The sequence below is a fragment of the Pan paniscus genome, chromosome 7 (genome assembly GCF_029289425.2).
Source record: "Pan paniscus chromosome 7, NHGRI_mPanPan1-v2.0_pri, whole genome shotgun sequence".
Taxonomy (NCBI): Eukaryota; Metazoa; Chordata; class Mammalia; order Primates; family Hominidae; genus Pan; species Pan paniscus.
The window spans coordinates 62,127,641-62,199,729 of NC_073256.2; positions in this window are offsets into that span (position 1 = coordinate 62,127,641).

Consider the following 72,089-nt stretch of genomic DNA (forward strand, 5'->3'; position numbering starts at 1 on the left):
TCTGAAATGTCCCTTCACAGATTCTCCAAGAACAGTGTTTCCAACATGCTGAATGTAAAGAAAGATTTAACTCTGTGAACTGAATCCACACATCACAAAGTCATTTCACAGATACCTTCTTTCTAGTTTTTATTGCAGGATAATTTGTTTTTCACTATTGTCCTCAGTGAGCTCCAAAATGTTCCTTTGTGGATTCTACAAAAACAGTGTTTCCCACCTGCTGAATGGGAGGAAAAATTTTACTCTATGAGCTGAATACACACATCACAAAGTGATGTCACAGATAGCTTCTTTCTAGTTTTTATCCCAAGGTGTTTGTTTTTTCACAGTAGACTTTAGTGAGCTTTGAAATGTTTCTTTGCAGATTCTACAAAAATAGTGTTTCCAACCTGCTGGATGTAAAGAAATGTCTAATTCTGTGAGCTGAATGCACACATCAAAAAGTGGTTTCTCAGACACCTTCTTTCTAGTTACTAGTGTGGGATATTCAGTTTTTCATTCTAGGTCTCAGTAAGCTCTAAAATGATTTTTCACAGATTCTGCAAAAACAGTGTTCCAATGAGCTGAATGTAAGGAAAGTTTTCACTTTATTAGTGGAATTCACACATCACAAAGCAATTTCACAGATAGCTTCTTTCTAGTTTTTTCATGAAATAGTCAGTTTTTCACTATAGCCCTCAGTGAGCTCCAAGAAGTCCCTTCACAGATTCTACAAAAACAGTGCTTACAACCTGCTGTATGTAAAGAAAGTTTTGACTTTGTGAGCCTAATCCATACATCATAAAAACGGTTTCACAGATAGCTTCTTTCTAGTTTTATTGCAAGTTATTCTGTTTTTCACTATAATTTTCAGTGAGTTCCATAATGTTCCTTTGCAGATTCTCCAAAGCAGTGTTTCCAAAATGCTGAATGCAAAGAAAATTTTGGCTCTATGAGCTCAATTCAGACATCAAAAAGCAGTTTCACAGAGTGCTTCTGTGAGCTGAATGCACATATCAAAAATCAGGTTCACAAATAGGGTCTTTCTGGTTTTATTTGCAGGATATTGGTTTTTTCACTGTAGGCATCAGTGAGTTTTGAAATGTCCCCTCACAGATTCCACTAAAACAGTGTTTCCAACATGCTGAATGTAAAGAAAGGTTTAGCTCTGTGAGCTGAATGCACACATCACAAAGCAGTTTTACAGATAGCTTCTTTCTAGTTTTATTGTGAGATAATCAGTTTTTCACTATAGGCCTTAGTGAGCTCTGAAACATCCCTTCACCGATTCTACAAAAACAGCTTTTCCAACTTACTGAAGGTAAAGAATTGTTTAAAGCTGTGAGCTGAATGCACACATCGAAAAGCTTTTTTCAGAGACAGCTTCATTCTAGTTTTCATCACAGGATATTTGGTTTTTCACTATAGGCATCCATGAGCACTGAAATATCTTCTTTCATATTCTAAACAAACAGTGTTTCCAACCTGCTGAATGTGAAGACAGATTTCACTCTAGGAGCTGAATCCACACATCACAAAGCAGTTTCACAGATAGCTTCTTTCAAGTTTTTTTTTTTTTGGTGGGGTATTCTATGTGTTACTACAGGTCTCAGTGAGCTCCAAAATGTCCCTTCTCAGATTCTACAAGAACAGTGTTTCCAATGTGCTGAATGTAAAGAAAGTTTTAACTCTGTGAGCTGAATCCACACATCACAAGGTGGTTAGTCTCACAGATTGCTTCTTTCTAGTTTTTACCATGGCATATTCAATTTCTCATTACAGTCCTCAGTGAACTCTGAATGTGCCTTCATAGATTCTACAAAACAGTTCTTCCAATCTGCTGAATGTAATGAAAGGTTTTACTTTATAAGCTAAATACACATATCACAAAGCAACTTCACAGGTAGCTTCTTGTTTTATCGTGGAATATTCAGTTTGTCTCTATAGGCCTCAGTAACCTCCAAAATTCCCAATGGCTTCTCCTTCACAGTGTTTTCAACATCATGAATGTAAAGGAAGGTTTAACTGTGTGAGCTGAGCTGAATCCATGCATCAGAAAGAAGTTTCACAGATAGCTTCTTTCTAGCTTTTATCATGGGATATTTGCTTTATCACTATAGGTCTCCATGGGACTCAAACTGTCCTTTCGCCGATACTTCAAAACTGTGTTTCCAACCTGCTGAATGAAAGAAATTTTTAACTCTGAGGTCTGAATCCACACAGCTCAAAGCAGTTTAACATATAGCTTCTTTCTAGTTTTCATCACTAGACATTTTGTTTTCCACTTTAGGGCTCAGTGAGCTCCAAAATGTCCCTTCGCAGATTCTACAAAAGCAGAATTTCAATCCTGCTGAATGTAAAGAAAGGTTTAAATCTATGACCTGAGTCCACATGCCACAAAAGAGTTTCACAGATAAATTATTTCTAGTTTTTATCTCAGGATATTTTGTTTTTCACTGTATGCCTCCACTGACTCCAAAGTGTCCTTTTGTAGATCCTACAAAAACAGTGTTTCCAACATGCTGAATGTATTAAAAAGTTTAACTGTATGAGGTGATTCCACAAATATCAAATCAGTTTCAAAGATAGCTTCTTTTTTGTTTTTATCATAAGATATTCTGTTTTTCACTATTGGTCTCAGTGAGCTCTGAATTGGCCCTTGGTAGATGCTGCAAAAATCGTGTTTCCAAACTGCTGAATGTAAAGAAAGGTTTCAGTTTATGAGCTGAATCCACACATCACAAAGCAGTTTCACAGATAGCTTCTTTCTAGTTTTTATCATAGGATATTCTATTTTTAATTATATGCCTAAGTGAGATCAGAAATACCCCTTTGCATATTCTACAAAAAGAGTGTTTTAATCCTACTGAGTATAAGAAAGGTTTAACTCTTTGAGCTGAATCCACACATCATGAATCAGTTTCACAGATAACTTCTTTCTCATTATAATCATGGAACATTTTGTTTTTCAGTAGAGGCCTCAGTGAGCTCTGAAATGACACTTCGCAGATACTACAAAAACAATGTTTTTAATGGCTGAATGTAAAGGACCTTTTCATTCTATGAGCTGAATCCACACAACACAAAGCACTTTCACCACAGATTCTTTCTAGTTTTTATCATAGGATATTCGATTTTTTTACTACAGGTCCCTGTGTGCTCTGAATTGCCCCTTTGCAGATTCTACAAAACAGTGTTTCCAACCTGCTGAATGTATAGAAAAGTTTAACTGTGTGAGCTGAATCCACACTTCACAAAACTGTTTCTCAGAAAGCTTCCTTCTAGTTTTAATCACAGGATATTCCGTTTTTCAGTACAGGCCTCAGTGAGCTTCAAAATGTCCCTTCACAGATTCTCCAAAAAAAGTGTGTCTGACATGCTGAATGTAAAGAAAGTTTTCACTTTACAAGCTAAATCCATACATCATAAAGTGGTTTCAAAGATAGCTTCTTTCTAGTTTTTATGTGGCTTATTCATTTTTTTACTACAGTAAAATTCTGTGATATCTGAAATGTATTTTCAAAGATTCTACAAAATGTCTTTTCACAGATTCTACAAAAACAGAGTTTTAATCTTGTCAAATGTAAATAAAGGTTTGACATAATGAGGTGAATCCACATAACACAAAGTGTTTTCACAGATATCTTCTTTCTAGTTTGTTGGTGGGTTATTCACTTTTTAACTTTAGGCCTCCATGGGCTCTGAAATTTCCCTTCACAGATCCTACAAAAACGATATTTCCATCCTCATGAATACAAAGAAAGTTTTAACAGTTTAAGCTGAATCCACACATAATAATCGTTTTCACAGATAGCTTCTTTGTAGCTTTTATTGTTGGATATTAGGTTTTTCACTATAGGTCTCACTCAGCTCAAAAATGTTTCTTTGAATATTCCACAGAAACAGTGCTTCAACCCTGCTGAATAAAAGAAAAGTTTAACCCTTTGAGCTGTATCAACACATCACAAAGAGGTTTCACATATAGATTCTTTCTAGGTATTATTGCAGGATATTCAGTTTTTCACTATATCTGTCAGTGAACTTCAAATTGTATCTTTGCAGATTCTACAAAAACGGTGTTTTCAACCTGCTAAATGTAAAGAAAGGTTTAACTCTGTGAGCTGAATCCACACATCACAAAGCAGTTTCACAAATAGCTTCTTTCTAGTTTTTATTGCAGAATATTTTGTTTTTCACCATAGTCCTCTGTAAGCTCTGAAATGTTCCTTCACAGATTCTAAAAAAGCAGTGTTTCCAAAATGCTGAATGTGAAAAAAGATTTCTTTCTGTGAGTTGAATCCAGATATCACAAAGTGGTTTCACAGATAGCTTCTTCCTAGTTTTATTTGTGTGATATTCATTTTTTCACTACTGGCCTCAGTGAGTTTTGAAATGTCCCTTCACAGATTCTACTAAAACAGTGCTTCCAACATGTTTAATGTACATAAAGGTTTAACTCTGTTAGCTGAATGCACACAACACAAAGCACTTTCAGAGATAGCTTCTTTCCAGTTTTTATCGTGAGATAATCAATTTTTCACTATAGGCCTTGGTGAGCTCTGAAACATCTCTTCACAGATCCTACAAAAACAGTGTTTCCAACCTACTGAATGTGAAGAATGGTTTGCCTCTGTGAGCTGAATGTACACATCACAAAGCAGTGTCAGAGATAGTTTCATTCTATTTTTTATCACAGGATATTTCGTTTTTCACTATAGGCCTCAATGAGCTCTGAGTGTCCCTTAGTAGATTCCACAAAAACAATGTTTCCAAGCTGCTGAATGTAAAGAAAGGTTTCACTTTATGAGCTGAATACACACATCACAAAGCAGTTTCACAGGTAGCTTCTTTCTAGTTTTATCGTGGAATATTCAGTTTCTCTCTATAGGCATCAGTGAGCTGTGAAATGTCTCTTCTCAGATTCTACAAATAAAAAAGAGATTCCAACCTGCTGAATGTAAAGAACGGTTTCACTCTTTCAGCTGAATGCACACATCACAAAGCAGTTTCACAGATAGTTTATTTCTAGTTCTTATCACTTTTTTACTATAAGCCTTCATGGGCTCCAAAATGTTCCTTCACGTATCCTACAAAAACAGTGTTTCCAACCTGCTGAATGTAAAGAAAGGTTTATATCTGTGAGCTGAATCCACACACCACAAAGTGGTTTCACAGATAGCTTCTTTCTACTTTTTTATTGCTGGATATTCATTTTTGTCAATGTAGGCCTCAGTGAGGTCCCAAATGGTCCCTCACAGAATCTACAAAAACTGTGTTTCCAAACTGCTCAATGTGAAGAAACGTTTTAATCTATGAGCTGAATCCACACATCACAAAGCGCTTACACAGGTAGCTTCTTTCTACTTTTTTTCTCGGGATATTAGTTTTTTTACTGTAGGCCTCAATGACCTCTGAAATGTCCCATTGCTTAGCCTAGAAAAACAGTGTTTTCAACACACTTAATGTAAAGGGTGGTTTATCTTTGTGAGCTGCATCCAGGCATCACAAAACAGTTTTGCATATAGCTTTCTTCTAGCTTTTATCATGGGATATTGGCTTTTTCACTATAGGCCTCCTTGGGATCCTAAATGTCCTTTTGCTGATGGTTCAAAAATAGTGTTTCCAACCTGCTGAATGAAAAGCAAGTTTTAACTCTGTAAGCTGAATGCACACATCATGAAGCAGTTTCACAGATAGCATCTTTCTACTTTTTATCAATGGATACCCTTTTTTTTGCTATAGGACACAGTGAGCTCTGAAATGCCCTTTCACAGATTCTACTAAAACAGTGTTTCCAACCAGCTGAATGTGAAGAAATGTTTCACTCTATGAGCTGAATCCACACATCACTAAATGGTTTCACAGATAGCTTCTTTCTAGTTGTTATCAGGGGATTTCGTTTTTCCAGTATAGGCCTCCATGGGCTTAGAAATGTCCCTTGGCAGATCCCACAAAAACAGTGTTTACAAACGGCTGAATGTAAACAAAATTTAACTCTGTGTACTGAATGTAAATATCACAAAGTGGTTTCACAGATAATTTCTTTCTAGTTTTTATCATGGAATATTTCTTTTTTCACTATAGGCCTCAGTGAGCTATGAAATGTCCCTGTGCGGATTCTACAAAAACAGTGTTTCCAATGAGCTGAGTTTAAAGAAAGGTTTAAATCTATGAGCTGGATCCACATATCACAAAGCGATTTAACAGGCAACTTCTGTCTAGTTTTCATCTTGAGATATTCAGTTTTTCACTATAGACTCAGTGAACTCTGAAATGTCCCTTCACATATTCTACAAAAACAGTCTTTGCAACCTGCTGAATGTAAAGTAAATTTTAAGTCTGTGAGCTGAATCCATACATCACACAGCAGTTTCAGAGATAGTTTTTTTCTAGTTTTTATTCTGGGATATTCATTTTTTCACTATAGTGTTCAGTGAGCTCTGAAATGTGCCTTCTCAGATTCTACAAAAACATTGTTTCCAACCTGCTGAATGTAAAGAAAGGTTTCACTCTGTGAGGTGAATCCACACATCACAAAGCAGTGTCACAGATAGCTTCTTTTTTGGCTTTTCACGTGATATTCAGCTTTTCACTATACCCCTTAGTGTGCTCCAAAATGTCCCTTTGCAGATTCTACAAAAACAGTGTTTCAAACCTGCTGAATGTAAAGAAATATTTTCCTCTGTGATCTGAATGAACACATGTCAAAGGACTTTCACACATACCTTCTTTCTATTTTTATCTCAGGATATTTGGTTTTTCACTATAGTCTTCTATGCGTTCCAAAATGATTTTTCACAGATTCTATACAAATAGTTGTTCCATCTTGGTGAATGAGAAAAAAAAATCACTCATAAGCTGAATAAACACATCACAAAGCAGTTTCAGAGATACTTTATTTCTGGTTTTTATTACAGGATATTCAGTTTTTCACAGTAGACTTTAGTGAGTTCCAAAATAATTCTTCACAGATTCTACAAAAATAGTGTTTTCAACCTGCTGAATGTAAATATATCTCTAATTTTGTGAGCTGAATGCATACATCAAAAAGCAATTTCACAGATAGCTTCTTTCTAGTTTTTATTTTGGGATATTCAGATTTTTACTACAAGTCTCAATGAGTTCTGAAATGTCTTTTAACAGATTCTGCAAAAACAGTGTTTCCAACCTACTGAATGTAAAGAATTGTTTAAGTCTGAGAACTGAATGCACACATCACAAAGTGGTTTCAGAGATAGCTTCATTCTAGTTTTTATCATGGGACATTTTGTTTTTCACTATAGGCATCAGTGAGCTCCAAAATGTCCCCTTTCAGATTCTACAAAAATAGTGTCTCCAATCTGCTGAATGTAAATAAAGGTTTAACTCTGCGAGCTGAGCCCACACAGCACAAAGCAGTTTCACAGATAGCTCCTTTTTAGTTTTTATTGCGGGATATTTGTTTTTTTTCACTACAGTCCTCAGTGAGATCTTAAATGTCCCTTCACAGATACTACAAAAACAGTGTTTCCAACCTGCTGAATGTGAGAAAGATTTCACTTTATGAGCTGAATCTACACATCAAAAAAAGTTTCACAAATAGCTTCTTTCAAGTTTTTTTCATGGGATGTTCCATTTTTCACTACAGGCCTCACTGAGCTCTGAAATGTCCCCTTGCAGATTCTACAAAACCAGTGTTTCCAACCTGCTGAATGTAAAGAAAGGTTTCACTGTATGAGCTGAATACACACATCACAAAGCAGTTTCACAGATAGGTTCTTTCTAGTTTTGTCACAGAATATTCCATTTTTCTGTATAGGCGTCAGTGAGCTCTGAAATGTCTCTTTTCAGATTCTACAATAAAAAGTTTCCAATCTGCTGAATGGAAAAAATGATTTCACTCCATGAGCTGAATCCACACATCAGAAAGCAGTTTCATAGATAGTTTCTAGTTTTTATCATGGGACAATGTTTTTCACAATAGGCTTTCCTGGGTTTTGAAATGTCCCTTCGCAGATCCTACAAAAACAGTGATTTCAACCTGCTGAATGTAAAGAAAGGATTATATCTGTGAGCTAAATCCACATATCACAAAGTGGTTTCACATATAGTTAGTTTCTAGTTTTTTAATCACAGGATATTTGGGTTTTTGCCATAGGCCTCAGTGAGCTCAGAAATGTCCCCTCACAGAATCTACAAAAACAGGGTTTCCACCCTGCTCAGTGTGAAGAAAGGTTTCACTTTATGAGCTGAATCCACACATTACAAAGTGCTCACACAGGTAGCTTATTTCTACTTTTTATTGTGGGATATTTAGTTCTTTAATATAGGCCTCAATGACCTCCCAAATGTCCTGTCACTTATGCTACAAAAGCAGTGTTTCCACATGCTGATTCTAAAGGAAGTTTTAACTCTGTGAGCTGAATCAATGCATCAAAATGCCATTTCACAAATAGCTTCTTTCTAGCTTTTATCACAGGATATTCACTTTTTTACTATAGGCCTGCATGGGATATGAAATGTCTTTTCACCAATGCTTCAAAAACAGTGTTTACAACCTGCTGAATGAACACAAAGGTTTAACTCTGTGTGCTGAATCCACACATCACAAAGTGATTTCACAGATAGCATCTTTCTACATTTTATCAAGGGATATTAGGTCTTTTGCTATAGGCTTCAGTGAGCTCTGAAATGCCCTTTCACAGATTCTACAAAAACACTGTTTCCAAACTGCTAAATGTAAAGAAAGTTTACACTGTGTGAGCTAAATCTACACATCATGGTGGTTTCACAAATAGCTTCTTTCTAGTTTATATCATGGGGTATTCAGTTGTTCAATGTAGGCCTCAGTGACGTCTGAAATGTCCTTTCACAGATTCTACAAAAACAGTGTTTACAACCTGCCGAATTTGAAGAAATATCTCCCTCTATCAGCTGAATCCACAAATCACCAAGCAGTTTCACAGATAGCTTCTTTCTAGTTTTTATCACAGGATATCTATTTTTTAATATAGGCATCCATGGGCTTAGAAATGTCCCTTGGCAGATACTATGAAAACAGTGTTTCCAAACTGCTGAATGTAAAGAACATTTAACTCTGTAAGCTGTATCCACACATCACAGAGCGATTGCACAGATAACTTCTTTCTAGCTTTCACTGTGGAATATTTGCTTTTTTCCTATAGGCCTCAGTGAGCTGCGAAATGTCCCTGCACAGATTCTACAAAAAGAGTGTTTCCAATGTGCTGAGTTTAGAGAAAGTTTTCTCAGTGAGCTGAATTCACTCATCACAAAGTGATTTCACAGACAATTTCTTCCTACTTTTTATCTAGAGAAATTCAGTTTTTCACTATAGGACTCAATGAGGTCTGAAATGTCCCTTCACAGAGTCTATAAAAACAGCCTTTCCAACCTGCTGAATGTGAACACAGCTTTAACTTTATGAGCTGAATCCACACATCACAAAGTAATTTCACAGATAGCTTCTTTGTAGTTTTTATCACAGGATATTCAGTTTTTCACTATAGGCCACAGTGAGCTTTAAAATGCCCCTTCTCAGATTCAACAAAAAAAGTGTTTCTAACCTGCTGAACATAAAAAAGTTTCACTTTATGAGCTGAATCCACACATCAAAAAGCAGTTTCACAAATAGCTTCTTCTAGTTTTTATTGCAGAATATTTGGTTTTTCACTATAACCTCAGTGAGCTCCGAAATGTCCCAGTGTGGATTCTAAAAAAAAAAGTACTTCCAACGTGCTGAGTATAAAGAAATATTTACCTCTGTGAGCTGAATCCACCCATCACAAAGCGATTTCACAGGCAAATTCTTTCTAGTTTTTATCTTGAGATATTCAGTTTTCCACTATAGGACTCAGTGAACTCTGAAATGTCCCTTCACCAATTCTACAAAAACAGTGTTTCCAATCTGGTGAATATAAAGAAAGTTTTAATTATGTGAGCTGAATTTACACATCACACAGCAGTTTCAGAGACAGCTTCTTTCAAGTTTTTATCATGTGTTATTCAGTTTTTCACTGTAGTGCTCAGTGACCTCTGAAGTGTCCCTACTCATATTCTACAAAAACAATGTTTCCAACCTGCTGATGTAAAGAAAGTTTAACTCTGTGAGCTGAATCCACACATCACAAGGTGGTTTCACAGATAGCTTCTTTCTAGTTTTTATTGTGAGATGTTTGTTTTTTCACTATAGGCCTCAGTGAGCTCCAAAATTTCCCTTTGCAGGTTCTACAACAAAAGTGTTTCCAACCTGCTCAATTTAAAGGATGGTTTCCCTCTATGATCTGAATCCACACATCATAAACCAGTTTCACACATAGCTTCTTTCTAGTTTTTTTCACGAGATAGTCAGATTTTTACTATCAGCCTCAGTGAGCTCTGAAATGTCCCTTCGCAGATTCTACAAAAACAGTGTTTCTAACCCATTGAATGTAAAGAAAGGTTTAATTCTGTGGGGTGAATCCACACATCACACACCGGTTTCATTGACCTCTTCTTTCCAGTTTTATTGAGGGATATTCAATTTTTTTCCTATAGTTCTAGTGTGCTCCAAAATGTCCCTTCACAGATTCTACAAAAACAGTGTTTCTAACCTGTTGAAGGATCTGTGAAGGCACATTTTGCAACCCATGTTGGCCTATAGTGAAAAACAGAATATTCCATGATAAAAACTTGAAATACGCTGCCTATGAAACTGCTTTGTGATGTGTGGAATCAGCTCATAACATGAATTCTTTCTTTATATTCAGCAAATTTGAAACACTGTTTTTATATGATCTATGAAGAGACATTTCAGAGCTCACTGAGGCCTATAGTGAAAGACAGTATATCCCACAATAAAAACTAGAAAAAAGCTATTGAGAAAACCACTTTGTGATTTGTGGATTCATCACATGAAGTGAAACCTTGCTTTATATTCAACAAGTTGGAAACACTGTTTTCATAAAATCTGTAAAGGGGCATTTCAGAGCTCACTGAGGCTTATGGTAAAAAAAATGAATTTCCCATGAAAAAATTAAAAAGAAACTGCCTTTGAATTGCTCTGTGATGTGTGGCTTCAGCTCACAGAGTTAAACCTTTCTTTAGATTAAGCAGGTTGGAAACACTATTTTTGTAGAATCTGCAAGGGGAGATTTCATAGCTCACTGAGGCTTGTAGTGAGAAAAACGAATATCACGTGATAAGAACTAGAAAAATGCTATCTGTGAAACCACATTGTGATGTGTGGATTCAGCTAATAGAGTGAAACTTTTCTTTACATTCAGCAGTTGGAAACACTCTGTTTGTAGAATCTGCACAAACACATTTTGAAGCTCACTGAAGCCTGAAGTGAAAAACTGAATATCCAACTATAAAAACTAGAAAGGAGATGGGAACCACTTTGTGATGTTTGGATTCAGCTTATAGAGTGAAATCTTTATTTACACTTAGTAGGTAGAAACACTGTTTATGTAGAATTTACAAAAAGACATTTCAGAGCTCACTTAGGCTTATAGTGAAAAACCAAATATCCTGCAATAAAAACTAGAAAGAAGCTATCTTTGAAAATGTTTTGTGATGTTTGGATTCAGCTCATAAAGAGAAACCTTGCTTTGCATTCACCAGGTTGGAAACACTGTATTTGTAGAATCTGCAAAAGGATATTTCAAAGCTAACAGAGGTCTATAGTAAAAAAGTGAATATCCTGTGATAAATACTAGAAAGAAGCTATCTATCTGTGAAACCGCTTTGTGACATTGGATTCAGCTCACAGAGTTCAACCTTTCTTTACATTCAGGAGGTTGGAAACACTGCTTTTGTGGAATTAACAAAGGGACATTTCAAAGCTAATTGAGGCCTATAGTGAAAAAACTAATATCTTGTGATGAAATGAAGATAGAAGCTATCTGTGAAAGTGATTTGTGGTGTATGGGATCAGCTCATAAAGTGAAACCTTTCTTTATATACAGTAGGTTGGAAACACTGTATTTGTAGGATCTGTAAAGGAAAATTTCAGAGCTCAATGAGGCCCTGTGATAAAAACTAGAAAGAAGTTATATGTGAAACCACTTTGTGATGTGTGGATTCAGCTCACAGAGTTAAACCATTTTTACATTCAGCAGGTTGGAAACACTGTTTTTGTAGGATATACAAAGGGACATTTGGGAACTCATTGAGGCCTATAGTGAAAAAACAAATATTACATTATAAAAACTAGAAAAAAGCTATCAGAGAAACTGCTTTGTGATGTGTTGATTCAGCTGACAAAGTGAAAATTTTCTTTGGATTCAGGAGGTTGGAAAGACTGTTTTTGTAGAATTTGCAAAGGGACACTTTGAAGCTCACTGAGGCTAATAGTGAAAAGCTGAATATCTCATAAAAAAAAACTAGAAAGAAACTATCATTGTCTTTGATACCACTTTGTGATGTCTGGATTCAGCTCAAATAGTTAAACCTTTCTTTACATTCAGCAGGTTGGAAACACTGGTTTTGTAGAAACAGTGAGGGGAAATTTCAGAGCTCACTGAGGCCAGAAGTGAAAATCTGAATATCCCACGTTAAATACTAGATAGAAGCTATCTGTGAAACTGCTTTGTGATGTGCAGATTCAGCGCATATAGTGAAAAGTTTCTTTACATTCAGCAAGGTGGAAAAACTGTTTTTGTATCATCTGTGCACACATTATTGAGCTCACTGAGCTCTAAACTGAAAAACAGAATATTCCATGATAAAAACTAGAAAGAAGCTATCTGTGATACTGCTTTGTGATGTGTGGATTCAGCTCATAGAGTAAAACCTTTCTTCACATTCAGCAGGTGGGAAACAATTTTTTTAGGATCTCTGAAGGCACATTTCAAAGCTTACTGAGGACTGAAGTGAAAAACAAATTATCCCACAGTAAATACTAGAAAAATGCTATATGTGAAACAGCTTTGTGATGTTTGGATTCAACCCCCAGAGTTAAAACTTTCTTTACATTCAGCAGGTCGGTAACATTGTTTTTGTAGAATTTGTGAAGAGACATTTCTGAACTCACTGAGGCCTATAGTGAAAAACTGAATATCCTGCAGTTCCTGTGAAGGAATATTTTGGAGTTCAATGAGGATTATAGTAAAATGAAAATGTCCTGTGATTAAAACTAGAAAGAGACTGTCTGTGAGACTGCTTCATGATGTGTGGATTCAGCTCAAATAGTTAAATCTTTCTTTACATTCAGCAGGTTAGAAATACTGTTTCTTTAGAATCTGTGAGGGGTAACTTTGAAGTTCACTAAGTCCTGTAGTGAAAAACCATGTATCTTGAGATAAAAGCTAGAAAGAAGCTATCTGTGTAAGCACTTTGTGATGTGTGGATTCAGCTCATATAGAGAAACGTTTCTTTACATTCAGCAGGTTGGGAAAACTGTTTTTGTAGAAACTGCACAAACACAGTCCTGAGCTCATTGAGGCCTAAAGTGAAAAACAGAACATCCCATGATAAAAACTTTAAAAAAGCTATTTGTCAAATTGGTATGTGATGTTTGCATTCAGCACATAGACTGAGAACATGTGGTATTTGGTTATTTGTCCTTGTGACAGTTTGCTGAGAATGATGATTTCCAGCTTCATCCACGTCCCTACAAAGGACATGAACTCATTTTTTATGGCTGCATAGTATTCCATGGTGTATATGTGCCACATTTTCTTAATCCAGTCTATCATTTTTGGATATTTGGGTTGGTTCCAAGTCTTTGCTATTGTGAATAGTGCCACAATAAACTTACGTGTGCGTGTGTCTTTATAGCAGCATGATTTATAATCCTTTGGGTATATACCCAGTAATATGATGGCTGGGTCAAATGGTATTTGTAGTTCTAGATCCCTGAGGAATCGCCACACTGACTTCCACAAGGGTTGAGCTTGTTTACAGTCCCACCAACTGTGTAAAAGTGTTCCTATTACTCCACATCCTCTCCAGCACCTGTTGTTTCCTGACTTTTTAATGATCGCCCTTCTAACTGGTGTGAGATGGTATCTCATTGTGGTTTTGATTTGCATTTCTCTGATGGCCAGTGATGATGAGCATTTTTTCATGTGTCTTGTCTGCATAAATGTCTTCTTTTGAGAAGTGTCTGTTCATGTCCTTCACCCACTTGTTGATGGGGTTGCTTGTTTTTTTCTTGTAAATTTGTTTGGGTTCATTGTAGATTCTGGATATTAGCCCTGTGTCAGATGAGTAGATTGTGAAAATTTTCTCCCATTTTGTAGGTTGCCTGTTCACTCTGATGGTAGTTTCTTTTGCTGTGCAGAAGCTCTTTAGTTTAATTAGATCCCATTTGTCAATTTTGGCTTTTGTTACCATTGTTTTTGGTGTTTTAGACATGAAGTCCTTGCCCATGCCTATGTCCTGAATGTCCTGAAAACCTAGGTTTTCTTCTAGGGTTTTTATGGTTTTAGGTCTAACATTTAAGTCTTTAATCCATCTTGAGTTAATTTTTCTATAAGGTGTAAGGAAGGGATCCAGTTTCAGCTTTCTAAATATGGCTAGCTAGTTTTCCCAGCACCATTTATTACATAGGGAATCCTTTCCCCATTTCTTGGGAAACACAGGTTTTTTAGACTCTGCAAAGGGACTCCTATAAGCTCTCTGAGTCCTATAGTGAAAAACTCAATATCCCATGATATAAACTATCTGTGAAACCACTTTGTTATGTATGAATTCAGATAACAGTGTGAAACCTTTCTTTACATTTATCAGGATTGAAACACTGTTCTTAGAATCTGTGAAGGAACTTTTCAGAGCACACTGAGTTCTATAATGAAAAATCACATATTCTGTCATAAAAACTAGAAAGAAGCTGTCAAACTGCTTTGTGATGTGTGATTTTAACTCATAAAATAGAACCTTTCTTTACACTCAGTAGGTTGCAAACACTGTTTTTGTTGGTTCTGCCAAGGGACATTTCTGAGATCACTGTGGTATATGTTGTAAAATGGAGTATCCTGTAATAAAGACTAGAAAGAACCTATCAGTGAGACCACTTTGTGTTGTGTGAATTCAGCTCACAGAGTTAAAACTTGTTTACATTCAGCGGGTTGGAAACACTTTTTTACTGGGATTTGTGAAGTGACATTTCTGAGCTCACTGAGGCCTATAGTAAAAAAAATTCTCAAGATAAAAACTAGAAAGAAACTTGTGATTTCTGATGTCTGGATTCAGCTCACAGAGTTAAACCTTTCTTTACTTTCAGCAATTTGCAAACACTCTTTTTGTAGAATCTGCAAAAAAACTTTTCAAACTCAGTGAGGTCTATAGGAAAAAAAACAAATATCCCATGGTAAAAACTAGAAAGGAGCTATGTGTGAAATGGCTTTGTAATGTGTGTGTTCAGCTCATAAATGGAAACATTTCTTTACATTCAGCAGGTTGTAGGCACTGTTTTTGTAGATTCTGTGAAAAAACATTTCAAAACTCACTGAGGCCTATAGCCAAAAACTGAATATCATGCAATAAAAACTAGAAAGAATCTATCTGTGAAACTTCTTTGTGATATGTGGATTCAGCTCATAGAGTGAAAACTTTCCTCACATAGAGCAGTTTGGAAAGACTGTTTCTTTTCTTTTTTCTTTTTTTTTGGACCTGCAATGAAATATTTTAAATCTCTCTAAGGATTATAGTGAAAAACCAAACATTGCATGATAAAAGGTACATGGAAGCTATCTTTGAAACAGCTTTGTGATGTCTGGATTCAGCTCACAGTGTCAAACCTTTCTTTAAATTCAGAAAGTTGGAAATGCTGTGTTTGTATGGTCTGCAAAGAAATATATTGGAGCCCATGGAAAACTATACTGAAAAACCAAATATCTCAAGTTAAAAACTATCTGTGAAACCAATTTGCGATGTGTGGATTCAGTTTATAGAGTGAAACTCTTTACATTCAGCAGGTTGGAAACGCTGTTTTTGTAGAACCTGTGAAGGAACATATCTGAGCTCACTGAGGCTTATAGTGATAAATTGAATATCCCATGATAAAAACTAGAAACTATATGTGAAATTGCTTTGTGACATGAATGCAGCTCACAGAGTCAAACCATTCTTTACATTCAGCAAGTTGGAAACTTTGTTTTCATAAAATCTGCAAAGAGACATTTCAGAGCTTACTTGGGCCTCTAGTGAAAACCTGAATATCCCATCATAAAAACTTGAAAGAATCTATCTGTGAAACTGCTTTGTAGAGTGAGGATTCAGTTCATTAAGTGAAACTTTTTTGACATTCAGAGGGTTGTAGACACTGTTTTTATAGATTCCGTGAAGGGACATTTCAGAGTTTACTGAGGTCTACAGTGACAAACTGAATATCCTGCAATAAAAACTAGAAAGAAGCTATCTGTAAAACCATTTGTGATTTGTAGATCCAGCACATAGTATTAAATCTTTCTTTACAACCATTAAATTGGATATATTGTTTTTGTAGGATCTGCAAAAAGACATTTTGGAACTCACTGATGATTATAGTGAAAAACTGAATATCTTGTGATAAAAACTAGAAAGAATTTATCTGTGAAACTGTTTTGTGATGCATGGGTTTGGCTCATAAAATAAAACCTTTCTTTACATTCAGCAGATAGAAAACACTGTTTTTGCAGGATCTGCAAAGGGACTTTTCAGAGCTCACTGAGGCCTGTAGTGAAAAACCGAATATCCCATGATAAAAACTAGAAAGAAGCTTTCTGTGAGACTGCTTTGGGATGTGTGGATTCAGCTTACATCCTTAAACCTTTTTTTACATTCAGTAGGTTGGAAACTCTGTTTTTATAGTATCTGAGGGGACGTTTCAGAGCTCACTGAGGCCTGTTGTGAAAAGCTGAATATCCCACCATAAAAACTAGAAAGAATCTATATGTGAAACGGCTTTGTAATTTGTGGATTCAGGTTGCAAAGTGAAACTTTTCTTCACATTCAGCAGGTTGTAGACACTGTTTTTGTAGAATCTGTGAAGACATTTCAGAGCTCACTGAGGCCTACAGTGAAAAATCAAATATCCCATGATAAAAACTAGAAAGAAGCTCTCTGTGACTGATTTGTGATATGTGCATTCAGCTCATATAGTGAAATGTTTCTTTACATTCAGTAGGTTGGAAACACTGTTTTTGTAGAATCTGCAAAAAGACATTTTTGAGCTCACTGAGGCATATAGTGAAAAACCAAATGTTCCACCATAAAAAGAAGAAAGAAGCTATCTGTGAAACTGCTTTGTGATGTTTGGATTGAGCTCAGAGAAGGAAACCTTTATTTTCATTCAGCAGGTTGGAAACACTGTTTTTGTAGCATCTGCAAAGAGACATTTCTTAGCCCACTGAGGCCAATAGTGAAAAGCAGAATATTCCTGGATAAAAACTAGAAGAAATCTATTTGTAAAACTGCTTTGCCATGTGTGGATTCAGCTTCCAGAATTAAACCATTCTTTACATTTAGCAGGTTTTACATTTAGCATTCTTTACATTTAACTGTTTTTGAAGAATTTGCAAAAAGACATTTCAGAGCTCACTGAGGTACATTGTCAAAAACCTAATATCCTATGATAAAACACTATAAGGAAGCTATCTGTGAAACTTCTTTGTGATGTGTGGATTCAGTTCACACAGCTCACACAGTTAAACATTTCTTTATGACCAGGCATGGTGGCTCATGTCTGTAATCTCAGAACTTTGGGGTCCAAGGTGGGTGGATCACGAGGTCAGGAGATCAAGACCATCCTAACACAGTGAAACCCCATCTCTACTAAAAATTACAAAAATTTAGGCAGGTGTGGTGGTGGGTGCCTGTAGTCCCAGCTACTCAGGAGGCTGAGGCAGGAGAATGGCGTGAACCCTGGAGGCAGAGCTTGCACTGAGCCAAGAGTGTGCTTCTGAACTCCAGCCTCAGTGACAGAACAAGACTCCATCTCAAAAAAGTAAAAATTTCTTTACATACAACAGGTTGGAAACACTGTTTTTGTAGAATCTGTGAAGGGACATTTTGGAGCTCACTGAGGCCTATAGTGAAAAACCGACCATCCTGAAAAAAAAAAAAAAAACAGAATACCCCACTATAAAAACTACTAAGAATCTTATTGTGAAACTGCCTTGTGATATGTAGATTCAGCTCACAGAGTTAAAACTTTCTTTACTTTCAGCAGGTTGAAAACACTGTTTTTGTAGGATCTGTGAAGGGACATTTAGTAGTTAATGGAGGCCTATTGTGACAAATCGAATATCCCGTGATAAAAACTAGAAAGAAGCTATCTGTGAAAATGCTTTGTGATGTGTGGATTCAGCTCATAGAGTGAAATCTTTCTTCACATTCAGCACGTTGGAAACACTGTTCTTGTGGGACCTGCAGTGAAACATTTCAAATCTCACTAAGAACCATAGTGAAAACCCGTATATTGCATGATAAAAACTATATGGAAGCTATCTGTTAAATCACTTTGTGGATTCAGCTCACAGAGTTAAGCCCTTCTTTAAATTCAGTAGATTTGAATTACTGTTTGTTTTTTTTCTTTTTGAATCTTGCAAAGGGACATTTGGAGACCATGGAAAACTATAGTGAAAAAACAAATAATTTGCAATAAACACTATTTGTGAAACTGCTTTCTGATGTGTGGATTCAGCTCACCATGTGAAAACTTTCTTTACATCCAGCAGGATTGAAACACTGTTTTTAGAAATTGTGAAGGGATATTTAGGAGCTCAATGGGGCCTGTAGTGAAAAAATGAATATTCTGTGATTGAAAACTAGAAAGAAGCTATATTTGAAACTGCTTTGTAATGTGTGAATTCACTTCACAGAGTTAAACATTTATTTACATTAAGCAGGTTGGAAACACTGTTTTTGTGGAATCTGAAAAGGGATATTTCAGAGCCCATAGAGGCCTATGGTGAAAAACTGAACATCCTGTGATAAAAACTAGAAAAGTGCTATCTGCAAAACTGCTCTGTGCTGTGTGGATTCAGCTCATAGAGTGAAATTTTTCTTCACATTCAGCAGGTTGGCAATGCAGTTTTTGGAGAATGTGTACAGGGACATTTTGGAGCTCACTGAAGCCTATAGTACAAAATGGAATAATCCCATGATAAAAGCTAGAAAGAAGCTCTCAGAGAAACTGCTTTTTGATGTGTAGATTCAGCTCACATAGTGAAACATTTCCTTACCTTCAGTAGATTGGAAACACTGTTTTGGTAGAATCTATGAAAGGGCATTTCAGAGCTCACGGAGGCCTATAGTGAAAAACTGAATATCCCATGATAAAAACAATAAAGAAATTCTCAGTGAAACAGGTTTCTGATGTGTGGATTCAGCTCATAAGTGAAATTTTTCTTTACTTTTAGCAGGTTGGAAACACTCTTTTTGTAGAATCTGTGAAGGGACATTTCAAAGCTCACTGAGGACTACAGTGAAAAACTAAATATTCTGCAATAAAAATGAGAAAGAAGCTATCTGTGGAATTGCTTTGTGATATGTGGATTCAGCTTAAAGAATAAAACCTATCTTTACATTCAGCAGGTTTTAAGCACTCTTTTTGTAGAATCTGTGTTGGGACATTTCAGAGCTCACTGAGGCTTATAGTGAAAAACCAAACATCCTGCGATAAAAACTAGAAAGAAGCTATCAGTGAAACTGCTTTGTGATTATATGTGGACTCAGTGCATATAGTGAAAAGTTTATTTACATTCAGCAGGTTGGAAACACTGTTTTTGTAGGATCTGCATAGGCATATTATGGAGCCCATGGAGGCATATAGTGAAAAACTGAAAATCCCACAATAAAAACTAGAAAGCACCTATCTGTCAACCTGCTTTGTGAAGTGTGGATTCAGATCATAGAGTAAAACCTTTCTTTACATTCAGGAGGTTGGAAACACTGTTTTTGTAGAATCTGCAAAGGAACATTTCAGAGCTCACTCAGGACTATAGTGACAAATGGAATATTTCACAATAAAAACTAGAAGGAAGGTATGTGAGAAACCACTTGTGATGTGTGGATTCAGCACACAGAGTTAAACCTTTCTTTACATTCAGCATGTTAGAAAACCTTTTTTGGAAGAATCTATGAAAGGACATTTAGAACCTCTTTGAAACCTGTAGTGAAAAACAGAATATCCTACAATAAAAACTAGAAAGAAGCTATTTGTGAAAAGGCTTTGTGATGTGTGGAATCAGCTCACAGGTTAAACACTTCTTTACATTCAGCAGGTTGGAAACTCTGTTTTTGTGGATTCTGTGAAGGGACATTTTAGAGCTCACAGAGGTCTATAGTGAAAAACAGAATATTGTGTGATTAAAAACTGTAAAGAAGCTATTTGTGAAAGCACTTTGTAATGTGTGGATTCACCTCATAAAGGGAAACCACTCTTTACATTTAGCAGGCTGTAGGCACTGTTTTTGTAGATTCAGCAAAAGGACATTTCAGAGCCCATGCAAGCCTCTCATGAAAAACTGTATAACTTGTGATAAAAACTAAAAAGGAGCTATCTGTGAAACCTCTTTGTGATGTGTGGATTCAGCTCATAGAGTGAAATGTTTCTTTACATTCAGCAGGTTGAATCACTGTTTTTGTAAAATCTGTGAAGGAACATTTTGAAGCTCACTTATGCCTATAGTGAAAAACAGAATATCCTGAGATAAAAACTAGAAAGAATCTATCTGTGAAACCCCTTAGTGATGTGTGAATTCAGCTCTCACAGTTAAACCTTTATTTGCATTCAGCAGGTTTTAAGCACTGTTTTTGTAAAATCTTGAAGGGACATTTCAGAGCCCAGTGAGGTCTCTAGTGAAAAACCAAATATTCCATGATAAAAACTTGAAAGAAAGTTTCTGTGAAACTGCTTTGTGATGTGATGTTTCAGCTCACACAGTTAATTTTGTTAACATTTAGCACGTTTGAAACACTGTTTTTATAGAGTCTGTGAAGGGACAATTTGTAGCTTATAGAAGCCTACAGTGAATAACAGAATATCCCATTAAAAAAAAACTTGAAAGAAACTATATGAGAAACCTCTTTCTGATGTGTTTATTCAGCTCATAAAGTGAAACCTACCTTCACATTCAGCAGGTTGGAAATGCTGTTTTTGCAGAAAAGGTGAAGAGATATTTTGGGGCTCACAGAGGCCTATTCTAAAAAACCAAACATTTCCTGATAAAAACTAGAAAGATGCTATCTGTGAAACTTCTATGTGATGTGTGGATTCAGCACATAGAATGAAATTTTTCTTTCCATTCAGCAGGTAAGAAACACTGTTTTTGTAGAATCTATGAAAGAACATTTCTGATCTCACTGAAGCCTATAGTGAAAAACTGAATATCCCATGATAAAAACTAGAAAGAAGCTATCTGTGAAACCCCTTTGTAATGTGAGCATTCAGCTCACAGAGGCAAACCTTTTTTTTTACATTCAGCAGGTTGGAAAGACTATTTTTGTGGAATCTGCATAGTTACATTTCAGACCTCACTGATTCCTGTAGTGAAAAAACAAATATTCTACCTTAAAAACTAGAAAGAAGCTATCTGTGAAGTCTATTTGTGATATGTGGATTCAACTCATGAAGTGAAACATTTTTCAGCTGGAAACAATGTTTTTGTAAAATCTGCAAAGGGACATTTTGGAGCTCATAGTAGCCTATAGTTAAAAACAAAATATCTTGTGATAAAAACTAAAAAGATGCTCTCTGTGAAACCACCTTGTGATGTGTGGATTCAGCTCACACAGACAATCTTTTCTCTTCATTCAGCAGGTTGGAAGCACTGTTTTTGTAGAATCTGCAATGGGACATATTAAATCCCATGGAGGCCTATCGTGTAAAGCCGAATATCTTGTGATAAAAGTTTGAAAGAAGCTAGCAGTGAAACCTCTTTGTGATGTGTGGATTCACCTCATAGAGTGAAAGCTTTCTTCACCTTCAGCAGGTTGGAAACACTGTTTTTGTAGAATCTACGAAGTGTTCACTGAGGCCTACAGTGAAAAACAGAATGTTTCATGATAAAAACTGTAAAGAAGCTCTTTGTGTAACCACTTTGTGGTGTGTGTTTTCAGATCACAGAGTTAAACCATTTTTTACATACAGCAGGTTGGAAACACTGTTTTGGTAGAATCTGCAAAAATACATTTTGGAACCCACTGAGGCCTATAGTGAAAAAATGAATATCCTGTGATAAAGACTAGAAAGAATCTGTCTGAGAAATTTATTTGTGATGTGTGGATTCATCACACAGAGTTAAACCCTTCTTTTGATTCAGCATGTTGGAAACACTCTTTTTTAGAATCTGCAAGGGGACATTTTGAACCCCATAGAGGCCGGCAGAAGAAATCAACTATCCTGTGATAAAAACTAGAAAGTAGCTATTTGCGAACAACCTTGCAATGTGTGGATTTGTCTCACAGAGGTAAACCTTTCTTTTGATTCAGCAGTTTGGAAGCACTCTTTTTGCAGAATCTACAAGGGGACATTTGTGAGCTAAATGAAGCCTATAGGGGAAAAACTGAATATCCTGTAATAAAAACTAGAAAGAAGCTATCTGTGAAACCACTTTTGTGATGTGCTGATTAATCACACAGAGTTAAACCTTTCTTTTGATTCAACTGTTTGGAAACATTGTTTTTGTAGTATCGGCAAGGCGATATTTGGAAGACCATTGGGGAATATAGAGAAAAACTGAATATCATGAGCTGAAAACTAGACAGAAGCAATATGTGAAATGGCCTTGTGATGTGTGAATTCATTGTGCAGGGTTAAACCTTTCTTTTCATTTAACAGGTTGGAAATACTCTTTTGTAGAATCTGCAAAGGGACATTTTTGAGCCCACTGAGGTCCATAGTGAAAAACAAAATATCCCATGATAAAAGCCAGAAGGAAGCTATCTGTGAAACAGCTTTGTGATATGTGGATTCAGCTCACAGAGTTAAACCTTTCCTTTGATTCAGCATGTTTGAAACAGTCTTTTTGCAGAATCTATGAAGGGACTTTTTAGAGCCCACTGAGGCCTGCTGTGAGAATCTGAATATTCCGTGACAAAAACTAGAAAGAAGCCATGTGTATAACCACTTTGAGATGTGTGGATTCATCTCGCAGAGTTAAATCTTTCCTTTGGTTCAGAAGTTTGCAAAGTCTTTTTGTAGGATCAGCAAATTTACATTACATAGCCCATTGAGGTATATAAGGTGAAGCCAAATATCCTACAAAAAAAAAACTAGAAAGAAACTATCTGTGAAACGACTTGTGATGTGTGAATTCATTTCACGGATTTAAAACTTTCTTTTAATATAGCAGTTGTAAATACTCTTTGTAGAATGTATGATGTAATATTTTGGGTCCCACTAAGGCTTAGAGTGAAAAACCAAATATCATGCTGTAAAATATTGAAAAAAGCCATCTGTGAAACCGCTTTGTGATGTGTGGTTTCAGTTCACAGAATTAAACATTTTTTTTATTTAGCAGGTTGGAAACACTCTTTTGCAGAATCTGCAAAGGGACATTTCAGGGCCACTGAGGTTCAGAGTGAAAAACTGAATATCCTGTGATAAAATCTAGAAAGAAGATATCTGTAAAACTGCTTTCTGATTTGTGGATTCACCTCACAGAGTTAAACATCTCTTTTGATTCAGCAGGTTGGAAACACACTGTAGAAACAGTGAAGGGACATTTCAGGGCCCACTGAGGTCTATAGTGAAAAAACCAAATATCACATATTAAAAACAAGATAGAAGCTGTCTGTGAAACTGCTTTGTGATGTCTGGATTTAGCTCAAAGATGTAAACCTGTCTTTTGATTCAGCAGGTGAAAAACACTCTTATTGCAAAATCTGTGAAGGAACATTTCAGAGTCCACTGATTCCTGTAGTAAAAACAGGACATCCCATGATAAAAACTAGAAGAATCTATAAGTGAAATTCCTTTGTGATGTGTGAATTCAGCTCATGGAGTTAAACCTTTTTTTGTTTCAGCAGGTTGGCAACACTCTTCTTTTAGAATCTGTGAAGGAACATTTCTGAGCCCACTGAGGCCCATATTGAAAAATTGAATATTCTGTGACAACAACTAGAAAGAAGCTATCTGTGAAATTGGTTTGCAGTGTGTGGATTCAGCTCACAGAGGTAAAATTTTTTTATTCAGCAGGTTGGAAACACTGTGTTTGTGAAATCTGTGAGGGGACATTTAGTAGCCCACTGTGGCCTATAGTGAAAAACCAAATATCATGAGAAAAACTAGAAAGAAGCTATCTTCGAAACTGCTATGTGATGTGCAGATCCAATCACAGATTTCAACCTTTCTTTTTGAGCATTTTGAAAATGCTCTTTTTGCAATATCTGCAAAGGCTCCTAAAGGGCCACTGAGTATTATATTTAAAAACCGAATGTTTTGTGATAAAAAGTAGAAGGAAGCTATCTGAAACATGGTTTTGTGATGTGTGGATTTGTCTTCACAGAGTTAAACCTCTATTTCGATTCAGCACATTGGAAACACTTTGTAGAATCTGTGAAGGGATATTTTGGGCCACTGAGGCCAAAAGTAAAAAGTGAATATCCTACAATAAAACAAGAAAGATACTGTCTGAGAAACTGCCTTAGAATGTGTGGTTTAGCTCTAAGATTTAAACATTTCTTTTGATTTAACAGATTGGAAACACTCTTTTTGCAGAATCTGTGGGGGGACATTTTGGAAATCACTGTGGCCTATAGTGAAAAAACAAATATCCTGTGATAAAAACTAGAAGAAGCTCTCTGTGAAACTCCTTTGCGATGTGTGGATTTAGCTCACAGAGTTGAGCTTTTCTTTTTATTCAGCTGGTTGGTAACACTCTATTTTAGAATCTGTGAAAGGACATTTCGGAGCTCACTGAGATCTATAGTGAAAAACTGTATATCTTGCAAAAAAAAACTAGAAAGAATCTATGTGTGAAACTTTTCTATGATGTGTGGATTCAACTCACAGAGATGATCCTTTCTTTTGATTCAGCAGGTTGGAAACACTTTTTGCAGAATGTGTGAAGGGACATTTCACTGACACAGAGGCCTGTAGTGAAAAACCAAATATCCCACGAAAAAATTTAGAAAAAAGCTATCGGTAAAACTGCTTTGTGATATGTGGATTCATCACACAGAGTTAAACCTTTCTGTTGATTCAGCAGGTTGGAAACACTGTATTTTTAGAGTCTGCAGGAGATATTTAGGAGCCCATTGAGGAATACAGTGAAAATCTGAATTTCTTGTTGCAAAGAAAGAATCTAGCTGTGAAAACTCTTTGTGATGTTTGTATTAATCTCACGGAGTTGAACCTTTGTTTAGATTCAGCAGTTTGGAAACATTCTTTATTTAGAAACTATGAAGGGCTTTTTGGAGCCCTTTAAGGCCTATGGAGAAAAACTGAATATCCCTCAATAAAAACCAGAAAGAAGCTATCTTTTAAACTGCATTGCAATTTGTGCAATTATCCCACAGATCTAAACCTTTCCTTTGATTTAGCAGGTTAAAAACACTCTTTCCATAGAATCTAACAAGGCCCATTGAGGCTTATAGTGAAAACCTGAATATCCCATGATAAAAACTGAAAGGCATAATCTGGGAAATTGTTTGGTGGTGTGTGGATTCATCTCACAGAGTTAAAACCTTCTTTTGATTTAACAAGTTTCAAACACCCTTTCTGTGGAATCTACAAAGCAACATTTTTGAGCCCATTGAGGCCTATAGTGTAAAAGATAATATACCACAATAAAAAGTAGAAAGTAGCTATCTGTGGAACAGCTTTGCAATGTGTGGATTCATCTCTAAGAGATAAAACTTTCTTTTGATTCAGCAGATTGGAAACACTCTTTGGGTAGGATCTACAAGGGAACATTTCAGAGCTCATTGAGACATATACCAAAAATCTGAATATCCTGTGATAAAACTAGAAAGACACATATGGTAAATTGCTTGGTGATGTGTGGATTCATATCACAGAGTTAAACCTTTATTATGATTCAGTAGCTTGGAAACACTCTTTCTGTTGTATCTGCAAAGAGACCATTCAGAGCCCAGTGAGGCCTATAGTGAATATCCAAATATCCTGATAAAAACTAGAAAAAAGCTATGTGTGAATATGTATTGTGATGTGTAAATTCATCTCACCAAGTTAAACCTTTATTTTGATTCAGCAGGTTTGAAACACTCTTTTTGTAGAATCTACTTTCCTGGTCATTGAGGTCTATAGTGAAAACCTGAATATCCCATAATAAAAACCAGAAATATATGTCTGTGAAACTGCTTTGCAATGTGTGGATTCACCTCATAGATTTAAATGTTTCTTTTAATTCAGCAGGTTGTAAACACTCTTTTTGTAGTATCAACAAAGGGAAATTTCAAAACCCATTCTGGCCTATAGTGAAAAAATGAATCTCTCTCAATAAAAAGAAAAATAAAGCTATCTGTGAATCTACTTTGGATGTCTGCATTCATCTCACAGAGTTAAACGTTTCTTTTGATTCAGCAGGTTGGAAACACTCTTTTTGTAGACTCAACAAAGATTCATGTCATAAGCCATTGAGGCCTATAATGAAAAACCAGATATCCCATGATAAAAACTAGAAAAAAGCTATCTTTGAAACTGATTTGTGATATGTGGATTCAACTAACAGAGTTCTCTTTTGATTCAGCGAAGTGGAAACACTCATTTTGTAGAATCTGTGGGGGACAATTTGGAGCCCATTGTGGTCTATAGGGAGAAAACAGAATACCCACAATAGAAAAATAGAAATAAGCTATCTGTGAAACCACTTTATGATGTGTGGATTCATCACACAGAGTAAAATCTGTTTTTTGATTCAGCAAGTTGGAAAAAAATGTTTTTCTAGAATCTGCTAAGGGACCATTTGGAGACAAATTAGGCCTGTAGTGTAAAATGAAATATCCTATGATAAAAACTAGAAAGAAGCTATCTGAGAAACTGCTTTGTGATGTGTGGATTTCTCTTACAGAGTAAACATTGTATTAGCTTCAGCAGGTTGGAAACACTCTTTCTGTAGAATCTAAAAGGGACATTTCAGAGCCTGTTGAGGAATATACTGAAAAACTGAATAAATCACAATAAAAACCAGAAAGAAGCTATCTGTGAAACCATTTAGTGATGTGCAAATTCATCTCACAGAGTTAAAACTTTCTTTGGAGGCACTGTTTTTGTAGAATCTTCAAATAATATTTCAAAGCCAATAGATACCTATGTTGAAAAACTGAATATCTGGTGATAAAAAAACAGAAAAAAATGTCTGGGAAACTGCTTTGTGATGTGTGCTTCATCTCACAGAATTAAACCTTTCTTTTGATTCAGCAACATGGAAGTACTCTTTTTTAGAATCTTTGAAGAAACGTTTCATAGCCCATTGAAGCCTATAATGAAAAATTGAATATCTGATGATAAAAGCTAGAAAGGTGCAATTTGGGCAACGACTTTGCAATGTGTGGATTCATCTCACAGAGTTAAGCCTTTCTTTTGATTCAGCAGGTTGGAAACAATCTTTCTGTGGAATCTATGAAGGGACGTTTCAGAGCCCAGTGAGGCCTATAGCAGATTTCCAAATATCCCGTGATAAAAGCTAGAAAGGAGCTATATGTGAAACCATTTTGTGATTTATGGATTCATCTCACAGAGATAAACTTTCTTTTGATACAGCAGCTTGAAATACTCTTTTTGCAGAATGTATGAATGTACCATTCTGAGCCCAAGGCAAATAGTGAAAAATGAATATCCCACAATAAAAATTAAAAATAAACTATCTGTGGTACTGTTTATCTATGTGTGCATTGATCCCACAGTGATAAACCTCACTTTTGATTCAGCAGGTTGGAAAGACTTTTACAGAATCTACAAAGGGACATTTCAGATCCCACTGAGGCCTTTAATGAAAAATCAAATATCCCGCAATAAAAACTAGAAAGATGCAATCTGGGCAACTGCTTTGCAATGTGTGGATTCATCTCAGAGAGTTAAGCCAAAAAAAAAAAATCCCTGTGAAGTGCATTGCAATGTGTGGATTTACCTAACAGAGATAAATCTTTCTTTTGATTCAGCAGGTTCAAAACACTCTTTTTTATAGAATCTATGAAGAAACATTTTGAAGCCCATTGAGGGCTATAGTCAAAAACTGGATATCCCACAATAAAAGCTAGAAAAAACATTCTCTGAAACTCTTTGTGATGTGTGGATCCAGTTCACAGATTTAAATATTTCTTTTGATTCAGCAGGTTAAAAACACTCATTGTTTTAGTATCTAAAAGGGACATCTCAAAGACAATTGAAGCCTATAGTGAAAAACTGAATATCGCCAAAGAAAAACTAAAAAGAAGCTATCTGTGAAAACACTTTGGTTGTCTATATTTATGTCACAGAGTTAAACATGTCTTCTGATTAAGCAGATTGAAAACACTCTTTTTGTAGAGTGTACAAATAAATATTTCAGAGCCCACTGATGCCTGTTGTGAAAAACTGAATACCTCAAGATAAAAACTGGAAAGAAGCTATTTGAGAAACTGCTTTGCAATGTGTGGATTCACCTTGCAGTGATAAAACTTTCTTTTGATTCAGCAGGTTGGAAACACTCTTTTTGGAGTCTCTACAAAGGGGTATTTCAAATCCCATTGAGGACTATATTGAAAAACCAAATATTTCATGATAAAAACAAGCATGAAACTATCTGTGAAACCTCTTTGTGATGTGTGGATTCTCTCACAGAGGTAAACCTTTCTTTTTATTCAGCAGGTAGGAATAACTCTTTTGTAGAATCTACAAAGGAACATTTTACATACCATTAAGGACAATAGGGAAATACCTAATATCTAGTGATAAAAATTAGAAAGAATCTGTCTGTGGAACTGCTTTGTGATCTGTGAGTTTATCTCACAGAGATAAACCTTTCTTTTAATTCAGCAGGTTTTAAACACTTTTTTTGTAGAATAAACATAGGGACATTTCATAGAGTATTGAGGCCTAGAGTGAAAAACCAAATATCCCATGATAAAATCTTGCTATGTGTGGATTTACCTAACAGAGATAAAACTTTCTTTTGATTCAGCAGGTTCAAAACACTCTTTTTTGTAGAATCTATGAAGACAGAAGCTTTGTGTGAAATTACTTTGTGGTCTATGGATTCATATCACAGGGTTATACTTTCCTTTTGATTCAGCAGGTTGGAAACACCCTCTGTTTAATGTATGAAAGGACTTTTTGAAGCCTGTTGAGGCCCATAGTGAAAATTCAAACATCCCATGATAAAAGCTAGAAAGAATCTACTTGAGAAACTGCTTTGTGATATGTGGATTTATCTCACAGTGGCCAACTTTTCTTTTGTTTCAGCAGATTGGAAACACTCGTTTTGGACAATCTGTGAGGGGACATTTCAGAGCCCATTGAGGCTTATAGTGAAAAATTGAATATTCTGAAATAAAAACTAGCAAGTAGCTATTTGAGAAACTGCTTTGCAATCGTGGATTCACCTTACAGTGGTATTTTTTTTATTATTCAGCAGGTTGGAAACACTCTTTTTGTAGAATCTGCAAGGGGACATTTCAGAGTCCATTGAGGCCTATCATGAAAAACAATATTATGTAAAAAAAAAAAACTAGAAGGAAGCTATCTGTGAAATCGTTTTGTAATGTGTGGATTCAGCCCACAGATTTAAACCTGTCTTTTGATTCCACAAGTTGGAAGCACTCTTTTCGTAGAATCTGTGAAGGGACATGTCAAAGCTCTTTGAGGCCTATAGTGAAAATTCAAATATCTCTCAATGTCTCCCAATAAAAAATAGAAAAAAAGCTATCTATGAAAATGTTTTGTGATGTGTGGATTCATCTCACAAAAATTAAGTTTTTTTTTTTAATTCAGCCAGTTGGAAACACTATTTTGTAGGCTCTATGAAGGGACATTTTAAATCCCATAGAGGACTAGATTGAAAACGCAAATATTATTCAATAAAAACAAAGGAAGCTATCTGTGGTACCACTTTGTGATGTGTGGATTCATCTTACAAAATAAACCTTTCTTTTGATTCCACAGGTTGGAAACCCTCTTTTTTTAGAATCTACAAAGAGACACTTCAGAAACCATTGAGGCCTATGCTGAAATACTTATTATCTGATGATAAAAACTGGTAAGAATCCACCTATAAAACCACTTTCCAATGTGTGAATTTATATCACAGAGTTAAACCTTTCTTTTCATTTAGCAAGGTTTAAACACTTTTTTTGTAGATTTGATGGAGGGACATTTGGGAGAGTATTGATGCCTATAGTGAAAAATTAAATAGCCCGTGATAAAAACTAGAAATAAGTTATCTGAGAGGCTGCTTTGTGATGTGTGGATTCACCTCACAGAGGTAAGCCTTTCTTTTAATTCAGCAGGTTGAAAACACTATTTTTGTAGAATCTGCAAAGGGACATTTTGGACCATATTGTGGCATATATTGAAAACCAAATATCACGTGATGAAATCTAGAAAGAAGCTATTTGTGAAAGTGTTTTACAGTGTGTGAATTCATCTTACAGAGATCAACCTTTCCTTTGGTACACCAGGTTGGAAAATCTCTTTTTGTAGAATCTATGAATGGACATTTCAGAGCCCATTGAGTCTTACAGTGAAAAACTAATACTTTGAGATTAAAACCAGAAAGAAGCCATCTATAAAACTGCTTTGTGATGTGTAGCTTCATCTTACAAAAGTAAACCTTTCTTTTGATACAGCAGGTTGGAAACACTCTTTTATAGAATCTAAAAATAGACATTTTGGAGCCCACTGAGGTCTATAAAGAACAACTAAATATCTCATGATAAAGACTAAAAAGAAGCAATCTGTGAAACGGCTTTGTGATGTGTGGATTCATCTTAAAGAGTTCATCCTTTCTCTTAATTCAACAGGTTGGAAATTTTTTTTGTAAAATCAAAGAAGGAACATTTCAGAGCCCATTGAGGCCCATAGTACAAAACTGAATATCCCACAATAAAAACTAGAAGGAAGCTATCTGTGAAACTGCTTTGAAACGTGGGGATTCATCTCACAGAGATAAAGCTTTCTCTTGGTTCAGTAGGTTGGAAACACTCTTTTTGTAGAAACTATGAAGGAAAATTTTAGAGCCCATTGAGGCCTATAGTGAAAAACAGAGTATTCCATGATAAAAACTAGAAAGAAGCTATTTGTGAAACCGATTTGCAGTGTGTGAATTCAGCTCAAACAGTTAAACCTTTCCTTTGGTTCACAATGTTAGAAACACTCTTTTCATAAAACCTACAAGGGACATTTCAAACCCATTGAGTCCCATAGTGAAAAACCAAATATCACACAATAAAAACTAGAAAGAATCTACTAGGAAGAAGCTATCTCTGAAACCACTTTGTGATGTGTGGATTCATCCTAGAAAGTTAAACCTTTCTTTTGATTGAGCAGGTTGGAAACTTTATTTTGTAGAATCTATGAAGGCACAGTTTGAAGCCCATTTAGGCCTACAGTGAAATTCTGACTATCCCAAGATAAAAACGAGAAAGAGGTTGAGAAACCACTTTGCAGGATGTGGATTCATCTCACAGAGTTAAGCCTTTGTTTTGATTTAGCAGGTTGGAAACACTATTTCTGTGGAATCTTCAAAGGGACATTTCAGAGCCCAGTGAGGCTATAGTGAATTTCTGAATATTCCACAATAAAAAGTAAAAACAAAAACAAAAACTCTCTGTGAACTGCATTGTGATGTGTGAATTCATCTCACAGAGATAAATCTTTCTTTTGATTCAGCAGGTTCAAAACTCTCTTTTTTGTAGAATCTGTGAAGAAATATTTTGGAGCCCATTGCGGATTATAGTCAAAAACTGAATATTCCATGATAAAAACTAGAAAGAAGATTCTGTGAAACCTCTTTATGATGTGCAGATTCAGTTCACAGATTTAAACATTTCTTTTGATTCAGCAGGTTGAAAACATTCATTTTTTAGTATCTACAAAGGGACATTTTAATGTCAATTGAGGCCTATAGTAAAAAAAAAAAATGAATATCCCTGAATAAAAACTAAAAAGAAGCTATCTGTGAAAACACTTTGGTTGTCTATATTTATCTCAAAGACTTGAAAGTTTCTTTTGATTCAGCAGGTTGAAAACTCTCTTTTTGTAGAGTCTACAAAGAAACATTTCAAAGCCCACTGAGGCCTGTTTTGAAAAACCAAATATCTCATGATAAAAACTAGAAAGAAGCTATTTTAGAAACCACTTTGTGATGTGTGGATTCATCTTAAAGTGGTAAACCATTATTTTGATTCAGCTAGTTGGAAACACTCTTTTTGGAGTCTCTACAAAGGGGCATTTCAAATCCCATTGAGGACTATATTGAAAAACCAAATATTTCATGATAAAAACAAGGATGAAGCTATCTGTGGAACTTCTTTGTGATGTGTGGATTCATCTCACAGAGGTAAACCTTTCTTTTTACTCAGCAGGTAGGAATAACTCTTTTTGTAGAATCTACAAAGGAACATTTTAGAGACCATTGAGAACAATAGCAAAATACCTAATATCTCATGATGAAAACTAGAAAGAATCTATCTGTAGAACCACTTTGTGATGTGTTAGTGTATCTCACAGAGATAAACCTTTATTTAATTCAGCAGGTTTTAAACGCTTTTTTTGTAGATTCGACAAAGGAACATTTTGTGGAGGATTAAGGCCTAGAGTGAAAAACCTAATACCCTGTAATAAAAACTAGAAAGATGCTTTGTGTGCAATCACTTTGTGATGTGTGGGTTCATATCACAGGGTTAAACATTTATTTTGATTCAGCAGGTTGGAAACACTATTTTGTAGAAACTCCAAAGGAACATTTCAGAGCCCTTTGGGGGCCTAGGCCTGTGGTGAAAAACAGAATATTCTATGATAAAAACTAGAAAGAAGCTATCTGTGAAACTACTTTGCAATTTGTGGATTCATCCTAGATAGTTAAACCTTTTTTTTTTTATTCAGCAGCTTGGAAACTATTTTGTAGAATCTACAAAGGCACATTTCAAAGCCCCTTGAGGCCTATACTGAATATCAAACTGTACCACAATAAAAACTAGAAAGAAGCTATCTGTGAAACCGCTTTGCAATATGTGGATTCATCTTACAGAGTTAAACTTTTAATTTGAATCAGCAGGTTGGAAACCCTCTTTTAAAGGGTCTACATAGGGACATTTCAGAGCCCATTGAGGAATATAGTGTAAAAACGAATATCCCATGATAAAAACTAGAAAGAAGCTATCTGTACAACTGCTTTGGCATGTGTGGATTCATCCCACACTGTTAAACGTTTCATTTGATTCTACAGGTTGGAAACCCTCTTTGTAGAATGTAGGAAAGAACATTTGGGAGCCCATTGAGGCATATTGTGAAAATCAGAATATCCTATGCTAAAAACTAGAAAGAAGCCATCTGTGAAAGCACTTTTCAATGTGTGGATTCATCTTACAGAGATAAACTTTTCCTTTGATTCAGCAGGTTGGAATCACACTTTTTGTGTTATTTATGAAGGGATACTTCAGAACCCATTAAGGCATACAGTGAAAAACAGAATATCCCGAGATAAAAACTGGAAAGAAGGTATCTGTGACACACCTTTGTGATGTGTGGAGTCATTTAACAGAGATAAACTTTCTTTTGATTCAGCAGGTTGGAAACACTTTTCATGTAGAATCTATGAAGGGACAACTTGAAGCCCAATGAGGCCTGTATTTTAAATCCCAATATCCCACAATAAACACTAGAAAGAAGCTCTCTGTGAAAACACTTTGCAATATGTGGATTCATCTCACACAGTAAAAGTTTTCTCTTCATTAAGTAGGTGAAAAACAATCTTTTTGTAGAATTATGAAGGGACTTTTTGGAGTCCATTAAGGCCAACAGTGAAAAACCGAATATTCCATGAGAAAAACTAGAAAGAATCTATCTGTGAAACTGCTTTGTGATGTGTAGATTCATCTCACATAAATAAACCTTTCTTTGTATTCAGAAGGTTGGAAACACTTTTTTTGTAGAATCTAATAAGGGACATTTCAGAGTCCATTAAGGAATAGAGTGAAAAACTGGATATCCTGCAATAAGCATTAGAAAGAAGCTATCTGTGAAACTGCTTTGTGATGTATGGATTCATTTCACAGATTTAAACCATTCTTTTGATTCAGCAGGTTTAAAGCACTCTTTTTGTAGAATCTACAAAAGGACATTTTGAGCCCATTGAAGCATAGTGTGTGAAAGTGAATATCCCACAACAAAAAGTAGAAAGAAGCTATTTGTGGAACTGCTTTGCAAAGTGTGAATTCACCTCACAGAGATAAACCTTACTTTTGATTCAGCAGGTTGGAAACACTGTTTTGTAGAATTTACAAAGGGACATTTCAGAGCTGATTGAGGCCTATAGGGAAAAACCAAATATCCTGTGATAAAAACTAGGAAGAAGTTGTCTATGAAACTGCTTTGTAATGTGTGGATTAAACTCCCAGAGTTAAAACTCTCCTTTGATTCAGCAGGATGGAAAAACTTTTCTGTAGGGAAACACATTCTGTAGGGAAAAATGCTTATGGGTTGCCTGTATAAATTGGCCATAAAAATATAGGACAATAAGTTGTGGAAAGTCACAGGAGGCCTCTGAGCAGGAAAGCCTCCTTATTGCCATCATGTTCCCATGCCCAGAGCTTGATCTGCTTGCTTATCTATAAAAACTGTGCTCAAGGAGACAGACAATCCTTTGAATCATTGGAATGTGGCCAGACTTGCTGGCTCCTAGTTAAGCCTACTCCCAACAGCTGCTCTCAATAAGTTAAAGAATAAATCAGTAGTTAAGTAAATGCTGCTTAAGCACAAAGGAGATTCACTTAAACTGCCACTGCTATAGTTTATGTGTATGATGCTCCCCCTTTCACATTTACACCCCTGAACATCTGCTTATTAGTTCTAAGTGATTGTATTCAATAAATAGTGTGGAGTCCAGAGCTCCAGGCCTTTGCAGCCTCCTACTTTGCACTGGCCCCCTTGCCCCCACCTTTATGCACTCTTAACTTGTCTCTTCTCATTCGTTTGTCACCATCAGACTTTCAGTATCCTACAGGTGGTGTTGAGGCTGGTCCTCAACACATTTCAGTGCCCATTGTTCCCTATAATGAAAAACTGAATATCCTGTGATGAAAACTAGAAAGATGCAATCTGGGTAACTGCTTTGTGATATGTGGATTCATCCCAGAGTTAAGTCTTTCTTTTGATTCAACAGGTTGGAAACACTCTTTCTGTGGAATCTGCAAAGGGACATCTCAGAGTCCAGTGAGGCCTGTAGTGAATTTCCAAATATCATGCAATAAAAACTAGAAAGAAGCTATATGTGAAACTGCTTTGTGATCTGTGGATTCATCCTGAATAGATAAAACTTTCTTTTGATACAGCAGTTCGTAAACACTCTTTTTGTAGAATCTATGAGTGTACATTTCTTAGCCCACTAAAGCCAGTAGTGAAAAAAAACTGAATATCCCATGATAAAAACTACAAAGAAGATTCTTTGAAACTGCTTTTCAATGTGTGGAACCAGTTCACAGGTTTAAACGCTTCTTTTGATTCAGCAGGTTGAAAACACTTGTTTTTTTGAAAGGGACATTTCAAAGCCCAATGAGGTCTATAGTGAAAAACTGAATATCCCCCAATAAGAACTCAAAAGAAGCTATCTGTGAAATCGCTTTGGATGTTTGTATTCATCTCACAGAGTTAAATGTTTCTTTTGATTCAGGAAGTTGGAAACTTTATTTGTAGAATCAATGAAAAGACATTTCTGAGCCCCTTTAGGCATATAGTGAAAAACAAAATGTCACATGATAAAACTAGAAAGTAGCTAACTGTGAAACCACTTTGGGATATGTGCATTCAACTCAAGGAGTTAAACTTTTCTTTTTATTCAGCACGTTGGAAACATTCTTTTTTATAATCTGCTAAGGTACATTTCAAAGCCGATTGGGTCCTATAGTGAAAAACAAAACATGCCAGGATTAAAAACTAGAAAGTAGCTATCTGTGAAACCGCTTTGTGATGTGCACATTCTTCTCACAGAGATAAACCTTTCTTTAGATTCAGCAGGTTGGAAACACTCTTTTTGTAGTATATACGAAGGGACATTTAGAAGCCCATTGAGGCATATAGTGAAAAACAGAATATCCCGTGATGAAAACTAGAAAGAAGTTATCTGTGAAACAACTTGGGATGTGTGGATTCATCTCACATACTTAAACCTTCCTTTTGATTCAACAGGTTGAAACACAATTTTTGTAGAATATATGAAGAAACATTTCAGTGTCTATTGCAGCCTATAATGAAAAATGGAATATACCATAATGAAAACTAGAAAGAAGCTATCTGTAAAACTGATTTGGGATGTGTGCATTCATCTCAAGTAGTTACACTTTTCTTTTTATTCGGCAAGCTGGAAACTCACTTTTTGTAGAACCTATGAAGGGACATTTCGTAGCCCATTGAGGCCTATAGTTAAAAGCTGAATATCCTGTGATGAAAACTAGAAAGAAGCTATCTGTGAAACTGAATTTCAATGCATGGAATCATCTCACAGAGTTAAACCTTTCTTTTGATTAAGCATATTTTAATCACTGTTTTAGTAGAATCTACAAAGGGACATTTCAGACCCCATTTAGGCCTATTGGGAAAAACTGAACATCTCACAATGAAAACTAGAAAAAAGCTATCTGTAAAACTGCTTTGTGATGTGTGGATTCATCTCACAGAGATATAGCTTTCTTTTGATTCAGAGGGTTGGAAATACCCTTTTTGTAGAATCTATGAAGGGACATTTCAAATCACATTAGGACTATCGTGAAAAACTGAGTATTTCACAATAAAATTTGGAAAGAAGCTATTTGTGCAACCTCTTTGCAATGTGTGGATTCATGTCACAAAGGTAAACCTTTCTTTTGATTCAGGCTGGTTGGAAACACTCTTTTTGTAGAATCTACAAAAAGACATTTCTCAGCCCTTTGAGGCCTATAGTGAAAACCAAATATCTTGTGATGAAAACTAGAAAAAAAGCTATCTGTGAAAATGCATTGTGATTAGTTAAACTTTTCTTTTTATTCTGCATGTTTTAAACACTTTTTTTGTAGAATTTACAAAGGACATTTCAGATCATATTGAAGCATGTAGTAAAAAAAAATCATGTGATAAAAACTAGAAACAAGCTATCTGTAAAATGCTTTGAGATGTCTGAATTCATGTCACAGACATAAACCTTTTTTTTGGTTCATCAGGTTAGAAACTCTCTTTTTGTAGGATCTAGGAAGGGATATTTTGGAGCCCATTGTGGCCTAGAGTGAAAAACTGAATATTTTGTGATAAAAACTAGAAAGAAGCTATCTGTGAAATGCTTTGTGTTGTGTGGATTCTTCTCACAGAGGTAAACCTTTCTTTTGATAGAGCAGATTGGAAACACTCTTTTTGTAGAATCTACAAAGGGACATTTTGGAGCCCTTTGAGACCTATAGTGAAAAAACGAATATCTCTCAATAAAAACTAGAAAGAGGTTATATGTGAAACCACTTTGTGAGGTGTGGATTTATCTCACAGAATTAATCCCTTCTTTTAATTCAGCAGGATTGAAACACTTTTTGTAGAATTGAAGAATGGACATTTCAGAGCTCATTGAGGCCAGTAGTACAAAACCAAATATCCTATGATAAAACCTAGAAAGAAGCTATCTGTGAAATTGCTTTGTGATATGCCGATTCATCTGACAGAGTTAAGCTTTTCTTTTGATTCAGCAGGTTGGAAATACTTGTTTTGTGGAATCTATGAAGGAATATTTCAGAGCGCTATAAGCATGTTGAGGCTTATAGTGAAAAATCAAATATCACACAATAAAAACTAGGAAGAAGCTATCAGTGAAACTGCTTTGTGATGTGTGGATTCATCTCACAGAGATAAAACTTTCTTTTGGTTCAGAAAGTTGGAAACATTCTTTTTGTATAAACTATGAAGGGACATTTTAGAGCCCATTAAGGCCTATAGTGAAAAACTGAATACCACGCTATAAAAACTAGAAAGAATCTGTCTGCTAACTACTTTCCAATATGCAGATTCATCTCAGAGATAAACTTTTTTTTGATTCAGCAGGTTGGAAACATATGTTTTGTAGAATCTTGGAAAAGACATTTCAGAGCCCATTGAGGCATACAGTGAAAAACCAAATTTCCCACGATAAAAACTAGAAAGAATGTACCAGAAAGAAGCTACTGTTAAGCTGCTTCACAGTGTGTAGATACATCCTAGAGAGTTAAACTTTTCTTTTGATTTGGCAGATTGGAAACAGTATTTTGTAGAATCTATGAAGGGACATGTCACAAGCCCATTGAGGCTTATAGTGAAAAACAAAATATCCCATGATAAACACTAGAATGAAACTATTTGTGAAACTGCTGTGTGACATGTAGATTCATCTCACAGTGTTAAGCATTTTTTTTTATTCAGTACGTTGGAAACAATCTTTTTGTAAAATCTAAGAAGGGATATTTCAGAGCCCATTGAGGCCTATAGTTAAAATTCCAATATCCCACAACAAACACTAGAAAGAAGTTATCTGTGAAAATGCTTTGTGATGTCTGGATTCATCTCACTCATTTAAACCTTTCTTTTGATTAAGCAGGTTGGAAACAATCTTTTTGTAGAATCTATGAAGGGATATTTTGGAGCCCATTGAGGCCAACAGTGGAAAACTGAATATCCTGAGATAAAACTACAATGAATCTATCTGTGAAAACACTTTGTGATGTGTGAATTTGTCTCACAGATTTAAACCTTTCCTTTGATTCAGCAGATAGTAAACACTCTCTTTGTAAAATCTATGAAGAAACATTTTGGAGCCTATTGAGGCCTATAGTGAAAAATGAAATATCTTACATTAAAAACTAGATAGAAGCTATCTGTGAAAAAGCTTTGGGATGTGTGCATTCATCTCATAGTGTTAAACAAGTTTTTTTATTCAGCAGATTGGAAACACTCTTTTTGTAAAATCTAAGAAGTGATATTTCAGAGCTCATTGAGGACTCTAGTTAACAACACAATATCCCATGATAAACACTGGAAAGAAGTTATCTGTGAAAACGCTTTGCAATGTGTGGATTCATCTCATAAAGTTAAATATTTCTTTTGAGTAAGCAGGTTAAGAACAATCTTTTCATGGAATCTACAAAGAGATATTTTGGAGTTCATTGAGGCCAACAATAAAAAACCAAATATCCCATAATCAAAGTAGCAAGAATCTATCTGTGAAATCATTTTGTGATGTCTGGTTTCATCTCACAGAAATAAACTTTTTTTTTAGCAGATTGGAAACACTATTTTTGTAGAATCTGCAAAGGGGCATTTCAGAGACCATTGAAGAATACAGTGAAAAACCACATTCCACAGGAAAAAAAAACAACAACACTAGAAGGAAGCTCTCTGTGAAACTGTTTTGTGATGTGTGGATTTATCTGGCTGCGGTAAACCATTCTTTTGATTCAGCAGGTTGGAAGCACTCTTTTTGTAGAATCTACGAAGGGACATTTTGAATCTTATTGAGGCCTATACTGAAAAACAAAATATCCCACGATAAAAACTAGAAAGAAGCTTTCTGTGAAACTGCTTTGTGATGTGTGGGATCATCTCACAGATTTAAATCATTCTTTTGATTCTGCAGGTTGGAAACCCTCTTTCTGTTTAATGTACAAAAGGACATTTTGGAGCCCATTGAGGCCTACAGTGAAAAATTGAATATCCCATGATAAAAACTTGAAAGAAGTTATCTTTGAAACTGCTTTGTGATGTGTGGATACATCTCACAGTGGTAAACCTTTCTTATGATTCAGCAGGTTGCCAACACTGTTTTTGTAGAATCGGCGAATGGACAATTTAGAGACTATTGAGGCCTATGGGGAAAAACTGAATATCCTACCATAAAAACTAGAAAGAAGCTATCTGTTAAACTGCTTTGCAATGTGTGGATTCATCTCAAAGAGTTAAACCTTTCTTTCAATTCAGCAGGTTGGAAACCATTTTTTTGTACAATGTTCAAAGGGACATTTTGGAGCTCATTGAGGAGTATAGTGACAAAACGAATAATGTGATAAAAACTAGAAAGAAGCTACCTGTGAAACTGCTTTGTGATGTGTGTATTCATCTCACAGAGTTAAACCTTTCTTTTGATTCACCATGTTGGAAACAATCTCTTTGTAAAGTCTACAAAGGCACATTTCAAAGCCCATTTAGTCCAACAGTGAAAAATCAAATGTCTCATGATAAAAAGTAGAAAGAAGCTAGTTGTGAAACCACTTTGTGATGTGTGGATTCATCTCATTTAGTTAAACTTTTTTGTGATTGAGAAATTGGAAATATTCTTTTTGTAGAATCTATGAAGGGACATTTTATAGCCTGTTGAGACCTATAGTGAAAAACTGAATATCCCACATTAAAACTAGAAAGAAGCTATCTGAGAAACTGCTTTGCAATATGTTGATTCACCTCACAGAGTTAAACCTTTCTTTTTATTCAGCACTTTGGAAACATTCTTCCTTTTAGAATCTAGAAAGGGACATTTTGGAACCCATTGAGGCCTATAATAAAAAACAATATCCTGTGATAAAAACTAGAAAGAAGCTCTGTGTGGAACAGTTTTGTGATGTGTGGATTCATCTCTCAGAGTTAAACATTTATTTTAATTCAGCAGGTTGGAAACACTCTTTTTGTAGAATCTACAAAGAGGCATTTTGGAGGCCATTGAGGTGTATAGTGAAAAATTGAATGTCCCACAATCAAAAGTAGAAAGAAGCAATCGGTGAAATGCTTTGTGCTATGTGGATTCACCTCACAGTGTTAAACCTTTCTTTTGATTCAGGAGGTGGGAAAAACTCCTTTTGTAGAATCTATAAAGGTGTATTTCAGAGCCCACTGAGGCCTATAATTAAAGACCGAATATCCTGAGATAAAAACTAGAAAGAAGCTACTTCTGAAATTGCTTTGTGATGGGTGGATTTATCTGATAAAGTTAAACATTTCTTTTGATTCTGCAGCTGGAAACCCTTTTGTTGCACACTCTACAAGGGATATTTCAGAGCCCATTGAGGACTATATTGAAAACCCAAATATCCTGTGATAAAAACTAGAAAGCCACTATCTGGAGACCACTTTGCAATGTGTGGATTCATCTCAGAGATAAACCTTTTTTTTTTTATTTAGCAGGTTGGAAACACTCTTTTAGTAGAATGTAAATTTCAAAGCCCACTGAGGCATACATTGAAAAACCAAATATTCTGTGATAAAAACTAGAAAGAAGCTATGTATGAAACTGCTTTGTGATTGGTGGATTCATCTCAAAAAGTTAAGCATTCCTTCTGTTTCTGCAGGTTGAAAGCCCTATTTTGGTAAAATCTACAAAGGGACATTTTGGAGCTCATTGAGGCCTATAGTAAAACAACAAATATCCCATGATAACAATTAGAAAGAAGCTACCTCTGAAACCACTTTGTGATAGGTTAATTCATCACACAAAGTTAAACATTTAGATTCAGCAGGTTGGAAACACTTTTTTTGTACAATCTACAAAGGGACATTTCAGAACCAATTGAAGCCTATAGTGAAAAACCGAATATCCCAGGATAAAAACTAGAAAGAAGTTATCTGTGAAACCACTTTGTGCAGATTCATCTCAAAGGGTTAAACATTTCTTTTGACTCCGGAGGTTGGAAACACTGTGTAGAATCTTCAAAGAGACATTTCAAAGCTATAGTGAAAAACCTAATATCCCGTGATAAACACTAGAAAGAAGCTTCCTCTGAAACTGCTTTTTGATGGCCAGATTTATCTCACAAAATTAAATGTTTCTTTTGATTCTACAGGATGGAAACCCTTTTTTTGCACCCTCTACATAGGTACTTTTCAGAGTGCATTGAGATCTATAGTGAAAAAGTGAATACTTCACGATATAAAGTAGAAAGCGTCTATCTGTGAAACCGCTTTGTGATGTGTGGATACATCTCACACAGACAAACGCTTCTTTTGATTCAGCACATTGGAAACACTATTTTTGTAGAATCTGTGAAGGGATATTACAGAGCTCATTGAGGCCTATAGGGAAAAACCTAATATCCCACCATAAAAACTAGAAAGAAGCTATCTGTGAAACTTCTTTGTGATATGTCGATTCAGCTCACAGAGTTAAACCTTTCTTCTTATTCAGCAGGTTGGAGACACCCTTTTTGTATAATCTGCAAGGGTACATTTCAGAGCCTATTGAAGCCTACAGGAAAAAACCAAATATCCCATGATAAAAACCAGAAAGAAGCTATCTGTGAAACCACTTTGTGATGTGTGGATTCATCTCAGAGTTAAACCTTTCTTGCTATTCAGCAGGTTGAAAACACATTTTTTGTAGAATCTTTGAATGAACATTTCAGAGCACATGGTGGCCTATAGCAAGAAACTGAATATCGGATGACAAAAACTGGAAAGAAGCTATCTGTCAAACTGCTTTGTGATGTATGGATTCATGTCACAAAGTTCATTCTTTCCTTTGATTCAGCAGGTTGGAAACACTGTTTTTGTAGAGTCTGTGAAGAGACATTTTGAAGCCTATTCAGGCTTTTAGGAAAAAATCAAATATCCCCTGATAAAAACTAGAAAAAAGCTATCTGTGAAATGGTTTTGTGATGTGTGGATTCTACTAATAGAGTTAAACTGTATTTTAGATTAAGCAGGTTGGAACACTCTTTTTGTAGAATCTGTGAAGGGACATTTTGGAACCCATTGAGGCCTATATAGGAAAACCAAATATCCTGTGGTAAAAACTACAGAGGAATTATCCATGAAACTGCTTTGTGATGTATGGATTCATCTCACAGAGTTAAACATTTATTTTGATTCAGCAGGTTGAAAACATGCTCTTAAGAATCAGTGAAGTGACATTTTGGAGCCCTTTGAGGACTATAGGGAAAAAAAAATCCTATGATAAATACTAGAAAGAAGCTATCTGTGAAACCCCTTTGTGATATGTGGATTCATCTCACAGAGTTAATCCTTTCTTCTGATTCAGAATGTTGGAAACACCCTTTTTATAGGCTCTATGAAGGGAAATTTTGGAGGCCATTTAGTCCTACAGGCAAAAACTGAATATCCCAAGATAAAAACTAGAAAGAAGCTATCTGTGAAACTGCTTTCTGAAGTTTGGATTTATTTTAAAAAAAATAAAACCTTCTTTTGATTCAGCAGTTTGGAAACACTCTTTTTATAGGATCTGAGATGGGACATTTCAGAGCCCATTTTTGCATACTAGGCAAACTGAATATACCATGATAAAAACTAGAAAGAATCTATCTGTGAAACTGCTTTGCAATGTGTGGACTCATATCACAAAGTTAAACCTTTCCATTGATTCAGCATGTTGGAAACACTCTTTTTGTAGAATCTGTGAAGGGACATTTGGGAGCCCATTGAGGCCTATAGGGAAATATTGAATATCCCATGGTAAAAACTAGAAATAAGCTATCTGTGAAAATCCTTAGTGATGTGTGGATTTATCTCATAGAGTCAAAATGTTCTTTTGATTCAGCCCATTGGAAACTGTTTTTTTATAGAATCTACAAAGGCACATTTCAGAGTCCATTGATGCCTATAGAGAAAAACCAAATATTATGTAATGTAAACTAGAAAGAGTCTATCTGTGAAATCACACTGCAATGCGTGGATTCAACTCACAGAGGTAAACCTTTCTTTTGATTCAGCAGGTTGGAAACACTCTTTTTGTAGAATCTATGAAGGGATCTTTCAGAACCCATTGAGGCCTACAAAGAAAAACCAAATATCCCATGATAAAAACAAAAAAGAAGCTATTTATAAAACTGCTTTGTGATGTATGGATTCATCTTACAGAGTTAAAAGTTTTTATGATTCAGTGGTTTGGAAACACTCTTTTTGTAGAATCTGCAAAGGGACATTTTGAGGCCATAGAGGTCTATAGGGAAAAACAAAATATCCCACAATAAAAAATTGAAAAAAGCTATCTGGGAAACTGCTTTGCAATGTGTGAATTCATCCCACAGAGTTAAATCTTTCATTTGTGTTCTTTCAACAACAGGTTGAAAACACTCTTTTTGTAGAATCTGCAAAGGAATATTTTGGAATCCATAGAGGCCTATAGGGGAATACTGAATATCCCAGGTAAAAACTAGAAATAAGCTATCTGTGAAAATGCTTAGTGATGTGTGAATTTATATCACAGAATTAAAACTTTCTTTTGATTCAGCAGACTGGAAGCACTCTTTTTGTAGAATCTGTGAGGGGATATTTCAGAGCCAATTGAGCCCTACAGGAAAAACTGAATATCCTGTGATAAAAAAACAAGAAAGAAGCTATCTTTGAAACTGCTTTGTGATGTGTGGATTTATCTCACAGAGCTAAAGCTTTCTTTTTATTCAGCAGGTTGGAGACATCCTTTTTGTAGAATCTGCAAGGGGACATTTCAGACGCTATCAAGGCCTACAGGGAAAAACTGAATATCTCGCCATAGAAACTAAAAAGAAGCTATCTGTGAAAACACTTTGTGATGTTTGGATTTATCTCACAGAGCTAAACCTTTCTTTTGATTCAGCACTTTGGAAACACTCTTTTTGTAGAATCTGTGAAGGGACATTCTGGAGAAAATTTTCCGGAGAAAATTTTCTGGAGAAAATTCTGGAGAAAATTGTTTCTGTGAAATCGCATTGCTATGTTTGCATTCATCTCACAGAGTTAAACCTTTCTTTGGATTCAGCAGATTGGAAATACTTTTTTGTAGACTCTGCAAAGGGTCATTTCAGAGCCCATTGAAGTCTACAGTGAAAACCCAATTATCCCATGATAGAAACTAGAAAGAAGCTGTGAAACCACTTTGTGATGTGTGGATTCATCTCACAGAGCTTAATCTTTCTTTAGATTCAACCAGTTGGAAACACTCTTTTGGTAGAATCTGCAACAGGACATTTCAAAACCTATTGAGGCCTATAGGGAAAAACTGAATATCCTGTGACAAAAGCTAGAAAGAAGCTATCTGTCAAACCGCTTTGAAATGTGTAGATTCATCTCACAGGATTAAACCTTTCTTTTGACTCAGCAGGTTTTAAACACTCTTTTTGTAGAATGTGTGAAGGGATATTTTGTAACCCATTGAGGTCTATAAGGAAAAACTGAATATACTGCAAAACAACTAGAAAGAAGCTGTATGTGAATTTGTATTGTGATGTTGGGATTTCTCTCACAGAGTTAAGCTTTTCTTTTGATTCTGTGGTTGGAAACACTCTTTTTGTAGAATCTGTGAAGGTACATTTTGGAATCCATTGAGGCCTATAGTGAAAAAATGCAATATCCCGCTATGAAAACTGAAAAAAAAGCTGTATGTGAAACAGCTTTGTGATATGTGCATTCATCTCCCAAATTTAGGCCTTTCTTTGGATTCAGCAGTTTGGAAATACTCTTTTTTGTATAATCTGCAAAGGGACATTTAGGAGCCCATTGAGGCCTGTAGTGAAAAACTGAATATCCTGCAACAGAAACAAGAAAGAAGGTATTTGTGAAATTGCTTTCCAATATGTGGATTTACAAAGAATCTATGTGGGAAACTGCTTTGCAGTGTCTGCTCCATCCCCAGGGTAGAGCTTTGCCTGAAGTGAGTCTTGGTGTTTTCCCATCTCTGTGACTACTTGCTGCTCACCCACTTTCCATTCACAGTGGTCACAAATACCCAGAATACTTATTTCTCTGCCTTTCATCTTAGACAACTTTGAATATCATTGTTTGAAATTAGACTTATTACTCAGTCTAAAATTGAGAGCACATGTTTAGACTGCTTAATCAGATTAGGTTAATAAATATGTATTTTAAACTGTATTTGAACACACTAAGTACTGAGGAGTTTAAGCAAGCAAAAATATGCAAATAAATGTTAAATTTAGATAAAGTTTAATACAATGCATGATGCTACAAATAAGCAAACAGAATAAGCCCAAATTGAAGAAGTAATGATGTAATGTACTTTGTACATTACAAGTGAATGGCATTTCTAAGTGTCAATGTCTTGGTAAAAACAGCAATTTGTTCCCTATCCTCCTGCCCCAGTCTAAGGAATGGGAGGTTTGTTTGATAGAAGCAGAGAATACACATGGTATAATAAAGTCTTACACTATTTGTTGATGAGAACTTTTATGCCTCACCTTCTGCCCCATATGTGGGCAAACTGATAAGAAACCCTGGGTACTTAGACCTTTGGGTCCAGCAGAAAATTCAAATTACACAAGTGTATTAGTCCGTTTACATGCTGCTATAAAGAAATGCCCGAGACTGGGCAATTTATTAAGAAAGAGGTTGAATTGACTCACAGCATGGCTGGAGAGGCATCAGGATACTTACAATCATGGTGGAAGGGGAAGGAATACAGCCTCATTCACATGGAGGCGGGAAGGAGAACAATGAGAGCCAAGCAAAGGAGCTCCTTATAAAACCATCAGATCTCATGAAAGCTTACTCATTATCATGAGAACAGCATGAGGAAACCATCCCCGTGATTCAGTTACCTCCCACCAAGTCCCTCCCACGACAAGTGGGGATTGTGGGAACTACAATCCAAGATGAGATTTGGGTGAGGACACAGCCAAACCATATCAACAAGCCTCTGCCTATGTGCAATCCCAATCTAATCCCAATCCCACCCACTAACCACCATAAAAACTCCAAGCCATTCTTTTTTCTCTCTCTCAAGCGTCGCTCTCCTCAGAAAGCCTCCTTGTATAAGAAACATTTCAAACCTTGTGTGTATGTAGCATCATTGATCTTGACATCAAAACTAAATTGTAGTTGGGGGCCAATTCTGCTTCTGTGCGGAGGTAACAACATCTAGCATTTGGGAATAGAAGAGACACATTCTTACCCCAGGACCCCAAGGATTAGAACTCTTCGGTAGCAATAAAGCAAAGGAGGTCATGGTGGGTAGCAGAAATTATCCCAAAGTGTTTGAGTAGGACTGGTGAAGGTGTAGTTTATTCAGAGTTTATCTACCCTCTCTGCCATGCACTGTTATTATGAAACTGATACATTTTTGCTGTGGATGCTGATGACCATCCCCTGAGTCTGAACAGTTTTGTTGGAGGAAAACCAAAGAGAAGCAAAATGTATCTCTGTTCTTCATTGCTTCCACACAAAGCACGAAAAATCCAGCCAGAAGTGCATAGTTGGGACATGTATGCTGCAAGCAGAGATTATTTTGTCACAAGAGAGAGACTTTTTCATGTTGCCTATAATCTTAGGTTACCTTTCCTAAAACTTCACACAAAATGATTGATAATTATTCATTGCTTGGCTGAAATATTTCCATCATATTGGCAGGTTTGATGAGATGAAAACTGCAGGCTGTGAAATCAAGCTTATCAGATTAAAATCCAGTTTGCCAACTGAAAGGCAAGTGTTCTCCAATTTGATGAATATATGGAATAGAAAAATTGCTTTGTCTCAAATATATAGAATACTGCATTTGATAAATAGAGAACATCCTCCAAAGAAAAAAACTGATAAAAATGCATTTCATTTTCACTTTAAAATGCTTTAGAAGCAATGCATTGGATAGTATACTAAGAGTACACCACAAGTGCCTTCTCTTCTTTCTTTTCAATATTTTATTATTCTCATTTTTCTTCTAAATCTCAGAAGCTGAGCATGCAACAGCTCTGAAAGATGAAAAGACAGCAAATTATTCTTTTCTGTGTTTTGTAATTTTACAAGCCATTCTGTATCCGTTTATTTATTTCCTGCTAATGACTAAATGAATGTCTTTAATGTCTCTTTGCAGATGAGAACCCAGGAGATAGGTAGAAAAGAACTTTATCAGTGATCATCACCAACCAGTGATTACTCAGCATCCTCCATGGTCATGACAAGATATAGATGGCAGGAATTAAGAGTGGGTTAATCCAGAGAATATTACCCTTCCTGTAAAGCTGGAACTTGTCTTCTGGGATAGAGATGTTTATAAGAACAGAGATAGAAATATTTAAGTAATTTTGCTGGGTGCGGTGGCTCACACTTGTAATCCCAGCAGTTTGGGAGGTTGAGGCGGGCAGATCACAAGGTCAAGAAATTGAGACCATCCTGGCAAACACGGTGAAACCCCATCTCTACTAAAAATACAGAAACTAGCTGGGCGTGGTGGCGCTTGCTTGTAGTCCCAGCTACTTGGAAGGCTGAAGCAGGAGAATCGCTTGAACCCATGAGGTGGAGGTTGCAGTGAGCTGAGATCACACCACTGCACTCCAGCCTGGTGACAGAGCAAGACTCCATCAGAAAAAAAAAGAAAGAAAGAAAAAAGAAATATTTAAGTAATTTTTTTAAAACTTAAAAGTAACAGCTAGTAGTTGCTATGCCTTATTCACTCCACCATGTAACATAGCACCTAGTATGTAGTAGGCATGTAACAAATGCAAAAGAAAATAAATATGTTAATTAGAATCATTAAGTAATTTTACTGGCAATCAAAATTATTTTATATTAACACTAATAAATTAAAGATGGCGATAGCTATATCATTCTATTGTTAAAATTAGTCTGAGAAGCATGCTCTGAATTACACAAACAGAAAAATGCTCATTGAAAATAACTATGAAGAACATTTGTATACATCACCCTGGATACCTGGATAAGAGTTTCTCTAGGATATATTTTCAGCATTGGAGGCACGGTGTTGTGGGGATTTTTATCTTTAACTTTTCTAAACACTGCCAATTTACTCTCCAAAATTGTTGTACAAATTTAAACTTCCTCAAGCCAAACAAAAAAGATATTCATCAATCCACATCTTTGCTAACACTTGGGCTCATTAGGTTTTTCAAATTTTTATAGCATGATGTGCATAGTTCTTGTAGTTTTATTTGCATTTTTTATTTCTAGTGAGATGGAGCATCTTTTAATATTTTATTACTCACTCAAGTTTACTCTTCTGCTCTCAAATTATCTCACAATTTTTTCCTCATTTTTATACTGAGGGTTTTTTTAATCTTCTTTCTATTGATTTGTAGGAGTCTTTTTATGCATCTGGAATACCAACACTGTTGGTTATACATACTGAAAATAAATTCAGTAGATTATCTTTTCTATAAGATATTTTTGGTACAGTATTTATTTTAATATAATTGAATCCATTGATATTTTCATTCACAGTCACAGTAGTATTGTTTGTAAAAATTAAAAAAAGAAAGCATTCTATTAATATATCATGAGGAAACTGGAAAAATAAATACATTTAGATATATTCAAACAATGTAATTTTATGTAGCAGTGAATTAGAGCTATACATATAAACATAGATAAATATAATAAACAGAACATTGAATGAAAAACACAAGGTGAAGAAGACAAAAAGCAATATAAATGTACGTAAACTTTAAAAAACTTTTAAAAAGATTTGACGGGCCAGACACAGGGCTCACATGTATAATTCCAGCACTTTGGGAGGCTGAGGTAGGCAGATGGCTTGAGTCCAGGTGTTTGAGACCATCCTGAGTAACATGGTAAAACACTATCTCTACAAAAAATTCAAAAATTAGCCAGGTGTGGTGGCACATGCCTGCAGTCCCAGCTACCTGGAAAGCTGAGGTATGAGGATCACCTAAGCCCAGGGAGGTAGAGGCTGCAGTGAGCCATGATTGTGCCACTTCACTACAGTCTGAGTGACAGACTGAGACCTTGTCTCTAAAAAATAAAATAAAGTAAAATAAAATAAATTAAAATAAAATGATTCAACATAAAGTATAAAGAAACATGAGAAAACAAACTTCAAAGTCAGGCTTATCATATAGTTCTTTGAATGTCTTCATATTTTTGCATGTTGAAATAATAAAGTTGTTGAATGCAGCAGCAGTTCTGGTGTCACTTTCTCTAGTGAGCTAGATCAGGCTTCCCCTGCAGCCACGTTGAAGAAACTTGCAGTTGGCACTTATCCTTCACCATCCATTCCTAAGAGGGGGTCTTTCAGACTGAGAAGACTGAAATCATTGCCAATACTCAGCCACATTATGCTGCCTTTACAGATATAACATGATCGATCACTGATACTGCAAATAGTCAAGTTACAAAGAACTCCACAATATGATTCTTGGGGCCAAATATATACTTGGACAACGATTTGATTACTCAACTCTCCAGTAAGACAAGCAGTGTAGGTAGAGTATAAAAAGGGATTAAAAATTTCTGGCTGGGGCCAGGCGCTGTGGCTCATGCCTGTAATCTCAGCACTTTGGGAGGTTGAGGTGGGAGGATCACTAGAGATCAGGAGTTCAAGACCAGTCTGGTCACATGATGAAACCCTGCCTCTACTAAAAATACAAAAATTGGTAGAGTGTGGTGGCATGCACCTGTAATCCCAGCTACTTGGGAAGCTGAGGCATGAAAATCCTTTGAACCTGAGAGGCGGAAGTTGTAGTGAGCCGAAATTGCACTACTGTACTCCAGCCTGGGTGACAGAGCAAGACTCTGGAAAAGGAAAGATGGAAGGAAGGAAGGAAGGAAGAGAGGGAGGAAGGGGGGGAGGGAGGGAGGGAGAGAGAGAGAGAGAAAGAAGGAAGAAAGAAAGAAAGAAGAAAGAAAGAAAGAAAGAAAGAGAGAAGAAAGAAGAAGAAAGAAAAAGAAAAAGAAAGAAAGAGAGAAAGAAGAAAGAAAAAGAAGAAAGAAAAAGAAAAAGAAAGAAAGAAAGAGAATTAATTAATTTCTGGCCAGGCATGGTGCCTCATGCCTGTAATCCTAGCACTTTGGGAGGCTGAGCCTGGAAGATCACTTGAATCGGGGGTTTGATACCAGCCTGGCCAACATGATGAAACCCCATCTCTATTAAAAATACAAAATTAGCTTGGTGTGGTGATACATGCCTCTAATCCCAACTACTTGGGAGGCTGAAGCAGGAGAATCACTTGAACCAAGGAGGCAGAGGTTGCAGGGAGCTGAGATCACGCCATTGCGTTCCAGCCTGGACAAAAAGTACAATACTCCATCTCAAAAAAAATATATGTATATACGTGTGTGTGTATATATATATACACACACACACACACATATATATACACACACACACACACACACACACATATATATATATATATATATATATGCAAGGCAGGATAGTCTTCAGGACCGCTTGGTTGTTGTGGTGGGCTAGGCATATCTTTCCTTGGGCCCCTAGGCAACATATGCAGGCATTGGTGTTAGTGAGCCCAGATAGGCCAATTCTTGGTTTTCCAGGGACTTTGTTCAGGTGTCAGATGACACCAACATATATATAAATTTTGAATGGAAGAAGATGAACAAAATTACAGCAGCTCACTTTGGCAACCTGCGACATCACCACAGTACCAGAACTTTAATGACTCTCAGCGCCAAGGTGCCAAAAATGCTATAAATGTTACTGGTCTCTGTATTTCCTGTGTCCCAAATGCCACTGCTACCACTTAAGGCTTGATCAGGATTGTTGCTGTCAAACAAAATGTGTTGATCCTTGAAACAGGCGGCAGCACTTTTGATGTATCCATCCTCACTTGTGAAGATGGTATCCCTGATTTCTAGTTTTCAACTAAGGACATTTCTTTAGATGGATAAAATTTTCTTAACTCAATTGGGCACAGTAGCTCATGCCTGTAATCCGAGGACACTGGGAGGCCAAGACACGCAGATCACTTGAGATCAGAGGTTTGAGACAATCCTGGCCAACATGGTAAAACCCCATATCTTTTAAAAATACAAAATTTAGCTGAGCATGGTGGTGAGCACCTGTAATCCCATCTACTCAGGAGGCTGAGGTAGGAGAATCACTTGAACCTGGGAGGCAGAGGTTGCAGTGAGCAGAGATCATGCCACTGCACTCAAGCCTGGGTGACATAGTGAGACTCCATCTCAAAAAACAAAAACAAAACTAAACTAAACAAAAAAACTTTCTTAACCAAGCATCAATCATTCGAATGTTAAAGTCAAGAGCAAATTAATAAAGACAATAATGAAAACAAGAAGTCTATCTGAGCACTGTGTGGGGGCCTGGGGATCAACCAGCCCTGCCTTCCACTTATGTTAAAAATGCACACCATCAGGGGGCCTAATACCAAGGCCCAGCTCACCCGCTCCTGGCTTCTGAGCATGTCATTCAGTGGTCTGGAGACTACCCCACCCACTACTGCCAGTATCCACGTGCTCCTCCCAGGAGCCTGAGGATGGATACTCACAGCCTACTGCCACCAACACCAGTGAGACCCACCTGCACAAACCACCTGGGAACCTGGAGACTGGCCCTACCAACCTATTGCAGTCACTTCTGGCACCAACACACACAACCTGGGGGCACACAAGTTGGTCCACCATCACTACTGCTGTGGTTGATGACACACATGCTGCCTAGAAGCCCAAGGATGCCCCACCTAACCACAAATTCTACTGCTGCCACAGCTGACACCTGAACAAGGTCCCTGGAAACCCAAGAATTGGCCTATCTGGGCTCACTAACATCAGTGCCTTCATATGTTGCCTAGGGGCCCAAGGAAAGGTATGCCTAGCCCATCACTACCACCAAGCGGGCCTGAAGACTATCCTGCCTTGCATAGCTATTCCCAGCAAAGACTAACCACAGCCTTCACTAACAACTGCAGCCTAAGCCACTGAGAAAATCACAGGCACCACTGATGCCAATTGTAGCCAAAGAAATCATTCAAAGATGACACTACTACACATACTCAGAATCAAAGCTAAAGCACCTATACAACTAACACTTATAGATACATGTATGGAAAAAGCCTATCCCTATAAAAACCAATCCAAAAAAAATTGGAAGAAGTGACTAATGCACGAGAAGTGCAGATATCAACATAAGGACACAAGAAATATGAAAAAGCAAGGAATATGACATCTCCAAAGGATCACAATAATTCTTCAGCAATAGATTCCAATGGGAGGGGAAAAAACCCATTAAATTCCTGAGAAATAGTTCAAAATAATGGCATTTAAAAAGTTCAGTTAGATACAAGGAAGCATAGATAAAAAATACAAAGAAGTTAGAAAAACATGAAATTGGAAATTAGAAATTCATGATGTGAATGAGAAATTCAATAAAGAGGCAAATATCATTAAGAAAGAACCACACAGAAATCCTAGAACTGAAGAAATCAATAAATGAAATTAAAAATGCAATCAAGAACTTTAACAATAGACTAGGTGGAGCAGAAGAAATAATTTCTAAACTTCAACACAGGTCTTTTGAAATAATCCAAACCAAAAAATAAAAATAAAAAAGAATGAAGATAGTCTACGTGACATGTGGGACACAATAAAGTGACCAAATATTCAAATTTTGGATTTTCCAGAAGAAGAGTTGAGCAGAGACAGAGAAAATCTATTTGATGAAATAATAGCTGAAAACTTCCCAAGTCTAACAAGAGAAATAGATATCTACAAGAAATATAGATGCAGAAAGCTCAATTATACCCCAAATAGATTCAAGCAAAAAGGTCTTCTCTGAGGTACATTACACCCAAACTGTCAAAAGTCAGTAATAAAGATGGAATTCTAAAACAGTGAGAGAAAAGCATATAATCACTTAGAAGGGAACCCCATCAGACTAACACTGGATTTCTCAGCAGAAGTCTTAGAGGCCAGAAGAAAATGAGATGATATATTCAAAGTGTTGAAAGAAAAAAAATGACTGAGAGCCAAGAATACTATACCCAGTAAATCCATCCTTCAAAAATGAAAGAGAAATAAAGACTTTCCAAGACAAGCAAAATGGAGGAAATTTATTACCACTAAAGCAGCCCTACAAGACATGTTTAAGGGAGTCCTACCTTTGAAAGTGAATGAATAATATCTACCATCATGACAACACACAGAAGTATAAAACTCACTGGTAGAGCAGACACACAAATGAGAAAGAGATGGGACTAAAATTTTTACCACTGCAGAAAACCAGCAAACTGTTAGGACAAAAAAATAAGACAGAAAGAATGGGACAAAGAATATACAAAGCAACCAGAAAACAATGAACACTATGATGAAAACAAAACCTCATATGTCAATAATAACTTTGAATGTAAATGGATTAATTTACTGAATTAAAAGATATAGACTGGCTAAATAAATTTTTTAAAGTAACCCAACTGGAGCCAGGCATGGTGGCTCATGTCTGGAATCCCAGCACTTTGGGAGGCCAAGATGGGCAGATCACTTGAGGTCAGGAGTTCAAGACCAGCCTGACTAACACAGTGAAATCCTGTCTCTACTAAAAATACAAAAATTAGCCACACCTGGTGGCACATGCCTGTACTGTCAGCTACTTGGGAGGATGAGGCAGAAGATTCGCTTGAACCTAGAAGGCAGAGGCTGCAGTGAGCTGAGATCATGTCACTGACATCCAGCCTGGGTGGCTGCACAAGACTCCATCTCAAAAAAATAAAAATAAATATAAAATGAACCAACTATATGCTGCTGCCTACAAGAAAATTGCTTCACCTGTAAAGACACACGTAGACTGAAAGTGAAGGGATGGAACAAGATATTCCATGAAAATGGAAACCAAAATAATGCAGAAGTATCTAATGTATATCAGATAAAACAGACCTTCTAGTCAAAAACAGTATGAAGAGACAAATAAGGTCATTATATAATGACAAAGCGGTTGATTCAGCAAGATGATATAATAATTCTAAATATATATATATACCCAACACCAGGGGAACCAGATATATAAAGCAAACAGTATTAGATCTAACAGAAAATCATCACAGCCAACTGATTTTTGACAAAGGTGTCAAAAACATGTATCAGAGGAAGGATGGTCTCTTCAATAAACGGTGCTGGGTAAACTGGATATTCATAGGCAGAAGAATTAAACTGGATCCCTGTCTCTTCCCATACACAAAATACAAAAATCAACTCAAATGGATTAAGGACTTAAACAAAGACCCAAGACTATAAAACTTCCAGAAGAAACCATAGGGGAAACACTTCAGGACATTCATCTAGGAAAAATTTTATGGTAAGACCTCAAAATCACAGCCAACTGAAACAAAAATAGACAAATGAGATGATACTAAACTAAAAAGCTCTGTACAGCAGAGGAAACAATCAACAGAGTAAAATGATATTTTCCAAAAAGGACATACAAAAATCCAACTGCTAAATGAAAAAATGCTTAACAGCACTAACATAAATCAAAATCACAGTGGGATACTTTCTTACCCCAGCTAGAATAGCTATTATGAAAAACATGCTGTGGAGGATGCAGAGAAAAGGAAACTCTTATACACTGCTGGCGGAGATGTAATTTATTATAGCCATTAAGAAAAATACTACAGGGGCTCCTCAAAAAGTTAAAAGTAGAATTACCTATGATCCAGCTACTGATAATTTCACTACTGATTATTTAACCAAAGGAAAAAAATTAACATATCAAAGGGATACCTGCAACTCCATGTTTACTGCAACACTCTTTACAATAACTAAGATATGAACACAATTTACATGTCCATCAATGAATGAATGGATAAAGAAAATGTAGCATATGTACACAATAGAATGCTATTTAGCCACAAAAAATAATAAAATCTTGACATTTGCAGCAACATGGATGGAACTGGAAGTCACCATGTTAAGTGAAGTACGCCAGGAACAGAAAGACAAAAATATCGCATGTTCTCAATGACATGAGGGAACTAAAAAAAAGTTGATCTCATTAAGGTAAAGAGTAGAATAATAGCTACCAGGAGCTGGGGAGGTTTTATGGGGGAGGAGAATAGGGAGAGAAGTTAGTTAATTGACACAAATAAAGAGTTAGATAGAAGGAATAAGTTCTAGTGTTCAATAGCACGGTAGGGTGACTACAGTTAATGATAATATATTGTATATTTCAAAATAGCTAAGAAGAGAATATTTGAAATGTTCCCAACACAAAGAAATGATAAATGTTTAAGGTGATGAATATCCTAAATACCCTGAATTGATCATTAGACATTGTATGTATGTATCAAAATATCACATTTACCCCATAAATATGTGCATATATTATTTATCAGTAAGAAATAAAATAAAAAATTACATTTTGGGGGAAAATAGGTGTGAAACCAGATAGTAGTGATGGTTACACATTATGAATATAATAAATGCCACCGAATTGTAAACTTAAAAAATGATTACAGGAGACTAGGTCACATAGCAGTTAGTGCTGCAGATGCCTGACCCACACTGCCTGGGTTCAAATCCCAATTGTGCCATTTATGAGCTGTGTGAGGCTGGGCTCATGCTGGTAATCTCAGCACTTTGGGAAGCTAAGGTGGAAGGATTGCTTGAGACCAGGAGTTGAAGATCAGCCTGGGCAACAAAGCAAGACTCTGCCTCTACAAGAAATCTAAACAATTAGCTGGGCATGGTGGTGTGCATCTGTAGTCCCAGCTAAGGAGGAGGATATCTTGAGCCCAGGAGTTAGAGGTTTCAGTGGCTTATCATCATACCACTGTATTCTCAGCCCACATGACAGAGCAAGACTATCTCTAAAATAAATTTTTTCTAATATATAAGCTGTATGACCATGGGTAAGTTATTTAATCTCTCTGTGCTTCACATCCTTCAACCATAAAGCAGCATTAATAATCAAAGCATCAACTTCCTATGCCAGTTATTTTGAGCTAAATATTAATAGCACCCCCTTCACTTCAAAAGAGTTGCAGTTCAGAGAACAAATTACATGGTTATTCAACTCATGTTGATCCACTCTTGAAGCGTTTTTCATACCAGAGCATAGAGAGTGTCTTCTACATAATCACAAAATGTAAGGCACTCAAAATTTTTATGAGAAGTCTGATGACAGTTCTTTATAAAAAATGTGAACTTCAGTACATATACAAGAGTGGTTATTCTGAAAACTTGAATGTGGGAGCACATAAAAAAGAAATTCACGTCCTGAAGAATAACACTCCTTTCAAAAGAGGAAACAAATAAAATAGAAATATTTTATAACAAATGTTTTATAAAGAAGAGCAAAACAACTAAATGAAATACAACCTAATGCTAGTAGTTGGCCTCGGAGTAGAAGATTAGAAGTGCTTGTTTTTTTTCTTTTTTATACCTCTGCAGTTCTAAGTTATTTTATGGTAGCCACATATTACTTTTATAATCAAAAAGAGATTTTTTTAAAAATGTTCAGACAGACTCACAAAAAATCAAAACATAATTGCAGCATGCAAGACATACTTAAAGTGATTCAGAAAGGCTGAACATAAAGAGACAGTAAAGGTATACCAGGAAAATATAAACAAAAACTGGATACCAAAAAAGGTGTACCAGGAAAATAAAAACAAAAACAAATACCTGGTAATGTAGAATTTAGACCAGAAAACATTATACCTGGTAATGTAGAATTTAATACCTGGTAATGTAGAATTTAGACCAGAAAACATTAAACAAGACAAAAAAAGGCTAGTATTAATGCTAAACGCTACAATTTACAAAAAGCTATAATATCCTATGCACCCAAATGACATAAAAACAAACTTCAAAACTCAGAAGCTACAAGACAAGCAAGAATAGACAAAAACTTAGGTAATATCATTTTGTTTTCCAAGTAAACGTGGCACACTAATAAAAATTAATCATGTATTAACTCATAAAGAAAACCTTAGGCCAGGTGCGGTGGCTCACACCTGTAATCCCAGCACTTTGGAAGGCCAAGGCAGGTGGATTGCCTGAGGTCAGCAGTTGTAGACCAGCCCGGCCAACATGGAGAAACCCCGTCTCTATAAAAATACAAAAAGAATTAGGCGGGCATGGTGGCATGTGCCTGTAATCCCAGCTAATCGAGAGGCTGCGGCACGAGAATCACTTGAACCCAGGAGGTGGAGGTTGTAGTGAGCCGAGATTGAGCCACTGCACTCCAGCCTGGGGGACAGAGCAAGACACCATCTCAAAACAAACAAAGAAAAGCTTTATAAGTCTCATCATAGTAAGGATAATCAAAACTATTATCTAATTACAATGTAATAAACCAGAAGTTCATAATAAAATTTTAAAACACCCTTCTATCTGGAAATTTTGTAACTTAATATTACATAATTCTTCGGTCAAAGTAGAAGCAAACTGAAATTTCAGAATTTCTAAAAAATATTTATACAAATATGACATTTCAGAATCTATGGAACATAATTAAAAGTAACCAGAGGAAAATTAATAACATTAAATATCAATTAAGTCAATTAAATGAAAGAAAAATTAACTAGATATCCAACTCAAAAAGTTAGAAAAAGAACAAGAAAGCAACTACCTCAAAAAAGTAGAAGGCATAAATTGGTAAAAGCATAAAAACATTAGTATAAATAATTTTAAATGAAAGAAGGTTATGTGTAAGGATCAAAAAAAATAGAAAAAGCACTAGCTCACCTCACTGAAAAAAAAAGACTCCAAGCACACATACTGAAAATAAAAAGTTCAATGAGAAAGTAACCATCAAATACAGAATATTAAAAATTATAACAGATTACTTGCATGCATGCCAAAAAACTAACAAACACATTGAAAACCTCAATGTAGTAAGTAATTTTCCAGGAAAACTTAATATACAGAAACCAACCCAGCAAAGACTATTAATCAAGTTGTTTAAGTATATCACATTTTACAGAAGCAATAGCAAAAATAGAAGACCTATCCCTACCCCTATGAGAGCACCAGGCCTACAAAACATCCCAAGGGAAATATACCAACTTCAAAGAGTGGATAATATCAATCTATTTAAAATGTTCTAAAGCATAAAGAAGAAAAAGAAAACTCCAAGAGTTTGAAGCGAGCATAACATTGACAACAAAATCTAATAAACATTGTTTATTTACACACACACAGAAGAAAATCATGGACCACTGGCACTTATAGCGATGCAAAAACCTTAAATAGAATATTAGCAAGCAAAATACAAGAGCAGCCTTCTAAAAATATATCATGACCAAGTGGGGCTTATTGAGGAAATTAAAGAGAAAATTAATATTGAAAACCCATTAATATAAAATTCATCATATTCAGAGGTCAGGGGTGAAAAAAATCACTTGATCTTCCACAAAGATGCTAAAATTTATCCAACAAAAGTATAAAACTCTTCTAATAAAACTTAATGAACTATAAAGTGAAGCATATTTCCTTAACATGAATTCGTGTTTACATATATATTTCAAATGCAGTACATGTATCCTAGTTGGTTATGCCTTAAAAAAAAGGAATTTATAAAATCATTCTAGAAATTATGCAGAAATTTAAATACCTATAAAATATTAGATGATGTTAGTAAAATATTGCTAATTTTCTTAGCTTTGATAATAGTGTTATAGTTACTTAGGAGAATGTCCTTATTCTTAGGAAATGCATACTGAAGTATTTAGGAACCAAAGTATAATGATACCTGAAATTTAGTCTCAATTATCCTACAGAATAAAAGTATATATGAAAAATATTAATTGTCATATTTGGATAGTGGTTATAGAGGTGATCATAGCACAATTCTTGCAACTTTTCTGTGTTTGACAATTTTCATAATAAAATATCAGAGATTAAATAAAATGTATAAATATTGTAATGACAAAAGCTTTTCAATATAGTTCCACTAACTATTCTAGTTAGACTCTTTTGTTTCCAAAGATCAAAATCCCACTCAAGTTAACTTAAGAAAATATTTTTAAAGATACAGGTGAATCGGACCTAAAATTGGAATCTGACACTCAAGGGACATTCAGGAGGCTCTAGGACCTGCATGTTCTCCCAGTGGCCACTAAGGGACCATTCATTGCTCTCACTGGGTCTTCACTTTCCCCAGTGCTTCTACTGCCTTCTCACTTCTCCCATTAGATTTCCTTTGCTATCTTCAATTTCAGCTGTCCTCACCTAGCAAAATTATACATGGGCCCTTTCACCCATCAACCTCACTCCTGGAAATCTAGCTCTGACATGTTGGCAAAAAACACCAAATGATATCTATACAAAGCTATTCATTGTAACATCATTTGCATAAGCATAAAGGTGAAAACAATCCAACTTCCATCAAAAAGGGACTGATTGAGTAGACTATTATACATGCATATGATAGAAGACTGTGTATCCATAAAAAGTAATGAGAACAATATATACTGATAGGGAATGATCTTTAGGTTATATTGTAAAGGGAAAAAAGGCTTGTATAGTATCCTACTTCCAGTATTTTAATTTTTGTGTAAAAAGGAAAATAAAAATGTAAATATATGTATTTATTTATATTTTCATAAAGAAATAATGAAATAAGTAAAAAATTAATTTTAAAAAATGCTTCACTATAGTGGGAGGGAGAAAAGAGGCTGGAGGAGCCAGGGACAGAAGCTTCCCTAGATGTAGATTTGGCCAGCATTCCTGGAGTCTGGGCCTGTAACTGGCTGTGAGCATCCTGCTGGCCAAGCAGAGCACAAGATTAAGCCCAGACTGAAGGGAGGAGAAAGAGACTCCAACTCTCCATGGGAAGTGTGACAAAAAATATATGGACAGATTTTCTAAAAGCAGGACAACCAGACTTGATGTGCTTCATAACAGGGCATACTAAAAAGTATACGACAGTAGCTACACAAAGTGATCTTGCCTAAAACTTTATACTTGAATGTCTAATCAAGCCTCTAACTCTCATTTTCTAGGCAATATAAGGGATAGAAGGAAACGTTTAACTTTTAAAAGGTTGAAGAAGCAATCAGCCAAATTCAGAATGTGAGAAATTCTAGAGGACCAAACAACCAGAGAGAGCTGTCAGAGAATAACTGAATATAACATGAAGGTGTGGTTTGAATTCTAACTCAAACTAAAAAGACATAATTGAGACAACTGGAGAAATCTTAATGTGGACTGGGTATCAGACAATGTTTAACAATTACTATTAGTTCTGTAAAAACATTAAAAAAAATCTTTATCTGTTCAAGGTTCATCGCAAAATATTTAGAGATGAAATAACATGTTATCTAGGATTTGCTTTTAAAATGTAAGAGAAGAAAGCAGAGGTGGTGAATGAAATAAAATGAGCAAAATGTTGAGGAAACTGCTCTTGAAAATATTTTTTTTGCATCCTTCTGCTACCACCATTAACTTTCCAAGCATCTTGATGTCACTTAGTTTAAACTCCCTGAAGAGTAAATACAAGTGAGTCAGCTAAGCCATAAGCCACTGGCTGGGGTCTGTGGTTGAGCTATCTTTGGGTTTACTGTTGGCTATGGACTGAATGTTTGCATCTCCCCAAATTCATATGTTGACATCTAATTCCTAATGTAAAGGTATTAGGAGGTAGGGCCTTTGGTAGGTAATTAGGTCATAGGGGTGGAATCCTGAAGAAAAATGGGATTAGTATACTTATTAGGGGCTGCAGAGACCACAGTTGCCCCCTTCTACCATGTGAGGACACAGCTAGAAGGTTTATGAACCAGGAAACAGACCCTCTCTAGACACTGAATCTACCGGCACCTTGATCTTGAACCTCCAGCCTCCAGAACTGTGAGAAATAAATTTCTGTTGTTTATAAGCTACTCAGTCTATGGTATTTTGTTATAGCAGTCCAAACAGACATTGCCCACTCACCCTGGGTCCAAAAAACTGGGAAAAGTAGGTTACAAAGTAAAAAAAACTTAATCCCCTGAGCCTGTTTCTTCAGCAGGGCTTGAAGACTAGGGCGATTCCATAGAGTAGAAGAAACAGAGGGGAGCAGATACACTAATCAGCACCTCTAGTGCTATCTTCCTGAGGGTGGGAAGAGCTGATTCTTTAATGGATCAGTTTCACATGCATTTCAAAACCAACAATAACATCTTTTTGACTTATCAACTTCTCTTGATTCCCACATCTATTTACCTACTATCTCCTTTGATTGCTCATTGTTTCAAGAAATAAATGAGAATCAGAAGTTACTATCATTTCTTTATAATCAAGGCAAGTGGCCAAGTGATTTACCCAATGCACAGAGCAATTGGTTCTAGGGGAAATAAATAAATTGCATTTTGTATATCAACTAGACTGCATCTTCAGGGAATTGTGCTGCATTGAAAACAATTTTCAAGCAACCTAATAATTATCTGTAAGCATCATCTCCCCTTTAAAAAATTTTTAAGACTTTCCTGTGGAAAATCTACATTGTCATCCCAGATGAGTGTTGGAATAGCAGGAAATAAGACGGAGAATCACAGAAAAATCTGCTTATGAAAGGCCTTAAGAAGCAGACTAAGGGATTTAGAATTTGTGGCTTTGCTGAAATGGATCACCATGAAGGTCAAATTCATAGAAAAGCAGGGTTAGTTCAAAAGACAGAGAGTGATGAAGGCCGGGAGACCAGCTAGGAAGTTCGGTAATAAAAGCCTATTCTACAAAGTGGGAGTAGAGGATGCACAACATCTGAAAGATATTCCAAAGAGAGAAATCATTTATTTTAATGGTCCTGGAGTTGAGGAGTGGAGCAGAATAAAAAGTCAAAGATGACTTAAATGTTTCTGATTTGGAAGACTAAAATGTATTGATATCCCAGACAGATGTGAATGATAAGAATGGGAATAACAGAAGGAAGGAAGCCATTTAATAAGTCCCTGATAAGTAGGAGTTGAAAGTACTTTTAGGGTAAGGAAGACACCTTGTAGCCAGCCATTGTGGCACTTGCCTGCAGTCCCAGCTAGTCAGGAACCCAAACTCCTAAGACACTAAGGTGGGAGAATTGCTTGAACCTAAGAGTTGGAGACTGTAGTGCCTGGGCAACAGAGTGAGGCCCAATCTTAAAAATATAAAAATAAAAATCTTGAAAGCAATGCATATATACATAAAAATTTCTCCAGTTCCTTTGTGATATGGTTTGGCTGTGTCCCCAACCAAATCTCATCTTGAATTTTAGCTTCTATAATCCCCACATGTTGTAGGAGGGACCCAGTGGGAGGTAATTGAATCATGGGGCAGGTTTTCCCATACTGTTCTTGTGTTAGTGAATAAGTCTCAGGAGATCTGATGGTTTTACAAAGAGCAGTTCCCATGCACACACTCTCTTGCCTGACGCCATGTAAGAGGTGACTTTGCTCTTCCTTCACCTTCCACCGTGATTGTGAGGCCTCCCCAGCCATGTGGAACTGTGAGTCCATTAAACCTCTTTTTCTTTATAAATCACCCAGTCTTGGGTATTTCTTCATAGCAGTAAGAAAATGGACTAATATGCTTTGTACGTACCTATTTAATTGTAAAAAAGGTGGAATTCAGACAATTTTCATTTATTTGTGAAGATAATCCTGGACACAGAAAATTAATGTTAAAGTTAATTTATTAATACCACATAGAGCTATATACTGGGTGGGCTGAGAGTTTAGAATATCTGTAGAGTTATTTAATCATTCTTGAATTTCCTTCATGTCACTGCTTCTAAAAGCTTTACTAGTTGTCCAATACTCTTAGCCATGGGAAATTTAATACAATTTCCTTTACTTTAAGTTATACTTATTGTTAAAGGTTTTAATTACCCCTACATGATAAAATTTAACTGATAATGGAAATCTTTTCCAGGTTTGAAAGTGCATATTTGACAGACAAGTTATTATCATGGTTGATACTAAAAAACAGCAATCTAAATCCACATGGAAGCCAATATATCATAACCTAGTGTCAGTATCTTCAAACAGTGATAATCCAAGGGAATTGTCGGCTATTTGCCAAGAGAAATCACCCTAAAGGTATACCTAGCTCTCTACTTTTGAAAACACATATATCTTGTTGTAATTTAACCATCATCTAAAAGTTAACGCCTTTAAATTGAGGATGGGTCTCTCTAATTCAGTAGCTTTCAATCTTAACTGCACATTGGAATCTCATGAAGAACTTTCAGAAGTATACTAATATCTAGCTCTCATCTTCTTCCTCTTTCTACTGTAATTGTTCTGGAGTGTGGTTTGAGGATCAAGATTTTTAGAAGCTCCCCGAGTGATTCTAATGGGTACACAAGGTTGAGAATCTCTGCACCATTTTCCTAATGATTCTCTGAAAGTTCAGATTTCCTTTCACTTTTTAAACATTTCCTAAAGTTATAATAAAAGCCTTATTAGAATACACCACTGGTATAAAGAGAAATAATGTCAGAGGTAATCAAACAAAAAAATAAAGCAAGGGGGTATGAGGAATCATTTTTCTAGGAAGTAGGAGAGCACTTGAGGGAGAAAATTGTTATTCTGGGAAATTATTTAAAGGCTTTTTATGGTGAAGCATGGTGGCTCATGCCTTTAATCCCAGCACTTTGGGAGGCTGAAGTGGACAGATTACCTGAGGTCAGGAGTTTGAGACCAGCCTGGCCAATATGGCGAAACCTCATCTCCACTAAAAATACAAAAAAAAAATAGCTGGTGTGGTGGCAAGTACCTGTAGTCTCAACTACTCAGGAGGCTAAGGCAGAAGAATTGCTTGAACCTGGGAGGTGGAGGCTGCAGTGAGCCAAGACTGTGCCACCCTACCCCAGCCTGGGCAACAGAGCAAGCCTTCATCTCTAAATAAATAAATAATTAATTAAATAAGGTATTTAGATGGACAAACCAAGAACAAAAGACTAATTTGGGAAATACTGAGTCTCAAAGTGGTTGAAATTTTCCAGCATAATGAGGTAAAAGATGTTTCTTTTTGGCAGAAAAGCCATTTCCTATAGGTTTTGTTGTTGCTTGGTTCGTTGCTTGGCCAACAGGTATGGTACTCTTAAGTGAGAATTTTGGTGATTTCTTCTTACAGTGGAGAAATTGTTGTTTATTTGTTTGATTTCTTTGTTTACAGAAGGACTTTGGGAAACGAGAAAGAAGATATAGGGAAACGGCCTTTGAATGGCCTCTAGATTCATGCCAATGGGTCAAATCCTAAGATCTGGAGAGAAACTTCCATGGTAGGGTTTGGTTGCCTGAGCTTTCAAACAGCAAATTGAATTTCTTTCTTTTCCATGTTGGAATGCTCCCTTGATTGTACATTTAGGCCTTCAATAAATCTTTGCTAATAATCACTACTACCTATTGTCTAGCCTGTGTTGGTGTGGTCTTAGAGAATGAAGAAAGGGAGCCGTGCTCATGTTTATAGCAAATTGAGTCAGCCTGCAGTAGCAGAGACAAAACATCAAAAGCCAGGAACAGCTATTGGGTGGGAGGTGACAACCAGCAATCCTATAAAGACTTTATTGAAACTTTCTGCAGTTTTACAGGAAGAAAGCTTAAGGTGTTCTGTTTAGAGATGAAAGTAACCAATAACTCCAGAAAGTATAAATATTCAAGGAACATGTGCCTTTATCTCATAGCCTAGATCATAATTCTAAACTTATTACAGCTGAGAACACTAGCACTCCTCATTATCCATGTTGTTTCTCTTCTTCCTGAGAACTCCCCTAAAAAATCTGCTCGCCTTACTACTATGTTGGGCCATGCAGATGGAGTCCAATTAATGGAAAGTGAGCAGAGCTATTGTAAAACACTTTCAGATTGAATCCTAGAACTTCTTGTATAATCTTTCATGTTCTTTCTCTTTGCTCATTAGGCAGCTGAATGCAGAGGTTCCAGTGCAGAAATTTGAAAAGAACTTAGAGGATGATAAAGCCACTAAATGAAGGAGACTGAGTACCTCAATCATTAAAGAAACAGTTTCCCCTCACTATTTAGGCTACGAAAAATATAAAACACTTATTATGTTAAGCCCTGAGATATGTCGGTTTTTTGTTACAGCAGCACTAGCAGCTAGTTTTACTTAACCTTACAATATACTAAGTGATTACCCAAATCCAAAAGTCCCATTCTGTACAGTCATTCAAAAGAAAAGAAAAAACTATTTTAAAATTCATTTGGAACCAAAAAAGAGCCTCAATAGCCAAGGCAACCCTAAGCAAAAGAACAAAGCTGGAGGCATTACGCTACCTAACTTTATACTATAGGGCTACAGTAACCAAACAGCATTTTACTGGTACAAGAACAGACACATAGACAAATTGGTCCAAATAGAGAGCCCAGAAACAAGGCCACACACCTACAACCATCTGGTCTTTCACAAAGCTGACAAAAACAATGAGGAAAGGACTTCCTATTCAATAAGTGATGTTGGTATAACTGGCTAGCCATAGGCAGAAGATTAAAACTGGACCCCTTTCTTACACCACATACAAAAATCAACTCAAGATGGATAAAAGACTTAAATGTAAAACCCAAAACTATAAAAACCCTGGAAGACAACCTAGACAGTATCATTCTGAACATAGGAATGGGCAAAGATTTCATGACAAAGATGCCAAAAGTAATTGCAACAAAAGTAAAAATTGACAAATGGGGTCTAATTAAACTAAAGAGCTTCAGCACAGCAAAAGAAACTGTCAATAAACAGACAACCTACAAAATGGGAAAAATTTTTTGCAAACTATGCATCTGACAAAGGCCCAATATCCACTATCTATAAGAAACTTAAAAATTCAGCAAGCAAAAACAAATAACCCCATTAAAAAGTGGGCAAAAAACATGAACAGACACTTTTCAAAAGAAGACATATATGTGGCCAACAAGCATAAGAAAAAAGTTCAGCATTACTGATCATTAGAGACATGCAAATCAAAAACACAATGAGGTGCCATCTCACACCAGTCACAATGGCAATTACTAAAAAGCCAAGAAACAACAGTTGCTGGTGAAGCTACAGAGAAAATAAAATGCATAGTTGGTGGGAAGGAAAATTAGTTCAGCCACTGGGAAAAGTAGTTTGGCAAATCCTCAAAGAGCTAAAAAAGACCTACCATTTGACCCAGTAATCCCATTACGGGGTACATACCCAAAGGAAAATAAATCCTTCTATCATAAAGATACATGGACATGCATGTTCACTGCAGCACTATTCACAATAGTAAAGACATGGAATCAACCTAAATGCCCATCAGTGGTAGACTAGATAAAGAAAATGTGGTATATATACAACATTGAATACTATGCAGCCATAAAAAAGAATGAGATTATGTTCTTTGCAACAATATGGATAAAAGTGGAGGCCATTATCCTCAGCAAACGAATACAGGAACAGAAAAACAAACACATGGACACATAGAGGGGAACAACAGACACTGGGGTGTCTGGCCTACCAGAGGGTGGAGGATGGGAGGAGGGAGAAGATCAGAAAAAATAACTATTGGATACTAGGCTTAATACCTGGATGACAAAATAACTCTCATGACATGGGTTTACCTATATAACATACATGCACATGTACCCCTGAACTTAAAATGAAAGTTTAAAAAACTTAATAAACTTTTAATAATTCATACAAACAATGCTTTCTGACCATAATAGAAATAAAATAGGAAATCAACAAATAAAGAAATGCTGGAAAATTCCCCAAATACTTGAAAACTAAATCACATACTTCTAAGAAACCCACAGGTCAAAGAAGAAATCAATAGGGAAATTGGGAAGTATTTTGAACAGGTGACAATAAAAATACATTTCAAAATTTATGGGATAATGTTAAAGAATTATTTAGGGAAACTTTTAGCACTTTAAATTATAGTTATTTCCTTAGGAGATCTATAGTGCATTTCTTCAACTCTGTTTCTCTCTTCCTCATTATTTTCTTTCTGCCCACATGAGGAAGGAAACTATGGTTTGATCTTTGTTCTCCTACTAGTTATAATTTGTCCACTAAATTAACATGTATTGAGAAACTACTGTTGGCCTATAGTGCTGGCTCAGAGTAGGAGCTTGACAAATATCTACTGAAAAAATAAAAGAGGAAATTTCAATTTGGAGACAGGGAAATGAAAGAAATAAAGAGAACTTGCAGCTCCATTGTCTATTGCTAAATCAAAACATTCTATATTTAGATTCATACTACTCATAAGATTGATCTTTATTTTCCTCTCTTAATAGCCCTTTCAAAAGACTAACTCATAGAATCACAAATCTAATCTAACCACATCAAATGTGTAAGTCTCCTCTAGCATCTCCAATAAGATCTGTCCAACTCCCTCTGAACTCCTCCAATAAAACTATTCAATATATGAATTGAATAGTCAATTCAGTCTATGAATTTTCTAGACTCATGGTAGCACAATGCTTTGCATTTACCTTTCCAAACTGAATTGTAATTCTGATAAAAATAGAAACATAATCTCTGGCACAGGGTTTGAGTTTTTCTAGCTCAAATGACCTGCCTCTATAAATATATATTTTTTACACACCCTTGATATGCAAATTCCATGAACGTACACATCTGAAAGCATATATTAACCCCTTTAGAAGGTAAAGCAATTCCCAATGACCATGGAAAAAATGATTCTGATCACATTCCCATTTCCCCTTTATTGTTTGATGAAGACTCATCTTTTGAGTCAACCTTAACATGGTTCCTGTTCATTTCTTTTGACCATTTTAGTGTACTCTTCCCAGACTTCTGCATTTCCACTATATCTTCCTCAGATGTGCATACACTATCCAAGAACTTACATAACAGAAAAGTGGTGTTTGTAGTAGGATTTCCATTACCTTTTTGATGATTCCTTCCATTTGGACTGCATCATTTGTTGTCTGTATTCCAGGATATCTCTTGCCAGTGTCTGCAAAGAACAATCAACTACTACTGCCACATCCTGTTCTGGAGCTAAAACTTAGACAACAAAGTTTATTATATTTTAAGTATATTTTGGAATCTGATTTTCCACGACACATTACTTGATTTGGTAACAATAATCAAATTTTGTTCTTAAATCCTTGGCACTATTCAATATTTTGCATACTCAGGTGAAGTTAATTTCATAACTCTTTTGTGTTCCATGTCTGGTAAACTAATATTTTAAACAACATTGTATCAAACATATAAATTCAGTCCTCTCCCAAAAAGGCAGTGTGTGACTCTTACTAATTTTTATTAGAACACAATAAACACTGCCATTAATATAGCATTTGAGGCTCCTGGGTAAAATCAACACCTTGTATTTAGAATGACAAGTCAATAATCACTGCCATCTGCAGGCAACAAAAAAAAATCTGGTTTATACCAACTTGTTTGATCAAAGGCAATTTCAAGTGAACAAAATAATTATATTTCCAGGGAACAATGCACTCATAGGTAAAAAGACACTTGTCTATTTCCTCCCCTCTACACTTCCATTGGTGCAAACAGCATCCAGAGCAATCAGAAGAATAATATTGAGCAAAAGCAGTTGCATTGGCAACCATGAGGTCACAATTTGTGCTAAAAAGTACAGAATGAGAACTTGAGGAAATGCGAAATAGAGGTATCCCCAGTAGTATTTTTTAGCATCACAAGATTTTAACAACTCTCAGTTTATAAGTCCAATTAATTAATTCCAACCCCCTCTGCAACTCTTTCTGAGAAAATCAGTAATTTAACTTACCTGATAAGTCAAATTGATAACCAGTCACCTGTCTAGTGTCCATACACATCTCAAGACTGTTATCTTGACAGATTGGATAAAGCAATTTAAACCTTATTAAACAAAGGTTTCATGTATTCCAATCCAGTACGTTTACATATATAAATACACTGTGGAAAAAATACTACCACATCTCAGCTGGAAATGTGTTTTGATGCAATGCTTTCAAAAAACAGTACTTTTTAAAGATGTCCTTGGGTAGTCTAAGAGTTTTTCTCAATGGCAGTCAGGAGGAACAACTCTTCATTGTTCTGTACATTGCTGGATGTTTAGCATTCCCGGATCCCACCCACTAAGTGCCAGTAGATTGTCCCAGTCATATATGTATGGGAACAAGAAATGCTCCCATATATTTCAGAACGGCCCCCCAGGAAACAGTGCTGCCCTCTCTCCCAGTTAAGAACCTTTGGGAAGACTTCCCCAAAAAAGTTGAAGGATTTCGTCATTTCTCTATTGCATGGTCAAGTATTCTTTAGAGAAATTCTAAATCAAAGAAAAGAGAGCTAATTCTAGAGGATAATTTCTAATGAGCCATAAAAATGCTCATCCTTGCTTCTACCTCTTCTAAATGATGGCTAAATGATTTTCTAATCTAAAATTAGAAATTTAAAGGAAAAATACTTATCACAAAATAAGATAAATAAAATAAAAAGACATAAAATGTTAAATTTTGTATGACAAAAATAGAATACAAAATAAAATACAAATATGAAACTAGAAACATAATTGCAGGGTTTAATAACTTAAACATACAAAAAATTCCTATATAGCAATGAGAAAAAAACTAATGTCCAATAAAAAAACTGAACTGAGGAATTAGCAAGCAAACAGTAAGAAAAATGGCTAATAACATAGAAAAACCATATTCAACCTCATTAGTAATCAAGTATAAATAATATGCATATAAACAATTAAATATAAGTATATTCATATGTTTTACCTACGGTGAAAATATATTTAAATGAAAGTACTCAGTATTGGTGAGGATTCACAGAAGTGTGAGAACAGGGACAAAATTGATGTTGCCCTTATGAAGGACATTTAGCCATAGCTAGCAAAGCCTTAAAATTTTGCAAGTCATATGTATATATATATATATATTTTTTTTTTTTTGAGACAGAGTTTCACTCTTGTCACCTAGGCTGGAGTGCAGTGGCATGATCTTGGCTCACTGCGACCTCCACCTCCCAGGTCCAAGAGATTCTCCTGCCTCAGCCTCCCGAGTAGTTGGGACTACAGGTTTGCACCACCACACCCGGCTAATTTTTTTTTGTATTTTTAGTAGAGATGGGGTTTCCCCATGTCGGCCAGGATGGTCTTGATTTCTTGACCTTGTGATCTGCCCAACTCAGCCTCCCAAAGTGCTGAGATTACAGGTGTGAGCCACTGCATCCAGCCTTTGCAAGTCATTTAATTCATCAACCCCAACTTTGGGCATTTAGACTAGGAATATAATTGTGGCTGCAGGCAAAAATTTGGCTAAAACATTGTTCACTGAATCTCTTTTTCTTATATTTTGTGTACATAGTAGGTGTATGTATTCAGGGTAAATGGAAGTGTCCATCGTCTCAAGCATGTATCCTTTATGTTACAAACAATCCAATTATACTCTTAGTTACTTTGAAATGTACAATAAATTATTATTGACTGTAGCCACCCTGTTGTGCTATCAAATACTAGATCTTATTCATTCTGAGTATATTTTTATAGCCATGAATCATTTTTTATAGTAAAAAAGCAGATTTACACATATATTTTCAAGAATAGGGAAATTTAATGAATAAACTATGATATATCTAGAAAATAAAATATTATAAATTTAAAATAATGCCTTTCAAAATTATTTAATGACATGGAAAAATATTCTTAGTATATCATTAATGGGAAAAAGCAAGGCTCTGCATCCATGGAGATTGGTCCCAGGATCCCAGTGGATATCAAAATTCAAGAATGCTTAAGTCCCTGATATAAACTAGCATAGTATTTCCATCTAACCTACACACAATCTCTGAGATACATTAAATCTCCTCTAAATTACTTACAATATGTAACACATTGCAATTGCTATGTAAGTAGTTGTTATACTATATTGGATTATATTTGTATTATTTTCTATTGTACTGTAAAAAAATTTTTCCAAATATTTTTGATCTGTGGTTGGTTGAACTCATGAATGCACAACAGCAGACATAGAGGGCCGACTGTTTGTAAAATATGACACTCTTTTTGTAAAACTTATATATGCATGTGTTTATATAATCAGAGACAGAAGGGATATATTTGTCTTGTAGAGAAAGACGATCTATCTTGTTCTTAGCAAACGTAAAACCTGGCATGGTGCCTGGAACAGAGTGTACCAGGTCAATCACATGTATAAATAAATTGGTAATAAAGGACATTCCCTAAAATGCTATTGGTTATTGAGGCTGAGATTAATTATATTTTTCTTTCTTCTTTTTGTTTATATTTATTTTGGGGGCTTTATAGAATGAGCATGGACTACTTTTGTGACTTCAAAAAAAGCGTAAGTCCTACAGAAACCTTTAATTTGGTTGGAAAGAAATATGTGGATCTTAAAGGGAAGGATTTCAGTCATGCTACAGCAAGTTTGCCTCTGTTGGTCATGATCAACTCTTTCTTAGTCAT